This window comes from Ipomoea nil, unplaced genomic scaffold, assembly GCF_001879475.1.
Source record: "Ipomoea nil cultivar Tokyo-kokei standard unplaced genomic scaffold, Asagao_1.1 scaffold2957, whole genome shotgun sequence".
In the NCBI taxonomy this organism is placed as follows: domain Eukaryota; kingdom Viridiplantae; phylum Streptophyta; class Magnoliopsida; order Solanales; family Convolvulaceae; genus Ipomoea; species Ipomoea nil.
The window spans coordinates 3,584,439-3,656,527 of record NW_017619385.1 but is presented as its reverse complement, the minus strand read 5'-3'; the positions used below and the strand labels follow the sequence as shown (position 1 = coordinate 3,656,527).

The 72,089-nt window shown below is 37.1% G+C and overlaps 3 protein-coding genes across 3 annotated transcripts in view; 1 reads left to right on the top strand and 2 right to left on the bottom strand.

Annotated features, from left to right (window-relative positions):
• The window catches only part of LOC109162839, a 5,496-nt gene extending 3,030 nt beyond the window's left edge, over positions 1-2,466 (bottom strand). The window contains exon 1 of the mRNA XM_019311542.1: positions 2,372-2,466. The gene's annotated coding sequence lies outside the window, so the exon portion shown is untranslated. The remainder of the gene's footprint in view (positions 1-2,371) is intronic.
• Positions 2,467-28,370: 25,904 nt separating this feature from the next.
• On the bottom strand, positions 28,371-38,356 carry LOC109162738. The gene is made up of 10 exons (XM_019311422.1): positions 37,907-38,356; positions 36,581-37,768; positions 29,997-30,092; positions 29,696-29,941; positions 29,417-29,605; positions 29,187-29,238; positions 29,007-29,117; positions 28,895-28,962; positions 28,628-28,723; positions 28,371-28,523 (listed from the first exon to the last, which is right to left on the bottom strand). Exons 1-10 carry the CDS (start codon positions 38,354-38,356, stop codon positions 28,371-28,373), a joined length of 2,649 nt encoding a protein of 882 aa, XP_019166967.1.
• Positions 38,357-52,925: 14,569 nt separating this feature from the next.
• On the top strand, positions 52,926-53,390 carry LOC109162737 (uncharacterized mitochondrial protein AtMg00810-like). The gene has a single exon (XM_019311421.1). It carries the CDS (start codon positions 52,926-52,928, stop codon positions 53,388-53,390), a length of 465 nt encoding a protein of 154 aa, XP_019166966.1.
• The last annotated feature ends 18,699 nt before the right edge of the window (positions 53,391-72,089 follow it).

Sequence of the window (72,089 nt, the reverse complement as noted above, 5' to 3'; positions counted from 1 at the left end):
ATAGGATTCTCAATGACTAGTTGATCAACTAGTTTTTTTTTTTTTTTTTTTTTTTTTTTTTTTTTTTGGGGGAGTAGAGCACTCTGTCTCCGGTAAGATGACTTCTTCTCCAACATGAAGGTGAAGTGAGGGAGGAGGAGGTCACATTAACAATTATTTTTTGACTTGTTCAAAAAGTTAATTGTATTAAAAAAAATGATGACTCACTTGAATTTTTGTATGTTGTTCAATGATTATATATATATATATATATATATATATATATATACTAGAATTATACATGCACAATTCTTACAAGCAAGTTAAAAATATTCATCAATGATCTCAATTAGCAAAACTAATGGTGACTACTAAAAAAGACGAGATGTTGACAAAATGAAAATCACCGCTACACAAATATACATGACCTAAATAGAATATTATAATGTTAATTACCTAATTCAAAAATAATAATGAATTACCGTATCCACCAAGAAAAGCATGATCATATCGGTCATTATAGCCACCAAGATTTCAATTAACACAACGCACACACATACATATATTCATTAGGACAGACGTTATGCCATGGAACCGTGAGAATGGTGAACACGGTTCTAACGGTGTTAGTACACCGTTACTTTTTTTTTTATTTTTTTATTTTTTTATTTTTTTTAATAATTAATTGCGTGACTTTTCTTCTTTTATTTTCACATTTTGCGGTTTCACTTTAATTTGAGGTGAACAAAAATTTCGGACATTCATAAATTATGAATTAATGCCTGCACATTCACTTTGGAACCCTGCCTACACATTCCCGTCCGAAATCACGGACATTCATAAATTATGAATCCATGGCTGCACATTCACTTTGGAACCATACCTACACATTCACTTTGGAACCATGAGATTATGAATTTTCTGTTATAAGACTATGAATTTTCTATTATGAGATTATGAATTTTATGTTATGCGATTATGAATTTTCTGTTATGAGATTATGAATTTTCATTACATTCATAATTTCGGACATTCATAAATTATGAATTCATGCCTGCACATTCACTTTGGAACCATGCCTACATATTCCCGTCCGAAATCACGGACATTCATAAATTATGAATCCATGCCTGCACATTCACTTTGGAACCATGCCTACACATTCACTTTGGAACCATGAGATTATGAATTTTCTGTTATAAGATTATGAATTTTCTGTTATAAGATTATGAATTTTCTGTTATAAGATTATGAATTTTCTGTTATGAGATTATGAATTTTCAGTTGTGAGATTATGAATTTTCTGTTATGCGATTATGAATTTTCTGTTATGAGATTATGAATTTTCATAAAATTCATAATCTCATAACAGAAAATTCATAATTTGATCAAACGCGCGCCGTTAACTCCACATCCGCGAAATTTTTTTTTGGCCTAAAAACGACGTCGTTTTGCCTTGTGTTCACCATTCTCAGTGAACACGATTCCATGGCATAATTTGCGTCATTAGGAAGATTAGACTTAATTCCAAGTCAAATATAGACCACGAGATATCTTATTAACTCCTAACTATAAGAGACACCTTTAATATAATTTTGTACTCAGATTAATCCCGTTTACAACAGGCTTGAAAGTGTAGGGCTACTCATGCTAACCAAGCTAGTTAAAAGTTATTTATTGATACATAGCTAAAACCAAACTTTGTTTAGAAGACAAATATATATTACTCCAAGATTTATAGGCAATTTATATCATGGACCAAGTTCCACATAACATTATGGATCCTAAATTGAAACGATGAGGTACAAAATTCATATTCGTAAAGTACAAAATTTCATAACACAAAATACAAAAATCACAACACAAGACACACACACATGTTATATATTTACTTATTTTTCAAATCTAATTTAGGTACATAATTTGTGTTCATAAACACAGAATTTTACAAACACAAGACACATAAATTCATAATATATGACACAATTACTAATTTGTTTCAAATACAAAATTCATACACTCATAAGATACAGAATTTTATAACATTTAAGACACAAAAAACTCACAAGACATATACATACACCAGGTCCACCATGAACTCTAGTCAGTGGTATAAGGATTGAGATTATAACCACCAAAAAAAAATTACTCCAAGATTTATTCTTTTTATGCCGGAAATTTACTAATTATAATCCAGCAGTGTAGGTATATGAAAGAAAGACCTTTCAAAAAAAAAAAAAATCAAAAAAAGAAAGAAAGAAAGAATTCCCCAAAAAAGCTGAGAAGTGAATATCATAATGAAAAGGGAAATGGAAATTAGCAGCACAACAAAAAAACCAGACAACATAAGATATAAGAAAACAACGATAATCCGAGGAACAACGGAGCTTACCGGTTAGAAAATCAGAGCATCATATCATATCATATCTGATCTGATCTGCAAATTTCTGTGATTCAATTCTCTGCTCTCTTCCAGTTTGTTTTGAGAATTGAAGAATTAACGTACTAAACTGAAGGCAGATAAAACCGCAGAAAGGAACAGTTCAAATGCAATAAAATTAGAAGGGGCCGCCTGGGTGGGATGAGGTACTATATATTATATTTATTATGAGTCAACTCGTACAAAATAAATTCCTGCATGGACACGTACCAAACATAGCTTAAAATAGATAACAAAAATTACAATTAAGAAGTTACCTAATACTATAGATTTTAATATGTAACAGTACCACGCCCCCCTCAGTTTGGAAAATCTATTCAGTTGACAGCGTACGTTTTCAATTATACTGTCCTAATTCTAGCAGACTCTTATTATAAATATACCTACTAAATTATATAAGGTTCTAATGGAAATATAAAATATGTTACTGTAATTATTTTCATCGTTAACTTATACATTTTGATTTCTTCTTTGTACAATAATATAAGATATTTTTTAAAGAGTTAATTCTCCACCAAAGTTTTTCTGACTATAGTGATTTTTCATATTTGATCATCGTTTTTTAATTTGGAGAAATGTGACACTTAAATATCAAAATCTTTTCATCATTGGTCCTTCTATCACCTCAACAACGTTATTTAGACGTCAGTTTTAAGGGTCAAATTGTCCTTTCATTTTCTAGGTATCTCCTTCCTCTTCGTTCCCCTCCTCAATTGTGAAAATATCACTATAATTAGATGGCCTTTGCTGGAATTAACTTTTTTCAAAATTATAATCTTTCCTTTTTTTGCTTTTCATTTATAGACACGCTTTGGTACCTGAATATTTCTTTAATTTATTATTTTTCTCAACTTGACCCATTGCAAAATATGGAGTAATAATTTCTAATCTTTTATTTACTAATAATAATAATAATGGGTATTTTTTTATATTATTTTTACTGTAATAATTAAATCATTGTATACAAAAAGGAACTCGTTACTTTTTTTATATTCTTTTTATTGCAACTCTTTTTTTTTTTTTTTGGGTGGTAAAAATTAAAATATAACAATATTTACTTAATTTGATATGTTTCTTGTGACTATTAAAAAAATGAGATATTATTTTTGAATTATCATCCTAAAAGAATATGGATGCCATACTAGAGTATAATTATTCTAAAAATACATTGTATTCTCTTTATTTAAATCAAACAGTATTTGTTGTAGCACAAATTTTAATTTTCTATTCCAAAATTATATTGTTTTAAATAAAATATAAATTTTATTACATGTTGATTTACTATGTCTGGGTGGCTGGGATAAAATTTCTCTCCACGTACTTAAAGAATTTAATTGTAAAAATTTCATTATCTAATCAATTTTTTAGGGAAAAAAATTAATATTATAAAATATCAAAGAGAGTTTGCAAGATGAAACCGTTCACATATAATGACAATTGAGGTCTCAATCATTTACACAAGGAAACCTATGAATTCATACGCTATAACTTCATTACATAACTCTTTAGTTATTCTTCAACAACATCAATAAGCATATTATAATTATGTCATTTTTAACAAAAATAAGTTAATTTTTACTGACTCATCGATAGTCATATATATATATATATATATATATATATATATATATATATATATATATATATATCGTATTAAGAAGACTTAATTTATTTTAATATAAAAATTGTTAGGACACGATTTTTATTTTCGATTATAACTATCTATAGCAATACATATCTTTACTACAAAATACTTTTATCACAAGTTGAAAATACTCATCTTGATTATATTGAAAATAATCATTTCTATTTTATATTAAATAAATTTCATATTTAAAAATTATATTAATTATTTATTTATTTTAATTTTCATATGTGACATTAACTTAATCGCGCAATGCGCGGATTATAACTAGTAAATAAAGAAAGAGCAAACTCCTAATTTCAATCATTATACCGTAGACTATTAACATACATATTTATTTTTAATATAATGAAAATTCATTTTTAGTGTACTATAAGTTTATTTCTTGAATGTTTATTTTTAATGTACTATCTAAAAATGAATTTATAAAACATTAAAATTAAATATTTAATATATTAAAAATAACATGGTGAAGTATAATTTGTCTCCTAATTTAAGGTAAATTTATCGGTTATTCTCGTTTAATATGCAATTTATACAAATTTATTATTGTTGATTTTTGGAATGATTGCCAAACACCACCAATTTAATGAGTGGTCCAATAATTAAATATGGGAATAGTAAATCAAAGGAACAATGTATAAGGCTAGCAACAAGTAATTAAGGGCAATTAAGTAATAATGAAGACAAAAGAAAGGCGGGTGAACCATCGAAGGGGGCAAATTTTACTGTAGAACATAGTTCATGTAGCATCGTGCAGTGGTGTCGTAGACCATGAAATATAATAATTACATTTTAGTTTCATTTGATAATATTATTATGTTTTATAGTTTTTTTTTTTTTTTTTTTTTTCACACATTAGTTTCATTATAGCAATACTAAAGTATCATTTGATAATATATATTATTGCATAAACTCTATTTTTTGTTTCATTTTTCACAAACACTAGTTTAATTATAGATTTATAGTAATGCTCCCACATATTAGTTTCATTATAGCAACACTAAAGTATTATTTTAATTATACTATAGTTTCATTTGACAATATACGCTATTGAATGAGCTTTGTTTTTTTAGTTTCATTTTTCACACATACTAGTTTCATTATAGTAACTGATGTGGCTAAATATACTAAGGTATACAAATACGCCTAAATACGATCTTAAGGCTAAGTATATGGGCTCGGGTAATTGCGATAGTGGGTCGGACGATCCCGAGCTAATAATAGGTTCAGTGGAAATCCAAAAGTCCCCCTATATGCGTTTAATGTGCTATTTATAGAGTTGGGAGGGAGCACATGCCGGTCGCCCGATGTGCTTGCCACGTGTTCTGCTTGCATTGGTCAGGTCAAGGACACTTCTAGTGGGTATACGTGGGTAACGATTCCTGACAAGCTCATTTATAATGAGATCGATATCACGAATTGTAAGATGGATCAAGGGAAGAAAAGAAAATAATGTTCTATTGATTTCTGTTATCACAGTTTTAGCTTCTATATCTATACATCATTTATATGAGAAAAGAAGAAGAATAGCAGTTGAGTAGTAAACTAATTAACTGCCTCTAACTACCTAACAACTTTCTGACTAGCCTTGACTAGTAGTAGGCTTGTCCTCTAATACCCCCCCCCCCCCGGCAAGCTGGAGTGTACATGGAATGAAGCCCCAGCTTGGAAACAAACTATTGAAATGACAGAGGTTGTAATGGCTTGGTTAAGATGTCAGCTGTCTGGTTGTCAGTGGAGATGTGTAGTATCCTGATGATGCATTTTTTAAGCTTCTCCCTTATAAGATGACAATTAATCTCTATATGTTTTGTTCTTTCGTGAAACACTGGATTTTCAGCAATAGCTATTGCTGATTTACTGTCAGAATATAACACAACAGGCCCCTCCATTTTTACTTCCAATGTTTCAAGCAGGTAGATCAACCATTGGATCTCACAGGTAGCAAGAGCCATGACCCTGTATTCTGCTTTTGAAGATGATCTGGATATAGTTCCTTGCTTTTTGGATTTCCAGGAGATTAAAGCCTCTCCTAAGAACATACAGAAGCCTGTTACTGATCTTCTAGTATCAATGCAAGCAGCCCAGTCTGAGTCTGCAAATCCTCTTAACTTGAGACTTGATTCTGCTGGAAAGAATAAGCCTTGGCCTGGGGAGTTCTTCACATATCTCAAAATTCTGTGAGCTGCTTGGAGATGATCAGTAGTAGGCTTGTCTAGGAATTGAGATAGCTGTTGAACTGCAAAGCATATATCTGGTCTTGTTATGGTCAGGTATAATAACTTGCCAATCAACCTTCTATATTGAGAATTATCTTTTAATGGTGCCCCACTGTCTTGGCTCAACTTTGCTGTTTGTATCATAGGAGTTCTCACAGGCTTACTACTCAGAAAACCTGTCTCTTTAAGGAGGTCCAAGGCATATTTTCTTTGATTAACAGCAATTTCTTTGTGAGTCCTAGCAACTTCAAGCCCAAGGAAGAACCTCAGATTGCCTAGATCCTTGATTTGGAAAGTAGAATGGAGATGATTTTTGATCTGCTGAATTTGATCCTTGTCACTACTTGCAAGTATAACATCATCAACATACACCAACAAGGCCACAAAACTGTTACCTGACCCCTTTGTGAATAAAGAATTATCACAAACAGCTTTTTTAAAACCTAGGGTGATCAGCTCACTTGTGAGCTTAGAGTTCCACTGCCTACTAGCTTGTTTTAGGCCATAAAGAGACTTAGTCAGTCTGCATACTTGCCTTGGATACTGAGCAACAAAACCTGGAGGAAGATGCATATATACCTCCTCATGGAGATCACCATGAAGGAATGCATTGTTTACATCTAGTTGATGTAACTGCCAACCTTTTGCAGCTGCCACAACAATTAGAGTTCTTATGGAAGTGATTTTAGCTACTGGACTAAAGGTGTCAACATAGTCCAGTCCACAGGTTTGAGTGTACCCTTTAGCTACCAACCTGGCCTTACACCTTTCCACAGTCCCATCTGACTTATGCTTGACCTTGTACACCCATCTACAGCCTATGGCTTGTTTGGAGGGTGGAAGGGTTGTTAGTTCCCAGGTTTTGTTGGCTTGGAGGGCATCTATTTCAGCCTGCATGGCTAATTTCCAGCAGTCATGTAGAATGGCTTCATTGTAGGACTTTGGTTCTGTTATGTTCAATATATTTAGGGCAAATGCTTTGAATTTGGGTGAGAGTTTGTCATAGGACAAAACAACAGACAAGATGTGAGGAGATGTTCTTTTGTTGGGTAGTTGACAGTCATAATCTAGGAGATATGCTGGTCTAGTCACATGCCTAGTGGATCTCCTTACTTGTTGTTGATGTGACTCAACTTGGTTGTCACTAATAAAAGGTTCATTCTAGGCTAGCAATATGGCAATGGAGTCATGATCTGAGGGTTCATTTTGGGCTGGCAGTATGGCAATGGAGTTATTATTTGAGGAGGTACTGGGCTGTGGGTATTCAGGTGGATTATTAGGTGGAGTGGGATTAGGCCTTGAAATCAGGTGTGCCAATTGTTTATAAGCTAAATGTACATTAGTAGGCAAGATCAGAGATGATGTGGGTACCTGAGTATCTGATTTGTGCTGCAAGGCATAAGGGAAGATCCTTTCATGAAACACCACATCTCTGGAGACAAACACCTCTCTAGTCTGCAAATCATATAGCTTGTATCCTTTTGTTCCATCAGGGTATCTTGGAGAAAATTTGGATTTGTGGCCATTGAGGTTAGCAGCATAAGCTAAGCATCCAAAAGTTTTGAGGTGGTTGAACTGGGGGGGTTTTCCAAACAGAGTCTGGTGTGGTATTTTCCCTTCCAAGGCATTAGAGGGTAGCCTATTGATGATAGAGACTGCTTGCAGGATGCAATCTCCACAAAAACATTTTGATAAACCTGCTTGAAATCTTAAGGCCCTTGCAACACATAGAATATGGCCATGTTTTATCTCTACTACACTGTTTTGTTGTGGAGTGTAGACACATGAGGTTATATGAATAATTCCTTTCTCTTGGTAGAACTTATCCATCTTGAACTCCTGCCCATTATCTGTTCTGATGCACTTGATCTCTTTCCCAAATTGTGTGAGGATTAGAGCACAAAAACTTTGAACCAAATTTCTAACCTCATGCTTGGCTCTCATCAGGAATACCCAGGTCAGTCTAGTGTAGTCATCTACAATGGTTAAAAAGTATTGGTGGCGGTTAAAAAGTATTGGTGGCCATAAATGGTGTGCACACGATATGGCCCCCAAATGTCAGCATGAATCATGTCAAAACAAGCAACAGAAACAGTGGAGCTTACTGGGAATGGCAGCCTTTTATGCTTAGCCAAATGACATACATCACAAGCCAATTCTTTATTTGATTTCAAGTCAGAATCCAACAACTATAACATTTTCAATTTTGACAAAGATGTATGTCCTAATCTAGTATGCCACAAACTACTAGCAACACAGCTATTTACTTCTACATTCTGCATTTTGTCAAAGGAAACAAAGAACTCAGGCTGCATCAAGTGATATAAACCCTTTTCCAATCTAGCCATTCCAATCATCCTCCCAAGGACTTGATCCTGTATGATGCATGTGTTAGAATATAGGAGTAGCTTGCACTTGGAGTATTTGATTAGCTCACTAACAGATACCAGATTATAATGAAAAGCAGGCACACAAAACACATTCTGCAACACAATATCTTCTGACACCACAAGGGTTCCTATGTGTGTGATGGCAGTCCTGTTCCCATTAGGGAGTTCAACATACATACCCTGAGTTTCTCTAACCTTTGTCAATATATGATGACTACAAACAATGTGGTGAGTGGCACCACTATCCAAGATCCAGGGAACTCTGCTACAATTAGATGAAGAAAGAGCAGTACCTTCATATTGAGCATTGGGAATGAAGTTTGCAGAGATTATGTTGGCTTATGGTGTGACTCCTATGTCCAAAGGAGAGTTCTGGATGGCAGTTTCCTTCTGCAACAACTGCTTGAACATCATATATTCACTTTGGGATAGTGAGACAGATTCTTCTGGATGGTTCTGAGTCATTACTTGAATCTGATTTGCAACTCCTACAGTTCTGTTTCTTGGCCTCCATTCAGGAGGGTTCCCGTGTTTCTTGTAACACTTCTTAGCTATATGCCCAGTGAATCCACAGTGGGTGCAAATGGGCTTCTTGTTTCCATTAGGATAGAACTTCTTGGAACCAGAATTGTTCCCTGAAGTTTGACTCAAGAACACACTCCCTGCATTTAGATTGTCTACTACTTTAGGGGGGGAGCTCAACATTCCATTGTTGAACCTTCTTTCTTGCTGTTGAACTATCAGAAATGCTTCACCAACAGAGGGCAAGGGCTTCATCATCATAATTTGCGATTGGACTGAGACGTAATTGTCATTGAGTCCTCTCAAGAAGACAGATAGATTATCACTGTCAAGAAAGGCCTACAGTTTATCTAATAAACCACGATCGCATCTTCTAACACAATTTCAGTTTTGCAAAATATGCGCTTATGTTGAGGTCCCCCTGTCGAATTTGGTGGATTTCAGCATGCAAGTCCGAAACCCGAAATATATCTGCCTCACTAAATCGCGAGTTCAACGTCTTCCATACCCTTTCTGCAGTTCCTGCCCAGAGAACGGTTTGAGCGATCTCGCATGAAAGCGAGCGCATTATCCAGGTGCACACCATATTGTTGCACCTCTTCTAGTAAGGGATTTGACGTCGTTGATTTCTGGCATTGCTATGGTTCCATCTACAAACCCTAGCTTATTTTTTGAGAGCAGGGCCATCTCCATTGCCCTAGCCCAGGGATGGTAATTCCGCCCATCCAGGAGTGCGGAGACGAGAATCAGAGATGGATTCTCATTAGGATGTAAGAAAAAAGGATTCGCTGCATCATTTGGGTAGAACGGAGTCGCCGGAGCCATCATCGGAACTGGTGTCGGTGGTGCAGTGGTCTGAGATGCTTGAGGTTTGTTTGTGTTTGCTCCTCCCGTCCACGCCATGATCTTCAGTGCTCTGATACCATATCACGAATTGTAAGATGGATCAAGGGAAGAAAAGAAAGTACTTTTCTATTGATTTCTGTTATCACAGTTTTAGCTTCTATATCTATACATCATTTGTATGAGAAAAGAAGAAGAATAGCAGTTGAGCAGTAAACTAATTAACTGCCTCTAACTACCTAACAACTTTCTGACTAGCCTTGACCAGTAGTAGGCTTGTCCTCTAATAATCGGTCGGAGCGATAGCGCACTACTGGAAATTATGGAATTTCTGACCACCAGAAAGTGATCTTAAATCAAGTCAAAAGCCTTGTTCCGACCACTTTTTGGTTTCAACTTGATTTATGATCACTTTCAGGTGGTCGGAAATTTCATAATTTTCAGTAGTGGCGGAGGTATCTCTCCTCTTGCTTAGCGGTACTCAGTTGGGGACTCCCGATCTGAGTACTAAGGTCGGATCCGATCTCATTAGGCACCGCGCAATAACTAATACTCTAAAGGAATAACTCCGTATATCGGCTCATGTTGGACCGGACCCGAACGGGGTCGGTTCGGGTCGAGTAATGTTCCGCAAGGTATATAGAGTATGTACCGAGCGGGTATACGGTCCTACGCCTTAAGGTTATTCCCTATTAGTAACACTAAACTATCATTTTAATTCTACTATAGTTTAATTCGATGATCATGGTCCACACATCGCTATATTGACCATGTTCCACTGTATAACAACTGTCCAAAGGAGCCATGAATGTCAATCAGGTAAGTCTGTTTAATTTTGGCTAATCCTATTAGAATTTTAAATTGATTAGTTCATGCTATTATCTTCTCTCTTTTTTTTTTTTTTTTTTTTTTTTAATGGGTTAGTATGATAATTGCCACATTAACGAATACCAAGTGTCCAAGTGAACATGTCATTTTAGATTCAATTGTATGATTTTACGATTTTCAATGATATGATTGTATTTGTTTTTAAAAAATCGGATGACCCAATTGTTGTTTCGTGGGTAATTTAGTAACTTATTTGATTTTTTTTTTAATTTTTTTTTTACAATGAGAGTTTTAGTTTTTGTGTATGTGTCCAAGGATTTGCACTCACATAAGAATGTCTTATAGGTGTATCAATAGTTATTGCATGAACCACGGTTCAAAAACGACATCCTTTTGCTTAATTTTATTTTTTTCGCGTGTCCAGCTGCAACATGCATTTTTATAATTCATAATGTACATTATTTTTACTCATAATATTCACGACGATGTTTTAAACCGTGGTGTGTGGACCGTAGTGTATTGAGTTATGGAACCTGATGGAGCAAGTTTAGAAAGTTCAAACTGATTTGATCACACAACTAGGAAATCGAAAAAACCAAAAAAAAAAAAAAGAGAGAGAGAAAAAATAAATAGTGAGTTGAGTTAATTAAAGGGAAGTCCAAGTGCTTTATTTCCTGCACCTGTGCTACATTAAAATAAAGCTTGCAAAAATGGATAGGCTAACAACCCATCTACATGCAACGGTTTTGTTCTGATTGCCACATTAAACAATATTAGGTGACATGAGAAATCTAAGAGGTACAATAATCTTTGTCCAGTACCGAGTTATTTTAATTACTTTAATTTTTATCAAGAAAATCATTGATCAACTAATGAAATTAAATAGTACCTTTGCAATCAAGAATTGATGTCACGACCTGCAAACAACTACATTAATTAAATATGTTCATAATTAGGTTGTGGGTATATATCTAGGGGCAAGTGATTATATATAAGAGGAAGAAAGAGATTAATTACCCGTCATGATTTTAAAATGTTTTATTAGAAAAAACAAAAGAAAAAGAAAAGAAGTTTATACTTATAACTTCGCTGTATGTATTGAAGTGAGTAAGATTTGGATTAAGATGTTATGTGTTATTATTTGGATCCAAGAAGTCCAACACAACATTAATGACAATAAGCGATAATATAAATAAGTTATGTACTATGTTATTGTAATGTTACATGTACAGAAGTAAGTTGGTTAAAAGTCATTAATGGATATTCATTTTTTGTGAAGAAGATGGAGTAGCAAGGGGAAGAACAAGGCTACGGATTTTCTTGTTATAGAGAGACATTTTTTAAAAGAAATTATATATGTATAATATATGTTGGTGTTTGAATCTTTGATCCAATGCAATCAATATAAATAGGTGGTCCAATTATAAATTGTATGGGTATTAATCAGGCAAACAATCCATCTATAAGCTAAAAACTCATTTATAATCACTATAATCATTACTTACAAACTTTTACTTCACTTTTCTATTTACTATATCATATATCCACCCACGTATATCTGGCAAATTATGCCCTGGACCCGTGTCCATAATGAATTGTGGACACAGGCCCAAAACGACATCGTTTTTAAAAAAAAAAAAACGCGTCATTTAGTTTTAAAAAAAAAAAAATTTGCGCGTTTTGCCGTTAACGGCGTTATTTTTTTTGGATTATGAATGTACAGTTATGCCGTTATGAATGTACAGTTATGCTGTTATGAATGTATAGTTATGCAATTATGAAATTATGAACACAGAGCTCTAACATTATGAACTTACAATTATGAACATATAGTGATAAAATTATGACCATGGAGCTTTAAAATTGTGAATATAAAGCTTCGAAGATTATGAATGTACAGTTATGGAGTTATGAATGTACAGTTATAGAGTTATGAATCTACAGTTATGGAGTTATGAATCTACAGTTATGAGATTATGAATCTACAGTTATGGAATTATGAATGTACAGTTATTGATCGAATTATGAACAAAGAGCTCTGACATTATGAACTTACAATTATGAACATATAGTGATAAAATTATGACCATGGAGCTTTAAAATTGTGAATATAGAGCTTCGAAGATTATGAATGTACAGTTATGGAGTTATGAATGTACAGTTATAGAGTTATGAATCTACAGTTATGGAGTTATGAATCTACAGTTATGAGATTATGAATCTACAGTTATGGAATTATGAATGTACAGTTATTGATCGAATTATGAACAAAGAGCTCTGACATTATGAACTTACAATTATGAACATATAGTGATAAAATTATGAACATAGAGCTCTAAAATTGTGAACATAGAGTTTCGAAAATTATGAATGTACAATTATGGAGTTATGAATGTACAGTTATGGAGTTATGAATGTACAGTTATAGAGTTATGAACGCACAGTTATGGAGTTATGAATGTACAGTTATTAACATATAGTAATAAAATTATGAACATATACTCCTATAACGAAGCGGTCTGAAATTAAAAAAAAAAAAAAAAAAAAAAAAAAAAGGAGATAACAGTGCCTAACGGCACTGTTACCTGTGTCCAGCATGCATGCTGGATACGGGTCCAACGCATAACGATTGCGTATATCTATATACATACATCAACCATGCGTGCACTACCTACCTACTCTATCAATCTATACATACATCAACCATGCGTGCACTACCTACCTACTCTATCAATCTATCATCGCTCAACAATTATACGGTAGATCGCGGTCCACAAAGCTTTGTGGACCATGGTCCAAAACGGCAGACACTATAGTGTATTTAAACTGACACTTTCTCACATATTATTTTTATTATATTATCAAATGAAACTGCAATTGAATTGAAATGAAATTGTAGTTGTGTTGAAATGAAACTGTAGTGTATACAAAATGAAACTGAATAACAATTTCACATATTTGAGTGTATATTGTCCAGCGAAACTGTAGTTATATCAAAATGATATTGTAGTTGTATTAAAATGAAATTGCAGTGCATATTTGATACACGAACCACAATGCACTGTGGACCGCGGTCCACAGTATAATTTGTCATCATCGCTCTATGCCTCTATCTACTTATCTTCTCATCATCACCACCATTATCATACTATATTCATACATATATAATGTAAATATTCATCTATTTAGTCATTTCCAAATTCGAATTGAAGCATATATTGAATTTGTATACACTTAACACGTACTATCCGAACAAGAATGAATGTCAATTGTACTCGTTCCAAACCCATTTGAAACTACCTACATAGTACTCGAAATCATCTTGAAACTCGTTTCACACACATGCACACCCAAACACAAAAGATTAAGTATTGTATACCTATATTGATTTCAATAGTACCCTAATTCATTTCAAACTTGATTATCAACTCTCCAAACCTATCATATATATTAGAATCCGGGAGATAAGTTACCTAATATTATTTTACTCATTGTCATCATTGATATTATTCATATCATTATCTAAATTAAAGGTTTAAAAAATAGTACTCAAAATTATGAATATTTGAAATAAAATTTAGATCAACCCAACCTGCTGACCCACACATTCCCGCACCATTTGATATTATTGTAACTTGTGACTAGCATTATTTGTAAGTTAAAAATTGAAGAAAAACAATTGAATTTCAAATAATTTCATATTTCTAATTTGAAAAAAAAAAATTCGGAAAATAGATGGTAATAAACACATTTTATGTTTTTCTATCAATTGTCTAATGAAAAAAAAAAATGAAAATTGTGTAAAAATGAAACAGAGAAATGCACTAAATAGGTCCTTAATGGGTCCAATTAGTGCTAACTAACTCAATTAGAACATGACAAGTGTATAAGACCGTTAACTAACTAGGTTAACTCAATTAGACGATGATAATTGTCCATTTCCCCATTGAGAGCAAGTAACTTAACTAGGTGATTAGGTCTGGAGGCATACTCTAGTCTCAACTGATTCATATCCCTTGATAATGATCTTAGACTAGTGTATTAATTTTATTATTATTAGGTCAGACTTGATAAATCTTGAATTATAATCTTAAAATATCCATTCTTAAAATTATATGATATTGACAATTCTGTGGAAGATGAGTCTTCTTGTAATGGTTAAAAGTATTTGTATACTCAATTTGTTCTACAAATCATGATATTAAATTATTACTTCGTTGCCGCATGAACAACTCAGTTGGTCACAGGGGTGAAGTTTGGGAACAATGATTCAGGATCGAGTCTCACCAGCGATAGTATGTGAGCAATCTCTCAAAGTGAGAGTACCTCTTTGTGTGCAGTAAGTAAAGATCTAACCTCTGTGTTTAACTGAATTACCATGATTTACATTCTCCAGATGGGTGCGTGGGGCCTTTGGAGTTGCAATTCAACCTATTGGGGACAAAAATTATTACTTCGTTTGTACACTGAATTTCATGTTGATCCCCTCATTCAGGATGGTGGTCTTAGTAGGTAGGCAAGGTCTTTGTACTTGGTTCTGCTAGCTTTGGTTGGGCTTTAGTCATATGGGCCTTTTCATCCACCCCAATGTTAAGCTTCTTAGCTTAAAATTGATGCCCATGTAACAAGTTTAGTATTAATGAAGAAACATGATATGCCCAAAACCAAACTAACCTTCTACAAATTTGCATTATACTATAGCTTGTAAAATTATAGTCTTTACACTTTAATATGATCGACAATCAATCATTAATTAGCCACTAATGATTGATTTTTCACTTATATATACACATTAACATACTTACATGCACACAGTTTGTATTTTAAAGGGAGTTTGTATTTTAATGGGTGTTTGTATTTGAAAATAATTATATATATATATATATATATATATATATATATATATATATATATATAGAGGAGTGATCACATGTGGTCATGTTGTTAGGTGTGGTCATATGGTCAATTATAGGCCATTAGATTAGATAGATCCAATGAATCATATTAATCATGATTTTTTTAATATTTTCGCGCACATTCTCCTACCTAGCAAACTGCAAGGATAAACTCGTCATAAAACACCGAAATATTAATCAAGATTTTGTTGTGTGTTTTATTACACTATTGGTGCATGTTGTCAACACTGTTGGTGTATTCTGGAACCCGGCCGCTATAAATGGTCATTGTAATTACTATAACACGGGAATACACCATTGGTGTGCTTCACTGTGGTGTGTTTTATTACATTATTGGTGTATGTTGTCAACACTGTTGGTGTATTCTGGAACCCGCCCGCTATAAATGGCCATTGTAATTACCATAACACCCCCACTTACCAAAACGCGCGAAAATCCTCAGAATTATCACTGCCGTTAGATTAAACTGATTCAATGACACAGATACGACCACACCTAATGACATGACCACATATGAGCGCTCTTCTCTATATATATATATATATATATATATATATATATATATATATATATATATATCGTGCCTTTGGCATTAACGTTAATATGACAAAAAATAAATGCTACAAAATCTATCAAAGAACATATACACATATACTCACACAACACACCCCTTATTATTTAGGTGCATGAAAGATATATATATATATATATATATATATATATATATATATATATATATATATATATATTTGTAAATAGTAATTATTCCCAATTTAATAAAGAGTCCTTATATTCCTCTAGACCAAACAAGAGTAAATAACATTCTAGTAATCTAGCTAGTATTCACATTTAAGGGGTTATATGATGAAGCCTGAACCAAACACTCCATATTTCTTCAATCTTGTTAGGAAAATATGTATTTAAAAGTTTATGAGGCAAAGTGTAATATAGGATATGATGTAGCTATAGACCCCTCAAATCGTTATAATTTTTGTATAAGAATGGTCTAATTTTGTCTTAACAAAATCACCTGATGAACATATTGCATTCAACTCTTGATTTGGATTTTGTAATGTTGGGCACATGTCTGTGGGATGCCTGACAAATGAACATATTCCACATGCTCCCGTAGATTGCATTTGTCCTACAGCCATTTGACGCACAAGAGTAGTCAAATCTGAAATTTTATTTTCAAGTTGAGAAGTACTTACCTCGTTAACTCTACGAATAGATCCATCCGCACGTGTCCCATATTGTTGAGAATTTTCTGCCATGGTTGATATTAATTGTCTAGCATCCATAGGTGTCTTGTCAGCCAAAGAACCACCACTAGCTGCATCTACCATACTTCTATCTGTAGGTAACAGCCCTTCATAAAAGTATTGTATCAAGTGTTGGTCTGAGATTTGATGGTGTGGACAGCTAGAACACAACTCCTTGAATCTTTCCCAATACTCATACAATGTTTCACCTGTACATTGCCTTATCCCATATATTTCCTTCCTAATATTAGTTGCCCTAGATGCAGGGAAGAATTTTTCTAGAAATAGTTTTTTTACATCATTCCACGTGTTAACTGAATCGGGGGGAAGATTATAGAGCCAATCTTTTGCTTTATCTTTTAATGAAAATGGAAATGCTCTAAGACTTATATGCTCATCAGTCATCCCACGTGGTTTCATACCTGCACAAACTACTTGAAACTCTTTCAAGTGTTTATGTAGGTCTTCACCAGCAAAACCTCGAAAAATAGGGAGTAAATGAATCAAACTAGATTTTAAAGCAAAATCAACCTCAAGATTTGGTATTGTTATACATAGAGGTTGTTGGTTTAGATTCGGTGCAGCTAACTCCCTAAGTGTTCTATTATTTGGTTCAGCCATTTTACTTACAACCTCCTCGTTTACTGGATCGCAGGTTGAATTTACCTCTTCAGAACTCGAGGAACTATTCCTTTGCTTTGTTTCTTTCCTTAGTTGCCTTGCGACTTTCTCAATCTCAGGGATATATTGCAATTCTCCTGAATGAGATGAACGAGTCATGCAACACTAAGGACAACAGAAACAATCACAAAGAAAAACTCAATAAACGATTTTAGTTCCCCGGCAACGGTGCCAAAATTTGGCAGGATTGTCGAAGCCCTACAAATTCAATACCGGCCCACTCCACTAATTTGAAGTAGTGGCAAGACCAGGTTGAATCCCAAGAGAACTAATGAGTTTTGTCTCTTTAATTTAAATAAAATGACTCAAAGTAGGGAAAATTGGGGGATTTGAGAAGAATAAATAAAATAAACAATAATCAATAACGAGTTCAGAGATGTTGAATTCTGATTCAAGGGGAAATGAATTTTAAAGATGTGACTCAGATCATCGGCTCTTAAAAATTAAAGTTAGATTCAAGTACTTAGCCAAAGACTAATTAGGATAGCCATAACTAGCCTTTGATCTCCTTGAATTAACTGATTCAAACCAAGCATTCGAACCAACAACTATTATTGAATGAACTGGGGACGATAGCGTTTCATATTCAGCCAATAACATCATTACACTTTAATGAAAAATAACTAAGCCTAAATTACATATTGAGATAGCTACAATATGCAACTTAGTCTTCCTAGCCTTTATGTACTAATCACAACAATATAATTAATACAAGCTACTCGGTCTAATCATCTATGACAATTACGGATTATAAACTCATAAGGTAGCAATAGGAAAACTATAACAAAGTAAGTTGTCAATTTAATTCATTAGTAATCTTCTTGAAAAATTAACTCTAAAAGCATAGGAAGTACATGAATCCAACAAATTAATTGAAATAGAACCTCCCTAAATTCACAACTCAAACTTCAAATCCCTTGAATCAGATTAAGGAAATTTAACTAAACATAGATTAAACTAGTCTAAAATATAAGAATTTGAAAGGAACAATTTGCCAAAATACATCAGAATAACTCTCCTTTTATAGGGTTTCAAATCAACAATCTTCCCTAAAATTAATGCTCTTACCGCATCTTCCTCCACCAGCTTCATCTTCAAATTCAAAAAGTGGTTAATTTCCTCAACAGTTTCAGGAAGCAGCGACGACGAAGGCGAAGAGCTTCGGATCACCTAAGTGTTAAGTGCACTGGTGAATTTAACACAACAAGAGACTTAGTCATTAACGTCATGATGAAGTCACAAGCAGCAAGAGTTGGTAAACAACAAGGTTTTTGGGCTAACTTATTTTTGCTAACATCATCAAGTAGCAAGTCTTTATCTACATTAGAAGTCTATACTAGTAAGTTTTTATCAACTGCAAGAGTTTGTAGCAGCAAAACTCTCAATTAACAACAAGAGTTTGCAAAGCAGTACAAGGCAATGATGTAAGGTTTACATCAACGCAACAAGACTTCTTAGTAGTAAAAGTTTTCTCAACATGCAACAAGAGTTGAGAACAACAAGAGTTTCACTTGCAATAAAAATTTGAACAGAAAGAGTTTCTAGGAGAAGGCATCTACTACAAAACAAGACTTTTCAAGAAGAAATAACAAGATTTTCTTAATAAGTAGTAGAACTTATTTACAAGAACGATAAGTAGGAGTTTACATTCTCTACATCTACCTTATTGTTTTTGAATGTTGTACATTATCCAATGAGGATACATCCTTTTAAAGAAAGGTTCTTGAAAAACTACAAAATCTAAGTTTTTAGGACAAGTTGCAAGCCACTATTGCACTCAATCTACACATGTCAAATTTGAGCAAATATTTTAATGGCATGTGGATGAATTTCGAATTTGTTTTCTTCCAAACAAACAAGTTCGAAGACACAACTATTAATATCTTGAATAATGAAGAAAAGAGACACATAAGATATATTCAAATTTACATATTCAAACAAACAAAGCTCAAAATCGCAAGCATTCAAGATCTAAGAGACTTCAACACCACAAAGATCAACTTGGTCTTTCAAAGTCTGTTGGTTGAAATTTCAATTTCTTGTTGAATCATTGTATCTCTACCTAGAGTAGAAAAAGAAAGAGTAACAAGAGTGCCTGAGAAAACCTTGATCATTGTTGTTGTTGTTGTAATTTTTTTATTTTTTTATTATTATTATTTTTATCAAAGCATTTGATCAATTTTATTATAACTCTACTAGAGTGGGTTTATAATGAATTCATCCTAGAAATTGGATTAAAATGAAGTAAAATGATTATATCACCTTCAAACCACTATAATTTCTCTTGTTATATTTACTTTTTAGTACTTTACCTTATTACTAATTATCTTTCTCAAAATTACTTGACTTTAATAGAATTCTTAAAAAAAGAAACATTTATTTCCGCTGAACAATCAAACAACCTTTTAGCCTAAACTATCAAGTTAATAAATCAACATTGCTTCTTGTGGTTGTGTTGAAAGATTAGCCTAAACTATCAAGTTAATAAATCAACATTGCTTCTTGTGGTTGTGTTGAAAGATTAACTTCATTAGTTAAGCAAAAATTATGTGGTACATATGCGGCTACTACTTTCTGTGCGATCGTGCGACTTTACACAATTATGTATGCACAAATGCACCACCACGTGTTTAGAAATACACCACACCTTGAGGCATTTCAGAACATGTGGTGGTGCAAAGCCACACGACCACACGGGAAGCAGAAGCTGCACCAGATCTTGCTTATATATATATATATATATATATATATATATATATATACACTACAGTCCGCCAGCAGAGCATGAAATTCGTTCAAGAAGGGCGGTAGGTGAATATCTTCTTTTTGATCCTACAGAGACTCATACTACTACTAAAGCTACAGATAAAGAAACGAAGCCTAATGCTAGCAAAGAGACTGATACTGTGAATATATATATATATATATATATATATATATATATATATATATATGCTTAGAATCTCATGAGAATACACTCCGGGGGAAAACTAAGAACCAATATCAGTCTTACATTTGTAAAAATCGGACGAATCATATCAGATTTTTTTTAAAAAATGCGGTGATATTTTCGTAATTATCATCAACTTCACTTTGCAAACTTGAATACTTGAAGGAATAAAAAGGATCACTAGAAGGCAAGTGAGGAAAAAAAAGGACACTAAAAGGGAAAGTTCGAAGGAAATTAATTGTGCACTCTTAGAAAGGAAAACATTGTTAGGGAAAATAACAACGTCAACGCACGATTTGGAAGCCTTTTAAGAAACACGGACACTATGGATGTATGGTAGAAAGAAAATCTGTGTCGTGTTATAATAACACTACCTTAAAAGCGTTATTTGCCCGGTAACGGTGCAGTTAGTACCCTGGCATGCTTTCGACAGGCTACACAGACCTACTACGGATAGCTTGCACTAGAAATCACGTAGGCGAACCTCACTATTGCTCAGACGAAAGGAGGAAGAAGGAGAATATATTAAATGACTCAAATTCAAGGTGTGTTTTGAAACAATGTTGGGAGCTGCTATTTATAGTAGGCAGCCCCTCCATCCCACCCATATAATGGACACAGTATTTTGTCCACATTTCAGCGCCTTTGGCGCTACTCCTTACAAGAGAGCGCAATGTGCGCTACCATGCAATGAAATGGGTTTTCCATTTCTTAATCCAACGACAAAGTCAAAGGGTGAGGTGGACATGGAGGCTTTCATCTTTAATATTCCAACAATCCCCTACAAATTTAAAGAGGAAAGGAAAAGGGTAAGGTCTGAGCAATACAAATGAGTTGATCTTAATGTCAGTGTTTGAACTGACACGTAGTGACACTGAGTAATTTTCTTCCCGGGAGTGATGTGAATCTTGAACTCACCGGTTAGATAAATTTTGAACTCGAATGCACACACCAACTCAAAAAGCAGGTTCTACAGAAGTCAAACTCTTTGACTTCTTATGAACACCCTTAGTATTAAAGAATGTTACGTTTGTCTCAAATATGGACTTCTACCCTGTCAAAGTCTATCACAAAATAGACTTTTAACTCTGACAAGTCTTACAACATTATAGATTTTTTTCCGTCTTGTGAAGTCCATCTCAATACAGACTTTTAACTCTATCAGGTCTATCTCGGTATAGACCACCATTAAAGGCTTATAGAGTAGTTAAAGACATAAATCAGTTGTAAGTCTTTTCTTTCTATCATAGGCTGTTATTTGCAATGCAAACGACAGTTTGTGAATCACAATGAAGGAAGGTGTTGGACACCCCCACAATTACACGGTTATCACCATGTTTCTTAGCCACTCAGCTTCTTGGGATAATCCCATTATCTTTCATAAGAGGCGGTTAGCCCTTTTCTACTCAAGTTAGGGGTCTCTTTAGGTCTATCTCAACATAGACCATGGTAGCCCTTTTCCACTCAAGTTAGGGATCTCTTTAGGTCTATCTCAACATAGACCATCCCAATTGAGTATAAGAGGCTAAACTTCCAATGTAGGACAACATGGATAGGCAAAAGGAAGCCTTTCCTTTTAAATGCTCCCAACAATCCCCCACCATTAAAGGGACTTAGGCTGATGCTGTCATTGCCTGACAACGATCAAAACAAATTTTCATGCCAGTGTATAAAACTTGAACTGTCATATAGTGACATTAAGTATTTCTCTGAACGGGAGTGAATTTGATCTTGAACTCATCGAATTGAATAGACAAAATTTGAACTTAACGCACTTAATTTGCTTTGGTCGCTTTAAAATATGTGAGGTCATACTCTTGACCCTGAGATATCCCATGTTAGGTCTATTATAGGATAGACCTTCAACTCTGTCAAGTCTACCTCAACGCAGACCACCATGACTGGCTACAGAGTATCTATGGGCACCACGAGCACTTTGTACTCATGTCATTATGCGGTGAATTCATTAGGTTTGTCTCAACAAAACCACCCTTTCTCAAAGAGTTATGAATTTATTAAGAGCTGTGGCTCAACCTCACATGTGGTGAATTCATTAAGTTTGTCTCAACAAAACCACCCTTTCTCAAAGAGTTATGAATTCATTAAGAGCTGTAGCTCAACCTCACATGCGGTGAATTCATTAAGTTTGTCTCAACAAAACCACCCTTTCTCAAAGAGTTATGAATTCATTAAGAGCTGTAGCTCAACCTCACAGGTACGCACACTGTCGGAATGACCAACTAGTATACTATTTTGTAACTCTTTTCATGGTTTCGTTTGACCACAGAAGTGGGATCCACCACGAATTCATTACCACTTGGACTTTAAGTCCTTCCAATGAGTCAACGACTAATCCTCATAATTAGCCCTCAAGTAAGTTGATTCTCTTGACCAAACTTACATGCACTTTGACTAGTACTTCGTTTACTCGTAAATAATCCCTTGAGATTTTCATGTTTAACATGACACATTCTCTTTCATCATTATTCTCAATACCACAGAGAAACTTTTGATGAAAATATATGGAGTTTATTACCCCACAAAGCAACACTTACAAATATTTTTGTCAAATGTATTTGATCTCTTACCCAAACTGATATTTGGTGCCCATCATTAGCTCCTTTGTAGACTGAGTTTTGCTGACTTGCTTTGTGGAGCATTATAGAAGCTTCGCACTCTGCCTGATACATGCTCAACAGTTGATATTTCAACAAACTTGGTTATCTCAATTGATCACAATTACCCTTTAACTGGGAATTATAGGTATTTCAATATGACTCAACCAAGAGTTTAAATAATATATATATAAATGCTCATTGTTAGTAAGCCATAGAAATAATGTTGTTCACATGCTACATGAAGTTGAACAATATAATCACAAATTTCACATCATATTCTTATAAGAAATTAATCTCATACACAAGGAATATGTTCGAGTTCATATTTATTCAGAATATCTCTCAACAATGAGACTTCAGAGTTGCCACTAGCACAATTTTTTCCTTCCCTTAAGGAATTTAAAACTCATATAAAGCATTCATAGGGTGCAAATCAATATTGCAGTACTTCAACAACTTCTATTGCAAGGCTTTGATTGTATTAGCAACATATGAAAGTCAACCTCATTTTAGGTAAAGATCAAGTGGCGCTCTAACTAGCCTGCATGATCAACACCCTACTTCTTAAAAACTCCCAGGTCGAGTGGTGAAACCGAAGTTTACTTAAAAACCATCTTCCTAGACAGAGTGTTCAAGAATGATGACTTTTCCATGTTCTCACTAAATTACAATTGAAGCCTATGATATATGCTCTTACTTTTATACAAATAATTTTAGTAAAAGGTTTGAGCAATATCTATGCACGAATTATTTCAATCAATGTCATTAGTATTCAAAATACTAAAGAAATAAGTACTACTAAGTAATCAAAATCTAGACAGCTCAACTAGAATTCATGTACTACGATAATCATACTTCATGCGAACCCTTAGAACTAGAGCAAACATAGTTACTCAAAATAACTATTTATTTAAAGAGACTCAATACTCATCTTGCTCTGTCAGATTGACTTTTGCTAGTTTTGCCCTTGTGATGGTAGCACTGGTGTGCTCGGTGTCCTTGCTTTCTGCACGTAAAACACCTTCCTTTAAACTTCTTTATTTTTCTACTCCTTTCGTTGTAGACGGTTCTGACACTTTGACTTTCAGTTCCATTGGCACCGTACTTTTCTGACAGTGATTCCCAAATGACTTTTGCCGAATCTTGTTTGACATAGATGTCGAACAAATCGTCATTCATTTGTGACAGCAGGTATCCTCTGGCTGTCGCATTGTCATTTCTAAATTGAATCAGAGTTACACCCGGTTCTTGACCCGGAATGTAATCTATTTCAGGACTGCTTTCTCTCGATTCTTCACCCGGAGTGTAATCAGGTTCATGATTACATTTTGTAGCACCAAATGGAGAGAACACTGTTGGAGAAGGTTCAGGTGCAACTGAATATAGCACGTAAACCAACTTTAATTGTTCGAAAAGAATAAGCATTCTTTTAGCCCACATACTGTAATTTTTCCCATCAAGCGCGGTAATTTTTTATAGATCCGGTATGACAGAAGGTGCCATAATGTTAAAGGTTGACTGTTGCAGAATAACGCTTTTAACTGTTAGGGAAAATAGCAACGTCAATGCACGATCTGGAAGCCTTTTAAGAAGCACGGACACTACGGATGTATGGTAGAAAGAAAATCTGTGCCGTGTTATAATAACACTACCTTAAAAGCGTTATTTGCCCGGTAACGGTGCAGTTAGTACCCTGGCACGCTTTCGACAGGCTACACAGACCTACTACGGATAGCTTGCACTAGTAATCACGTAGGCGAACCTCACTATTGCTCAGACGAAAGGAGGAAGAAGGAGAATATATTAAATGACTCGAATTCAAGGTGTGTTTTGAAACGATGTTGGGAGCTGCTATTTATAGTAGGCAGCCCCTCCATCCCACCCATATAATGGACACAGTATTTTGTCCACATTTCAGCGCCTTTGGCGCTACTCCTTACAAGGGAGCGCAATGTGCGCTACCATGCAATGAAATGGGTTTTCCATTTCTTAATCCAACGACAAAGTCAAAGGGTGAGGTGGACATGGAGGCTTTCATCTTTAATATTCCAACAAACATGCACTTGAAGGCTACAAAATATGCACTTGAAGGCTAAAAACATGCACTAGAAAGGGAAAAAAATAGTTCAATGGAATGCTAAGTAATTTTTTTTAACACAATAGTAAGACACATATGCACTTGTAGGCATGAAATTGAGCATTTGAAGGCATAAAGATGATCATTAGAAAGCAAGGGGGAAAAAAAAGACACTAAAAGGGAAAATTCGAAGAAAATTAATTGTGCACCCTTAGAAAGGAAAAACTGCACTTGTAGGAAAGATTTTTCACTCAAAGGAACAAAGATGTGCACTAAAAAAAAAAAAGAAACTATGTACTGAAACAAATTAAAAAAGATGCACTCGAAGAAGAGAAATATGCACTTAAAAAAGGAAACATGTGCACTCGAAGAAGAAAAAATATGTATTCGGATACAAAGACCATCTGACTTACTTACTCAAAATTATAATAATGCCACCACGTGTTTTTTAATTAATTTTCAATCTAGGCTGTTGATTTGGACTAGATCTAAGGTTGGGATTTAACCATATTTTTTTTACCTAAAGTATTCCTTCGCATTTGAATATATATATATATATATATATATATATATATATATATATATATATATATATATATATATATATATGCCTTCCCGTGCAGCCGTGCGAATTGTACCATCAAGTATGCATAAATGCACCACAACATATTCAGAAATGTATTAGGGTAAAAATGCGCAATTTTGGGACGTGCGGTCATGCACCATTAGGTATTCATAAATGCACCAGGATGAAATGCACAAATGCACCACAAAAATGCACTACACCCTTGTGCATTTTTCAACACGTTGTGGTGCATTCTTGCATAAAATTATTTTTTGATTTTTTAAACATTAAAAAATGAAAATGTGTTTTTTTAATGAATTATTTGTCAAAATTATTTTCTATATTCTTAATTCAATTTTTACCTATCTGTTAAACAAGTTGGGCAAACAACATAAAATAATTATTACTCCGTAATAAAAATGGGAAACTTCTATCCTAAACGAAATCTGTGACCTCATAGCCATAAACGGCAAATTATGCTGTGCATCCGTATGCACAGTATGCACCATGCATGGTGCATACGGATGCAAAAACGACGTCGTTTTAATAAAACGCGCGTCTTCCCTTAAAAAAAAAATCAGGTTCGATTCCCAGCAACAACATATGAACTAAAATTTCATAATCGATGAACTATAATTTCATAATCGATGAACTATAATTCCATAATCTAATCTATGAACTAAAAATTTCAGAATGAATGAACTAAAATTCCATAATTTATAAACTAAAATTTCAGAATCGATGAACTACAATTCCATAATCGATGAACTATAATTCCATAATCAATGAACTATAATTCCATAATCTATGAACTAAAATTCCAGAATGAATGAACAATATAATGTTGTTGCTCGGAATCGAACCTGAATTTTTTTTAAAAGGGAGACGCGCGTTTTTTAATAAAATAACGTTGTTTTGACATCCGTATGCACCAGCATAACTATTGGCCATAAACCGTACACCTATTTTGTTCTTCAGTGTATAGCATTATCAGTTCCGTATGACAATGACCTAGTTGTGATCCAGGCTGGCCAACAATTATCCACACAGTTTAGATTATCATAGGCAAGTGGAATTCCTCCACTTACAATATAGATTTATTATTTCATGTTAAATATCTGCAAGAATTTTATGTACCGGTATAGTTGTACTAGAATTTTATATGGGCGATGCTTAAATATTCGTGTCTAATATTAAAATATTAATAAATATAAATAATTAAAAGTTATATTTTAAGTTATATACTCTTTCCGTTCTTAATTGATTCTCTTATTTGTTTTTTGCACAGTTTTTAATACTCTGTACTACATAATAAATGTTACTAACTTTTCAATTTTGTCTTTCCAATGTAGATGTTATTCGTACAAAGTACAATTGTACTTACCTCTAAAAATTTGAAAAGTCAAAAGGGTAAATTAGGAAATGTAGAGTAATAGTTATGTTTAATTTTGAAAATATGACACTATTTTGGGACAAACTAAAAACGAAAGTAAGACAGGTAAAATGAGACGGAGGGAGTATATGTATATATATATATATATATAGTTAAGTTTAGGTTCGGTCGCGTCTTCCCGTGCAGTCAGTGCGACCGCACCAATAGTTAAGCAAACCTACACCATCAACGTTAGGAAATGAACTACAAAAACACACATAAATTAAGTACACATCACCAAAACACACCATTAGGTATGAATAAAAGCACCACATAGTGTTCAGAAATACAACATTAGGGGTAGGGAGTTATATGGTGTATTTTTTTTTTTAATGTATTTTTACATTTTATTGTTGTGTGTTTCTCTTACACTATTGGTGCCTATTGTTAACACTATTGGTGTATTCTACAAATGGCCGCAAGGGAGATGCGACCGCATTTGAACAAACTTTTATATATATATATATATATATATATATTATACACACATGATTTATCATTCATAGAAATTTAATTAAAATTAATCAATAATTAAATTTATTATATAATAATTTTAATAAAATTATAAATAAATATATAATAGGAAAACGATATAATAGATATAAATGTATGGTAATAATGATGGACTCATCAATGTTAGAATTAAATAGTAACAGAGTTATAAAGGTGTAAGGGTAATTTTGTCTAACAAGAGTGTAGTAGGGACAATTTTGTCCAATAAAATTGAATTGTATAACATTTAAAGAAAATTGTATACCTTTATTAACATACAAAAAATGAACATAAATCAAGGATATAACTTGGATTGAGACTTATATATTATGCTTTATATATTTCTTTTCGATATCAAATTAATTTTTTAGTTTTTTTTTTTTTTTTTTTTTCTATTAGGATGATGAGAACAATATGTTTGTATATATACAAAACAGAAACACAATATAAAATATATACAGGGGATAATGAACTAATAGAAATATACTACAACTAGGACTGTAGAGTCCTAACAATCTCCCTCAAGCGTAGGGGTCATGGCGGACAACCTGAAGCTTATCACGAAGAACACAAACCGGAAAGCGAGCAGAGGCTTAGTGAAAATATCAGCAACCAGCTCTTTGATAGATATTGATTTAACCAGAAGCTCTCCCGAAGCAACCTTATCCCTCACAAAGTATTAGTCGATCTCAATGTGCTTAGTCCGAGCATGAAACACCATATTATCACTCATGTAAGTAAGCAGCGAAGACACGCCAAGCTCACGCAACAAAGACATATAATCCAAGTGACTTCAGTAGAGACACAACCCAAGAACACTGCAAATCCACTCGTCGACTTGCGATCAACAGGACAACCAACCTAGTCAGAATTTGAAAAGACATGTAAAGCGAAAGAAACATTTTTTGCGTAGACGTAATCCATAGTCCCTTTAACATACTGCAAAACACGCTTCGGCTGAGCCTAATGAGCCTCTGTGTGTGAGTGCATATGCTGACATCATAGGTTGATCACATACAGATAGGTCCATACACGTGTCGTCAAATACTGAAGAGCACCCGCTAAGCTTTTGTACTTAGTCAAATAAGCAAACAGATCATCTGAAAGAACAGTAGAACACACAACAGCAAGCCTAGAGGCTTACAGTCCACCATACCAGTGCACTTTAGAATGTCACACATATACCACTTCTGAGAGAGAACACAACCACTGTCACGGGCAACAATCTCAATACCAAGAAAAAAACTCGGAGACCCTAAATCACAGATCTTAAACACAGCAGATAACTTCGAAAGAAGAACATCAACCAATTGTCAATCACTACCCATAACCAGTATGTTAGCAACATAGACCAACAGATACACATGAGAGGCAGCCTGAGTATAAATAAATAAGGAAACAGATACACATGAGAGGCAGCTTGAGTATAAATAAATAAGGAAACATCAGTTTTAGAAGCATGAAAACCAACAGAAATCAAGAAATCATGTAACCTTGTAAACCAAATCCGCAAAGCCTGTTTCAGAGCATACAGAGATGTTGCAGCAAACACACATGCTCAGGACAGTTTGCGTCAGCATAGCCAAGTAGTTGACGCATGTACACAGTTTCGGGCAAGTTTCCATTCAAAAAGGCGTTATGAACATCCAACTGGCGAATCACCCAATTAGAGGAAACCGCAAGAGCTAACAAAAGTCGAACCGTGGTTGGCTTAACCACCGGACTGAAGGTGTCAAAGAAATCCTGACTTGCGATTTGATTAAAGCCTTTGGCAACCAATCAGTTCTTGTTACACTCAATTGACCCATTAGCCTTCTGTTTAGTGCGAAATACCCACTTGCAACCAACAACATTCATGTTTGGGTGATAAGGCACCAACCGCCAGGTATTATTGTACTGTAAAGCATTAAACTCCAAGTCCATAGCCTCACGACACTCAGGATAACGAACAACCTGCAGATAACACGTTAGATTAGGAGACCGTACATCAACAGCAAGAGCCACAGGGACAACATCAGCCACTGCAGCACTCGTCATATGCTTTAACACCATGGGATGAGTACGGATAGCTGCTTGTCGCTAAGAAGCAGACCGAAGAGACGGGAGACGACTAGGAACATGCACAGCAGCATACACGGTAGAGGATTGCAGAGAGGCCCCAGGCACGGGCGATACCACCCACAGAATTGAAGAAGACTGGCATAACACAAAGTTCTGCAAAGAGTGCTGCCTAGCAAAGGGAAAAATAGTTCCGTCAAATCAAACATGCTTGTACACAAACACCTTATTAGTCATAAGGTCCATGCAACGATACATCCTAAAAGATGTAAGATAACCTAAGAATACACAGTGAGTAGACAAAAACTCTATCTTATGACGATTCTAGGGATGTAGAAATGGATAACACAAACACCCAAAAATCTATAGAAACGAATAAAACAGAGAAGAAAGATAAGCAAAAAATGAGGACTAGAATTTGCCAATGCACGCATGGGCATTTTTTTTAATAAGGTACACGGCAGTCTGAAAGGCATAGTTCGCAAAACGAGGAGGTACTGAGGCCTGAACCATAAGCGCATGCCCAGTCTCAATAATATGACGGTGACGACGCTCAACTCGACCATTCTGCTCATGCGTATGGACACAAGGCTGACGATGGTTAATACCTAGTTGAGTCAAAACTGCGTGCAATTTATTATATTCACCCCCAAGTCAAAACCGCGTGCAACTTACACAAAAAAGAACGCTCAACTAATGCCCGAAACCGATCAAATACACCATACAAAAAAGATTTTAAACGTGACGGATAAAACCAAGTATACTAGAAGAGGAGCAGGACCCCAAATATCAGTATATATCAAGTCTAAAACATGCAAACTAGAAGACATGACTCTAGGTAAGGGAAAAGGAGACAATTTCCCCATTTGACAAGCACCACATAAAGATAATAAATTGTCACGACTAGACGAACTAACTGGACATTCTTTTAATATTTGACCTAAAACACGACGATATGGATGACCCAGGCGATTGTGCCAAACAGACGAAGGCGCACGAGTAGAAAGCAAAGTAGTAGGTGACGAACGGGGAACAGGAAATGAGTATACCCCCCCCCCCCCCTTGAGGTAGATCCTTTAAATAGCACCTCCTTGGTTTCTAGATCGTTCAGAACAAAGAAAGAAGGATGAAATTCAAAAAACACGTGATTATCAGACGCAAAACATAGAACAGAAAGTAAGGAGGCAAATAAACCAGGAACATGCAACACATTAGACAAACGAAAAGACCTAGAGGGGTATTAAAAAAAAAAAAAGGCATGACCAATAAGGGAGTATTAAAAAAAAAACATTTTAATATCAACTTAACACCAAAGCTAATGGAGGACCATTTTGACTTAGAATTCAAAAGTTGGAGAATCATTTTGAGAAAATTAAAAGTTAAAGGACTAATTTGAGAAAAGTTCATAATAAAAGAACTATTTTGGAAACTAACTCTAAAAAATACTAGTTTGTGAAACCCATTTTATATGAATACGGGAGTAGGGAGCCTATATTTAATAGATTTTTTAAATCTTGTATTATGCACATATATCTAATTTTTAAAAATATATACGTATTAATGCTAAGTAGCTTGTAGCTCAATTGCATTTGTGTGACTCTTCCAATTGGAAGGTTACATATTTGAACTCGAATGATAATATTACATTATAATAGAGTCATAGTACTCACAAACAAAAAAAAATAAAAATAAAAACAATCAACTACTAATTGACACTTCTGCCTATATTATTTTATTTGTTAAACTCCAAATTGCCACTGTCATACAAAGATGAAGTTTCTAGTTTCTTCATCTACTTCTGGACGAAGACGAAGATGTGTCCAGATGTCCAAAAGAATCCATATCCACTGTCATACAAAGATGAAGGCGACGTTTTTTTAAAAAGGAAAAATAAAATAAAAATCATTAGTTACTTTGGAGTCGTGACAGATTGATGCCATGACATCACATGATAAAAACAAATAAAAATCATTAGACTCCTTTATTTAAAAAAATTATTTTCTATTTTTTTATTTTTGAGATAAGAATTAAATAAATCCTTGAACTATTTAAAAAGATGTAATTAAACTATCAAACTACAAAAAATTCAATTAAACCCTTAAACTCAATAAAAAAAATATACAATTGAACAATTTTAATTTCTTATTACGTGTTAACAAATAACAACTCAAAGAACATGTTTTTTTTTTTTTTTCAAAATTTCTTTGTGGTTGTGCATTTTTTTTATTTTTTATTTTTAGCCAAACAGACTAACAAATAATATATTCATTTTCAGAAAAATGAACCAAAAAAAAATGTAATTTTTTAACTTTTAGCCAAACAGAAAAGATAGGTTTATGACATTCAACCAAACACCAAAAAATTAAAATATTTTCTAAAAATGAATCATTTTCTAGTAAGCATTTTTTGAAAAACATTTTTCAGGTTTCCAAACGAACCCTGGATTTCTTCCTAGTATTAAATAGGAGTTCCAGAAATGAGTATTTTCCATTTTAGTTCATGATAAAAAATATTGTTAAATTTGTCAATTGTATTTAATTAAAAAAATTCATAGGAAGGTAAGTGACTCAAAAAATTAGAGGAAGAGAGAATATGTGATGCGAACCAGGTTGGCCCGATCTTCTCTTCACACTCTAATTTGAATAATATTTTAAAATTGTTTATTAGGCTTGGTGAAATCAAATCTGGAGTTTTAACTTGGGCTAGTTTATTAGGCTTGGTAAAATCAAATCTGGAGTTTTAACTTGGGCTAGGAAAAGAACTAATTTTTGGATTTTAATAAGTCCTCGGCCACACTGGGTTATAAGGTGATACGTAAGATTTAGGACGACGCCACAAGTAAGGTTTCACACTTGATAAACCAGGATCACCATGACTTGATCATCATGGTCGAACTCTCCCAATCGAGTTCAAGAAAACACTCAGTTTCCTATCTCAAAAATTCACAACTCTATATTTCATTATGCATGCAATGGCCTTAAATATCCATTAACAAGTAGATTACAACCACGTGAATTAGATAATTATTAAGAATAGAATAAACTAATCCAAACCAACAAACTAAGATAAACATAAATTACAATATAATTCTAAGAAACTAAATCTAAAATAATTTAAAGATAATCATCCTAATTAATTAATACAACTAATTATAAAATATTCTTAACGGTTCACGTGGCAACAACAATGTGTCATAGTTGGCGCACTGCACAGTTCAAATAACCAAAGGCTACGTACAATTCATGTGCTCGTTTGACATCTTGAAATTTGGGTGTGCCGACTTCATGTGAGTACTAGGAATGCAAACAGTCGATAATTTCTTGGTACGTAAGAGAACTGGAGAAGGGTGACATGAATGACGATGATAATGCAAGCAAGAGGCGCAAGACACACTAAGATTAAGGTAATGCGACAACATCTTATGTTATTCACTTATTCTGTAACATTATACTTATAATCTCCCTTTTCTTTTTCTTTTTTTTTTCCTTCCTTTTGCAATTTTATTCTGCTAGATTGAAATATTTGAATCCCTTAATGGGTTACATTTTGTTTGGTGAAATCTAAAATAATTTCAAGATAATCATCCTAATTAATTAATAAATTAAAACTAATTATAAAATATTCATAACAGTTCACGTGGCCACAACAATGTGCCCTAGTTGGTGCACTGCACAGTTCAAATAACCAAAGGCTGCGTGCAATTCATGTGCTCGTTTGGCATCTTAAAATTTGGGTGTGACGACTTCATGTGAGTAATATCGGAATGCAAACAGTCGAGAATTTCTTGGTACGTAAGGGAACTGGTGAAGGGTGACATGAATGACGATGATAATGCAAGCAAGAGGCGCAAGACACACTAAGATTAAGGTAATTCGACAACATCTTATACTATTCACATATTCTGTAACATTATATTTATAATCTTTCTTTTCTTTTTCTTTTCTTTTTTTTTTTCTTCTTTTCGCAATTTTATTCTGCCAGATTTAAATATTTGTGTCCCTTAATGTGTTACATTTTAGTTGGTGAAATCTAATCATCCTAATTAATTAATAAAACTAATTATAAAATATTCTTAACAGTTCACGTTGGCACAAGAATGTGCCCTAGTTGGCGCACTGCACAGTTCAAATGACCAAAGGCTGCGTGCAATTCATGTGCTCGTTTGGCATCTTGAAATTTGGAAGTGATGGCTTCATGTGAGTAATATAGGATTGCAAACAGTCGATAATTTCTTGTTACGTAAGGAACTGGAGAAGGGTGACATGAATGACGATGATAATGCAAGCAAGAGGCGCAAGACACACTAAGATTAAGGTAATGCGAAAACATCTTATGTTATTCACTTATTCTGTAACATTATATTTATAATCTCTCTTTTTTCTTTTCTTTTTTTATTTCTTCTTTTTGCAATTTTATTCTGCCAGATTGAAATATTTTCATTCCTTAATTGTTTACATTTTGGTTAGTGAAATTTAAAATAATTTCAAGATAATCATCCTAATTAATTAATAAAACTAATTATAAAATATTCTTAACAGATCACGTGGCCACAACAATGTGCCCTAGTTGGCGCACTGCACATTTCAAATGACCAAAGGCTGCGTGCAATTCATGTGCTCGTTTGGCATCTTGAAATTTGGAAGTGATGACTTCATGTGAGTAATATAGGAATGCAAACAGTTGAGAATTTCTTGGTACGTAAGGAACTGGAGAAGGGTGACATGAATGACGATGATAATGCAAGCAAGAGGCGCAAGACACACTAAGATTAAGGTAATGCGACAACAGCTTATGTTATTAACTTATTCTGTAACATTATATTTATAATCTCTCTCTCTTTTTTTTCTTTTTTTTTTTATTATTTTTGTAATTTTATTATGCCAGACTGAAATATTTGCATTCCTTAATTAGTTACATTTTGGTTGGTGAAATTTAAAATAATTTGAAGATAATCATCCTAATTAATTAATAAACTAATTATAAATATTTGTAACAGTTCACGTGGCTACGACAATGTGCCCTAGGTGGCGCACTGCACAGTTCAAATGACCAAGGGCTGCGTACAATTCATGTGCTCGTTTGACATCTTGAAATTTGGGTGTGACGACTTCATGTGAGTACTAGGAATGCATAAAGTCGATAATTTCTTGGTACGTAAGGGAACTGGAGAAGGGTAACATGAATGACGATGATAATGCAAGCAAGAGGCGCAAGGCACACTAAGATTAAGGTAATGTGACAACATCTTATGTTATTCACCCTTTTCTTATATTTATAATCTCCCTTTTCTAATTCTTTTTCTTTTTTCCTTCCTTTTGCAATTTTATTTTGCCAAATTGAAATACTTGCATTCCTTAATTGGTTACATTTTGGTTGGTGAAATTTAAAATGATTTCAAGATAATCATCCTAATTAATTAATAAAACTAATTATAAAATATTCTTAACAGTCATGTGGCTACAACAATGTGCCCTAGTTGGCGCACTACACAGTTCAAATGACCAAAGGTTGCGTTCTATTCATGTGCACGTTTGGCATCTTGAAATTTGGGTGTGACAACTTCATGTGAGTAATATAGGAATGCAAACAGTCGAGAATTTCTTGGTACGTAAAGGAACTAGAGAAGGGTGACATGAATAACGATGATAATGCAAGCAAGAGGCGGAAGCCACACTAAGATTAAGGTAATGCGACAACATCTTATATTATTCACTTATTCTGTAACATTATATTTATAATCTTTCATTTCTTTTTTCTTCTTCTTTTTTTTTTCTTCTTTTTGCAATTATATTCTGCAAGACTGAAATATTTGCATCCCTTAATTGGTTACATTTTGGTTGGGGAAATCTAAAATAATTTTAAGATAATCAACCTAATTAATTAATAAAACTAATTATAAAATATTCTTAACAGTTCACGTGGGCACAAGAATGTGCCCTAGGTGGCGCACTGCACAGTTCAAATGACCAAAGGCTGTGTACAATTCATGTGCTTGTTTGGCATCTTGAAATTTGGGTGTGACGACTTCATGTGAGTACTAGGAATGCAAATAGTCGATAATTTCTTGGTACGTAAGGGAACTGGAGAAGGGTGACTTGAATGACGATGATAATGCAAGCAAGAGGCGCAGGACACACTAGGATTAATTAAGGTAATGCGACAACATCTTATGTTATACACTTATTCTGTAACATTATATTTATGATCTCTCTTTTCTTTTTCTTTTATTTTTCTTCGTTTTGCAATTTTATTCTGCCAGATTGAAATATTTGTATCCCTTATTGGGATACATTTTGGTTGGTGAAATTTAAAATAATTTCAAGATAATCGTCCTAATTAATTAATAAAACTAATAATAAAATATTCTTAAAAGTTCACGTGGACATAACAATGTGCCCTAGTTGGCGCACTGCACAGTTCAAATGACCAAAGGTTGCATGAAATTCATGTGCTCGCTTGGCCTCTTGAAATTTTGAAGTGATGACATCATGTGAGTACTATAGGAATGCAAACAGTCGAGAATTTCTTGATACGTAAGGGAACTGGAGAAGGGTGACATGAATGAAGATTAAAATTCAAGCAGGAGGTGCAAGACACACTAAGATTAATTAAGGTAATGCGACAACATCTTATGTTATTCACTTGGTGCGTGGAGCATACCCCCTCGTGGACTTCTTTCATCACCAACTTGGCTTCATCTGGATATAGACACCTCAGTAACGTGCCGTTGTAGGAGCGTTTGTATAGCTTATCGCCCGAGACAACGTAGCTGGGTGCCCGTAACTTTGTTACCTTTGCGTCTGCCTCGTCTTGTGGTAAGGTGCCATCTGCCTTGTATCGCTTGATATGATCAATCCAACATGGCTCCCTAGTCTGCACGGGGAAGACCCACGAAACTTCGATACTTGAAGTCTCGAGGTCTTCTAGTCGAGCGATCTTCCTAATGTGGCTGGGGACTCCGGTACTTAGTTTTGAGAGCATGTCGGCGTCGGCGTTCTGCTCCCTTGGTACCTGATGTATTTCATACCCCTCAAACTCGCGCAAGGTTCTCAGCACCGTGCCTTTGTATTTCTGCATGTTTCCTTCGTTGGCTTCGTACTCCCCAGACACCTGGCTGACTACAAGTTTGGAATCGCATCGAATTCGGACTTTTTCAGCTCGTAGTCCCGCCGCCAACCGCAGCCCATTGAGGAGGGCCACGTACTCCGCCTCATTGTTAGATAACTTGAAGTGGAATCGGATGGCATAGTAGGCGTGGAATCCCTCCAGAGTGACGAGCACTACGTCGCCGCCGCAACCTTTGCTGTTGGAAGAACCGTCTGTGGACAAGGTCCACCACCCTCCATCTTTAGTTTCTACTTGGTCCGTCACTTCCCGAGCTGTGCACTCCACTATAAAGTCTGCAAGAGCTTTGCCTTTGATGTCGGGCCTTGGTTTGAAATCTATGTCAAACTGACTAAGGTGCATGATCCATCGTGCCATCCTGGCGGAGCTGTTAGTATTCCGGAAGAAGCTCCCCAACGGCTGGTGTGAGAGTACGTGGAGGGGGTGAGCTTGGAAGTAGTGGGCCAACCTTTTTGATGAAGTGACTATGGCAAATACTGTTTTCTCCAACACACTGTACCGGAGCTCCGCGTCGTGTAGGGCTTTACTCATGTAGTAGATGGGACGTTGAGTCCCTCCTTCTTCTTTGACCAGCACGGAGCTGATCGCACCCTGTGACATGCCCAAGTACAAGATTAGAGCTTCACCTGCTTCTGGCTTTGCAAGCAGGGGCGGGGACAACAAGTATTTTTTCAATTCCTCGAAGGCCTTTTGACAGTGTGGCGTCCATTCGAACCCTTTGTTCTTTTTCAAGATTTGGAAGAAGGGAAGGGAACGTTCAGCCGATTTAGATAGAAAACGGCCTAAGGCCGCCAGACGCCCGTTGAGTATCTAGACTTCCTTTATGGACCGCGGAGGCTTCATGTCAAGGATAGTCCTTACCTTTTCTGGGTTCGGCTCAATGCCGTTCCTAGTGACCATGATGCCCAAAAATTTGCCCCCATCGACGGTGAATGTGCATTTTTTTTGGTTCAAGCGCAAATTAAATTTCTTCATAATGGAAAATACCTCGCCGAGATCCTCGACATGGGAGGTGGCCTTGCGACTTTTGACGATCATGTCGTCCACGTATGCTTCCATGTTTCGTCCCAATACCGTCTTGAACAGCTTTGCCACCATGCGAGTGTATGTGGCCCTGGCATTCTTCAATCCGAATGGCATGACCAAGTAGCAGAATATCCCCTCGGGAGTGGTGAAGGCGGTCTTTTCGGCGTCCTCCTCATGCATGGATATCTGATGGTACCCATGGAAGGCGTCCATGAAGCTCATGAGTTCACATCCTGCCGTCTCGTCCACCAATTGATCTATATTGGGTAGTGGAAAACGGTCCATAGGGCATGCCCTATTGAGGTCCGTGTAGTCCACGCACATCCTCCACGTTGATCCTTTGGGAGCCAAAACTACGTTTCTCAGCCACTGTGGGTAGTAAATCTCCTTGATGTGCCCCACGTGGAGTAACACGGTCACCTCCTTTTTCACGAACTCTCTTCATTCTGCCGACATATACCTTTTTCGCTGATGCACTGGTTTTCCGCTGGGGTCGACTGCGAGCTTGTGGGTTATAATGCTTCGATCTATGCCCGGCATGTCCTCTGGCCCCCATGCGAACACTGCGTGGGAACGGCGGATTACATCCACTATCTAGGCCCTTAGCTCTAGGCTTAAGCCTATGCCGATCTTCACCACTTGGTCTGGTCTGGAGGGATCCAGAACTATATCTTCCGTTTCTGACGCGGGCTCGGCGCGGGGCCAGGTCTCTTCTTCTTTGAAAATTTTCTCCGCGATCGTGTGGACCTGTAGGTCCTTACTGCCAATCTTCTTGCATGCCTTCACATAGCAACTGCAGGCTGCCCGTCGGTCCCCTCTGACGACGCCTATTCCATTCGGAGTAGGGAACTTCATACACAAGTGTTCCACCAATACTATGGCCTTGAGGTCTTCCAGTGCTGGCCTCCCCAGTATGATGTTGTGCGCACAAGTGAGTCTTACCACGATGAACTCCATGTCCAGCTTGCGAATGTTAGGGCTCGTGTCTATCTCCACGGGCAGGGTCACCGACCCTTCTGTTTCCACTGAATCCCCAGTAAACCCAGAGAGTGGAGTTCGTACCTCTTTGAGCTGGCCTCTAGGTAGCCCTAACTTAGTGAAGGCGTCGTAGCACATCACATTGACCGAGCTCCCCGTGTCGACTAAGATACAATGTACGATCATATCATTGATGTCCATCTTAATCACTAGTGCGTCGCGATGGGGTAAGGGACTCTCGGGGAGGTCCTCGTCAGAGAAAGTGATGGCCTCCCGCCTCTGCTTCTTTCCTTTGGGAAGACTTACCACTTCTCCCACGTACAGCTGTCTGCTCCACTTCTTCCTTTCTGTGGGTGTGTCGCCCCCCGCAGGTCCACCATAGATAAAGTGTATGGTGTGCTTCTTTTGTCGTCTGGGCGCCACCTCGGTTTCCTTCTCGCTATCATCCTGCTCAGATATCTGGTCATGTTCTCTTTTCTAGGCGTTCGAGGTGGACGGCTCGGCGCCATCCTCCTTCCTCCAGACATTTTTTGGTGGATTTTGTGATGGATCGTGTTGCGGCTGTTGCTGCTGCTTGGATCGCTTGACAAAATGCCGGAAGTAGCCCTGCTGGATGAGTTCTTCTATTTGCCTCTTCAGCACGTTACATTCATCCGTGTTGTGCCCGGGTTGCCTATGGAACCTGCAGTACTTTGTTTGGTCTCCTTTCGGGGGAACCTTCATGCACTCTGGTGGGAACTCGACTATTCCCATCTCCTCAGTCTGTTTTAGGATGACACTGACGGGATGGGTAAGAGGAGTTAGGTTACGCAAGGGAACCAGGCGAGGCTGTTCGTGGTCCCGGCCTTTCCCTGCGGCCGGGTGGTTCGAACGTGGTGCCTGGCTGGGCGGACCAGCTTTCCCAGGTTTCCCATTTTTCCTACCGTCCTCCTCATCTTTCTTCTTCCTGTTGACGTCCTCCGCTTCGGCATAGCGGCTAGCCGTCCTCATCAGATCTTCGTAAGAACGGGGGTGGTGGGCATTCAGCTGCTTGTGAAAATACCCCGATCTCAATGCATGGAAGAATATCGGGATCGTCGCCTTGGAGTCGAAGTCATAGACATTATTGACTTCCTTTTTCCATTTGATCACGAAGTCTTTGAGGCTCTCGCCTCTATCTTGCTTTACTACACAGATATGAGAGAAGGGTTTCTTACGCTGTATGCTACCAGAGTAGTATGTCAGGAAGCTTTTGGACAACTCCCCAAAGCTTTGGATCGACCTGTCCGGGATGGTGTTGAACCAGTCTTGGGTCGTTCCATCTAGGGTGGACAAGAATGCTCGGCACATGATGGCGTCCCTTGCCCCGATCATTACCATAGCAGCCTTGTATCTCGTCATGTGGACACGTGGGTCAGTGGCTCCCGTGTACGCCTTGATGGCGGGTAACCTGAAGTCCCTCAGCAGAGGTACGTCCATGATGCTTGAGGAGAATGGTGCTGCCATCCGTACCTCGGGTTCCGGCGACTGCTCCCGTGCCTTCACCCTTCTTGCTAACTCCTTGATCCTTCTCTGTAGCCTCTCGACTAGGGTCGATTCGTTAGGGTGCCGGCGCGGGGCCAGTTGCCGCTCCTCCATGTGTCGTCGTGAGGCTAGTTCATCGACGTGCCGTCCATCTGAGTGTCGACGCGGACCTGGTTCCTCGACGTTTCGTCCACCCAAGTGTCGGTATGGAACCCGCTCATCAACGCGTCACTCACCCGCTGAGTGCCGACGCGGAGCCGGCTCATCGACGTGTCGCTCCGCCGAGTGCCGACGCGGGGCCGGTTCATCGAAGCGTCGCTCATCCGAGTGTCGACGCAGGGCCGACTCGTCACCGTGCCGGCCCACGAGACTCGCCCATCCTTTCTGTGGGCGACCTTTTCGCTTCTCTTTCCTCGTGTCGGCGAGGGCCTCTAGCGGAGGACCCCTCGGCACGTGACTCTGGCCTTTGCCGAGCGGGCGCCCCGTGTCCCAACCGTTCTAGGGCAGAGCGGGAGGGTCCAGGCTGCCGTCTGGCCTGACCGCTTCTTTGGGTGCCTTCTCCTGGACCCCCTGTCCTGGTGCGACGCCCTGCGTCCCTCGTTGCCCGGGTTGCGTCCTGGGCATTCGCCCTCTGTGGGGATTCTACCTCTATTTCCTGAGGTCGTGGCGGGACTACTTGGCCTTGGAGTCCCACTGCCACCTGATTTAGTGCCGCCGTCACTGCTTGCTGAGTGGTCGCCTGGAGGTTCACGACTTGGTTCACCCCTCCATTGTTGAGTTGGTCTCGAATGTCCCTAGGCCTCCCGTTGTTGAGTTGTTCTCGGAGATCCCCTCCGCGATTGTTGGTGAGTTGGTCCCGGAGGTCACCTGAGGCATTGCCATTGTTCACGTTGAGGGAACCATGGGAGTTGCGAGACACCATTCTTTCAAGTTTGCTGTTGAAAGAGGAATGAGTTGTGTATGTAGTCGCCTGCTTGAGTATTGGACTCAGGCTTTCAATGAAAGCACCAATGACGGTAAATATGTTACCGGTAATAATAATATTAGAATAACGGATTGTAACAATAGTTGTATTGCCTTAGTTTCAGTATAGAAAATACAGTGTGTCCTTTGCTAGCTGAGGAGAGCCCCATTTATACTAGGGTCCGAACGGTAACAGCATGGGACATAAATGGGGAGCCTAAGCTTTTAATTTTGTCTCATCAATGGGGGCTTCAACGCTGGCTTCAATGGCAGTAAAGGAGGCATCTGTAAGAATTCTGTTCATTGAGGTTCTGCCCGTTGGTTTTCATGTGGTGCCGGGTCGGATGCCCACTTGTGATCCGGGTCGGGTTCCAGCCCTATTATCCTGTCAATAGGAATGCAAACAGCTGAGAATTTCTTAGTATGTAAGGGAATTGGAGAAGGGTGACATGAATGACGATGATAATGCAAGCAAGAGGCGCAAGACACACTAAGATTAAGGTAATGCGACAACATCTTATGTTATTCACTTATTCTGTAACATTATATTTATAATCTCTATTTTCTTTTTCTATTTTTTTTCTTCTTTTTGCAATTTTATTCCGCCAGATTGAAATATTTGCATACCTTAATGGGTTACATTTTGGTTCGTGAAATCTAAAATAATTTCAAGATAATCATCCTAATTAATTAATAAAACTAATTATAAAATATTCATAACAGTTCACATGGCCACAACAATGTGCCCGAGTTGGCGCACTGCACAGTTCAAATGACCAAAGGCTGCGTGCATTTCATGTGCTCGTTTGGGATCTTTAAATTTGGGTGTGACGACTTCCTGTGGGTAATATAGGAATGCAAAAAGTCGAGAAGTTTTTGATACGTAAGGGAACTGGAGAAGGGTGACATGAATGCCGATGATAATGCAAGCAGGAGGCGCAAGACACACTAAGATTAATTAAGGTAATACGACAACATGTTATATTATTCACTTATTCTGTAACATTATATTTATAATCTCACTTTTCTTTTACTTTTTTTTTTCTTCTTTTTGCAATTTTATTCTGCCAGATTGAAATATTTGTATCCCTTAATGGGTTACATTTTCGTTTATGAAATCTAAAATAATTTCAAGATAATCATCCTAATTAATTAATAAAACTAATTATAAAATATTTTTAAAAGTTCACGTAGCCACAACAATGTCCCCTAGTTAGCGCACTGCACAGTTCAAACGACCAAAGGCTGCGTGCAATTCATGTGCTTGTTTGACATCTTGAAATTTGGGTGTGACGACTTCATGTGAGTAATATGGGAATGCAAACAGTCGAGAATTTCTTAGTACGTAGGGGAACTGGAGAAGGGAAACATGAATGACGATGATAATGCAAGCAAGAGGCGTAAGACAAACTAACATTAAGGTAATGCGACAACATCTTATGTTATTCACTTGTTCTAGCGCAGAGCACAGTTCAAATGACCAAAGGCTGCATGGAATTCATGTGCTCGTTTGACATCTTGAAATTTGGGTGTGACGACTTCATGTGAGTAATATAGGAATGCAAACAGTCGAGAATTTCTTAGTACGTAAGGGAACTGGAGAAGGGTGACATGAATGACGAAGATAATGCAAGCAAGAGGCACAAGACACACTAAGATTAAGGTAATGCGACAACATCTTATGTTATTCGCTTATTCTGGCGCACTGCAGAGTTCAAATGACCAAAGGCTGCGTGCAATTCATGTGCTCGTTTGGCATCTCGAAATTTGGGTGTGACGACTTCATGTGTGTAATATTGGAACGCAAAGATTTGAGAATTTCTTAGTACGTAAAGGAACTGGAGAAGGGTGAGATGAATGATGATGAGAATGCAAGCAAGAGGCTCAAGAAACACTAAGATTAAGGTAATGCGACAACATCTTATGTTATTCACTTATTCTGGCGCACCGCACAGTTCAAATGACCAAAGGCTGCGTGCAATTCATGTGCTCTTTTGGTATCTTGAAATTTGGGTGTGACGACTTCATGCGAGTATAATAGGACTGCAAACAGCTGAGAATTTCTTAGTACGTAAGGGAACTGGAGAAGGGTGACATGAATGACAATGATAATGCAATCAAGATGCGCAAGACACACTAAGATTAAGGTAATGCAACAACATCTTATGTTATTCACTTATTTTGGTGCACTGCACAGTTCAAATAACCAAAGGCTGCGTGCAATTCATGTGCTCGTTTGGCATCATGAAATTTCTGTGTGACGACTTCATGTGAGTAATATATGATTATATGAATGCAGACAGTCGAGAATTTCTTAGTACGTAAGGGAACTGGAGAAGGGTGACATGAATGACGATGATAATGCAAGCAAGAGGCACAAGGCACACTATGATAAAGGTAATGCAACAACATCTTATGTTATTCACTTATTCTGGCGCACTCCACAGTTCAAATGACCAAAGGCTACATGCAATTCCTGTGCTTGTTTGGCATCTTAAAATTTTGGTGTGACGACTTCATTTGGGTAATATAGGAATGCAAACAGTCGAGAATTTCTTAGTACGTATGGGACTTGGAGAATGGAGACATGAATGACGATGATATTGCAAGTAAGAGGCGCAAGACACACTAAGATTAAGGTAATGCGACAACATCTTATGTTATTCAGTTATTCAGTAACATTATATTTATAATCTCTCTTTTCTTTTTCTTTTTTTTTTCTTCTTTTTGCAATTTTATTCCGCTAGATTGAAATATTTGCATCCCTTGATGGGTTACATTTTGGTTGGTGAAATCTAAAATAATTTCAAGATAATCATCCTAATTAATTAATAAAACTAATTATAAAATATTCTTAACAGTTCACGTGGCCACAACAATGTGCCCTAGTTGGCGCACTGCATAGTTCAAACGACCAAAGGCTGCGGGCAATTCAAGTGCTCGTTTGGCATCTTGAAATTTGGGTGTGACGACTTCATGTTAGTAATATAGGAATGCAAACAGTCGAGAATTTCTTAGTACGTAAGGGAACTGGAGAAGGGAGACATGAATGACGATGATAATGCAAGCAAGAGGCGCAAGACACACTAATATTAAGGTAATGCGACAACATCTTTTGTTATTCACTTATTCTGTAACATTAAATTTATAATCTCTCTTTTCTTTTTCTTTTTTTTTTCTGCTTTTTGCAATTTTGTTCCGCTAGATTGAAATATTTGCATCCCTTGATGGGTTACATTTTGGTTTGTGAAATCTAAAATAATTTCAAGATAATCATCCTAATTAATTAATAAAACTAATTATAAAATATTCTTAACAGTTCAAGTGGCCACAACAATGTGCCGTAGTTGGTGCACTTCACATTTCAAATGACCAAAGGCTGCGTGCAATTCATGTGCTCGTTCGGCATCTTGAAATTTGGGTGTGAGGACTTCCTGTGAGTTTTATAGGAATTCAAACAGTCGAAAATTTCTTTGTACGTAAGGGAACTGGAGAAGGGTGACATGAATGACGATGATAATGCAAGCAGGAGGCGCAAAACACACTAAGATTAATTAAGGTAATGCGACAACATATTATGTTATTCACTTATTCTGTAACATTATATTTATTATCTGTCTTTTCTTTTTCTTTTTTTTCTTCTTTTTGCAATTTTATTCTGTCAGATTGAAATATTTTCATCCCTTAATGGGTTATATTTTGGTTGGTGAAATCTAAAATAATTTCAAGATAATCATCCTAATTAATTAATAAAACTAATTATAAAATTTTATTAACAGTTGTGGCCATAACTGTTAGTGTGACTATTATTTGTTATTATTATTTTATATTGTATAGTTACATTTTGTGTGGTATTAGAATAGCTGACTTAGTTTATTCTATTAGTTAGGATTAGTTAGAGTTCCATTCAAGATATACTCTGTAATCCTATTGTTGTGTTAATCTATCTGAGGAGACTTCTCTAATCTGGTATCAGTCAGGTTATCCGATCTCTCCATCCTCCACCGCAAAATTAACCCCCTCTCACCGTACTATCTCCGGCATGTCGGCCTCCTCAGAACGCACTATCTCCGTCGCCGGTAATCCTTTGCTGGCCGGCGCCAATACACTCGCTGGAGCGCATCACTATGTCACGATGAAGCTGACACTGAAGAATTTCTTATTCTGGCGAATGCAGCTCGTCCCCTTCCTCCGCGGCCAGGAGCTTCTTGGCTTCGTGGACGGTAGTCTCCCTTGTCCACCGGAGACGATTCCCAGCGCATCGTCGACCGGAGATTCCTCAACAACCACATCTGAGGCAGTGTCGGTTCCCAATCCGGCATATCACGCCTTGGTCAAACAGGATCAAATGATCCTTTCTCTATTGATCTCTTCCATGTCGGACGAGGTCCTTCACCTTGCGCTCGGTCGGAACACCTCCGCCGAGATTTGGGCCTCCGTCACCAGCGCTCTTGGTTCCTCCAGTCAGGCGCGGTGTCTCAACCTATTGTGGCAGTTCCAGATGCTGCGTCAAGGGAACTCCACCAGGGCAGATTACTTGGGACGAGCGGGCGTGCTCGTCGAATCGTTGATCCAAGCCGGCCGGCCTCTCTCGCTGATGGAGCAGAACCTGTACATCATTAGTGGACTCCGGCCGTAACTCAAATCCCTGGCAACATCTCTCACGGCTTCAGGAAATCTGGTGACTCTATCTCATCTCTCCGATTTTCTGCAGGCACACGAGTTCATTCTCGTGGATGATTACCCGACGGTCGATGGAGGCATCACGCATACGGCCTTATATGCAAGCCCCTGCCGTGGGGCGAACAGTGGTGGTGGCAGGCAGACGCAGTACCCGTAGCAGCGGGGTGGCCGTAGCGGCCGTGGTGGCCAACACCGTGGCGGACGTGGTGTGATAAGTGCATAATTGTTCATATTTATACCCCATATTTAACCTTGTTTTGTTTATGAAGTGTCACAATGTTGTTCAAAATGATCTTTATTTTGCTCATTTGATCCATTATGCACAATTCATTATCTTTGAGTAGAAATGAAGGATTTTAGATCATGTTGGATGCATTTGGAGTCAAGGGGAGCCAAGGTGAAGCTAAGGAGATGGATGCAACACTTCCAAAGGAGCCAAAGAGTGATGTTTTCAATGGTGTTGATCATATGGACAAATTAAACCAAGGCAAAAGTGGAACAAGTGTCAACAAGCTGAAATTCTCGCATGGATTGGCTACTGTTCTGTTTTCGGGACATATCTCGGTCTAGAAATATCCAATTTATGTTATTCTTGTCCCATTGGATAGAAGATTCAAAGATCTACAACTCATATTCAGACATCAAAGCCTAAAAAGGAAGCCACGGTGGTCGAAATTATCCTTGAAGTTGAAATTCCAAACTTACAATTCAAAACTGACCACTATTTTGTTTTTGGACCATATCTCAGCCTAGGAATGTCCAAATGAAGTGATTATTGCACCATTGGAAACCTAACTTAAAGGGATACAACTTTGTTGAAGACCATAAGTGCCAATAAAATGGTTTTAGATGAGAAAAATAGCCTAGAAGTCAAGACAAGTGCACAGAATTCTGTTTTCAGCAGCCTCGTACGCCCTGCCGTACGCCCATACGCATGCCAGTACGCATCTCTTCTCCCTGATCCATTTTTCACTGGAAATGCACCAAAAATCGTACCCCCTAGCGTATGCCCATCCCTGAGGGCGTCCCAATCTGCTCTGCTCTATTTAGGCGCGTTTTTGTGTCATTTCAACTCGGTTTTGGACCTTGTTCCAACCCTAGACATTTCCTTTCACTTCCTTTCATATTTTAGTGTTAGATTAGGCTTAGATTTAGGTTCCACAACATATTTCAAGCTTGTAATCTTGGATTTGAAGCTTGGATTCCAACATTTGAAGATTCTTCTTCCATTTTCAATACATAAGTTCTTCTTCCTTTTGTCTCTTTATTTTGCAAGATTTATGTTTCATGCTTATGTTTTTGTGTTCTTTATGCTATTTAATTATGAGTAGTTAGTTTTTGGACTTGAGTTAGGGTTGTATTATCTATCTTGATGCTTGATTTGTGATTATTGCAAAAAAGGGGAAGAACTCCAACCTATGGTTCATGTGTTTGTGAAGGTTTTGTATTTATATCTTGTTAATGTTTGATGTACACATTCATTAGCTTGTTTTTGGAGGATTCCTTGCCTCAACGAGAGTTGGGTGATGAATCCAAGCCACCCCTTGCATAGACCCGATTTCTTCCTACGAAAATAGGGGAAATTGGGGGTTTTAGATGCCTTGTGTGCTTGATGAACTTGGAATTGATTCACCATGAATGTGGGGCAATTCCTTGTTCTAATCCTTGTTTATTAATCACGAGATTGGTTCGTAGACTAGGATACCTACGTGCATTCCCGCTTGATTCCTTGGTTACTTGTTCTCCCTAATCCTTTAGGTTGTTAAAGCATCTAGATGATAATGCTCCCTAGCTTGAGTCCTATTTCTTTATTTTGTGTTTATCTTTGTGTATATGTGTTAGTCTTATCATTTCCTTAAACTTGTAGTTTGCTTAGCTTCTTGTTGATTTCCTTATGCTAGTGCCTAGTTTATTGTGATTGCATATTGCGTGCCATATCCCCCAATCCCCTGAGGACAATATTTCACACCCGAGCTCACATCTTATTTTTGCTACAATCATGGTGGCCGAGGAGCGCCGAGGTGTCAGATATGTAGGTCTCACGGGCACTCGGCTGTGTATTGCTACAAGAGATACACAACGCAACCTCTGGCTCAAGCACATGTCGCGGTTTCCGGCGAGATTTCGGCGGCCCCGGCACTAATTCCGGCCGATGGGTGGTATCCGGATACCGGAGCCACCGCGCACGCCATCCCTAATGCTAACATGATGGGTCAATCGGATGAGTACGGCGGTCCGGACGTTCTCCGTGTGGGTAATGGCGCAGGTTTGGCTATTTTGCGAATCGATCGTGCATCAATCCCGTCTTTATCTAAGTATTTGTGTTTAAATGATATTCTACATGTCCCGAGTCTTTCCGTCTATTTACTATCTGTTCATAAGTTCACCGTTGATAACAATGTTTTTTTTTTTAATTTCATGATAACTGTTTTATTGTGAAGGACTCCACAACCAAAGCGGTTCTGCTTAGAGGTCCCACTTCAGGCGGGTTGTACAAACTCCCGGTGTTACAGTCTAATTTTGCGTTCGTCAGTTCCCGAGCCACTCCCGCTATTTGGCACCGCCAGCTTGGTCACCCGCACAAACAAGTTCTAAATAAAATCCTACGAAACTGTCCCGTCACGCCCAATAAAGTTGAATCTCTCGAGTCCTGCACATCGTGCCATCTTGGAAAGTCGTCCCGATTCAAATTAGATAGCGTACCACATTCTAGTCAAAATGTATTAAACTTGATATTTACTGATATTTGGGGGCCTTCCCCTGTATTGTAGCTTAGTGGTTTTCGCTACTTTTGTTTATTTGTTGATGATTACTCCAGATTTTGTTGGTTTTATCCATTACGGGTAAAATCAGACATATATAAAGTTTTTGAGTCGTTTCGTGTATTGGTAGAGCGCCAGTTTGCGCGTTCTATCAAGTTAATTCAGTCTGATTTAGGGGGTGAGTACCGCAAGTTACACACTATATTTCAATCTCTAGGCATAAATCATCGGCAATCTTGTGCCTATACACACAAACAAAATGGCCGAGTAGAGCGGCGCAATAGACATATTGTCGAAACAGGCCTGGCTAAACTCGCCGAAGGCAAAGTACCCCATCAATACTGGGACTACGCTTTTGAAACAGCCACCGCTCTAATCAATTACTTACCCTCATCCGCCACAAACTATGAAAGTCCATACACTCGCCTATTCAAAGTCACTCCACCTTACACTTTCCTTCGCGTCTTCGGGTATCGGTGTTACCCATATCTACGACCGTATAATTGGCACAAGATTGAATACCGCTCCACCCCGTGCGTCTTCCTAGGTTACCCAGCCTCCTTTAGGGGATACCGATGCACTGATCTGACTAGTGGAAAAACCTACATCTGTCGTCATGTCCACTTTGACGAATCTGTGTTTCCCTTTTCCACAGGTTTCTCGTAACAGGTACCTCCATCACCGGCTTTGCCTTGGGCAACTGCACCAATCATACCACCGGGTCCTACTACAGCACCAACTCTGGTTCCATCACCGGCTCTGTAACACCCCGTGTTACGGCCTCTAACCCAAACTAATTATTTAATTACTTACCCTTAAAAGAGAATTAAATTCCCTTAATTAATTAGGAAGGGTCCACCATAGACCATGGACCCTTATCCCTAAACCAAACCCTTAGTCCTATAAAAAATAGAATTAGTAAACACATACCTTTCAGATCCTAATTAGGACTCTTAGATATATATAAGGACATAGGAGGCACCTAGAATTCACACCACAATAACTTTCACCACACAAGAATTCCCAAGAATTACCCTAGGAGAAATCAAGAAAAGGAGATCTTAGAGAAAGAACCTTTATAGCCAAGGATTCTAAATTAAGGCTAAGAGGTAACCCATGTCTCAACAAAACCTATTTTCCTTGCTATAATCTTCTTCTTTGGCTCCTTATTCTATGCTTGTGTCTTGATAAATCTTTTATGATGATTACGATATGATCTTGATGTTGATGAGATGATCTTATGTGTTGATCTTGATAATCTTGATGATTATAAGAGGATCTTGATAATTGTGTGTTGTTCTTGATAAATCTTGATGTTCTTGATTTTAAAGCTAAAGATATGATTTTGTGATTTAATTATGATTAGAGCCCTAGGTTAAATCGTGTCATATTATGATATTCTTGGTATATTTGGGTGGGATTTCGCATGATCGGGTGTTAATTATGTTTAGAAGTCATGTTAGGATGTATTTAAATGTGATTCTTGGTTTTGATCCATTATTTGACTACATGGTGTCATCATTTGTGTTTAAAAGTGTCTAAACATGGTTTTGGATTCCACGAAAGATCCCGGGACCAAAGTATTGCAAAAGAGTCAGTGGGGATAGGGGAACCCGCCACCTACCCGCTGCCCCTAAAGGGCGTCGCCGGCAGCAGGCAGCCGACTGCCCGCTGGGCACCCACTGGCCAGCAGTTTGCCGGCGGCGGGCAGCCGGCGGCGGGCAGCCGGCAGGTGGTCCTCTACCTGCCGGCCACCCGCTGGTTTCTCCCAATGTGGGATGGTGGTCTTCCCCGTTTGATGTTTCCCTGACCCCCGAGGTGTCCCAACGGACCCCGTTTGTCGTGCCTGAGTCTAGTTTGATGTTTCGCGTACCATTCGTAGGATAAAAGAGTCTTGTGTATTGCATGCTAGTTGAATTGGTATCCCGTTGGCCTAGGTGAAAGATGTATGAACCCCTTAGGAATATTCCTAGTATGTGGATAACCACGCATAAGTTTATTTATACGTTTTCTCCCCCTTCCCAATGTGCTAATGTGGGTTGCATGTGCTTGGCTATGTGTTATGTGTGCATGATACCCCAATTTGGTTGCGATCAAATTGGCTATACGGGCAGTTGGATGGGTTGAGGCCGGTTGCGATCGGTCAGGTATACAAATATTATATAGGGCTGCGGTCCACCGTTTGGTTGCGATCAAACGTTATACATGAGCTGCGGTTCATAATCTGGTTGCTATCAGAAATACACTTTTTGGGCTGCGGTCCACTGTTTGATTGCGATCAAACGTTATGATGAGTTGCGGTTCATCAGTTGGTTGCGATCAACCCCTTCGTATTGCGATACGAGGCAGGGTGCTGCGGGGCCGTGTTAGCGCTATATGCACTGACCCTCATGTATGGGCATGCGATTGGTCCTGTGGCGCCACCAAAGTGTGCTTATGTGTTGAGATAATGATTGAATAATGATATGAATGATGTGAAATAATCGTGTGACCTTAGGATATATGCTAGTATCTTTATATGCGTGATTATATCTGTTGAATGTGTTTGTCCCTACTTGTTGAGTCTATTCTCGGTTTTAAAACTAGAGTCTCCTAAGTATATATCTTCCGGCTTCAAAATGGTTTCCCTATATATATATATATATATATATATATATATATATATATATATATATATATATATATATATATATATATATACACCTATATTGTATTTTAACGCGTTGGAGTGGGTTACCAGCATTATTCGCTGCACAGATATATTTGGCTTTCAGGCACAGATGATTTGCTTCGGAGCGCGCTAGAGGACCCGAGGCTTAGATAGTTAGTTTCCTATTGGCCTGTGTGCCATAATGATGTAATAACGTTGTTTGAGGATAATTAGATAGTTAGCCTGTGCATCTGAGTTCTCCAGCTCAGATGTGGCATAGCACCCAAACACTTATGATTAGTATGCTCTGTTTTGGGATTTAATGATAATATTACCTTTATTTCATAAAGCTTGAAAGTTTAAAATTTTAGGGGTGTTACAGGCTCCCTCCGGCACTGAACCGATACCTCTTGCCCGTGAGCCAACACAGTTGGCTATAACGCACACGGCCCTGGCAAAGTCGCGTAAGCCTCGTGCTCAGCCTCAGAGTCGGGACCATGTCATGCACCTACGTCACCTGACAAAGGGCAGAGATGAACCGTTTCATGCGTTAAACGCAATTGCGGACCCAACATGTTACTCCCAAGCTGTGGGACACGCACACTGGCGTGAGGCTATGGTCCAGGAATTTAATGCACTACTGCATAACAATACCTGGCGGTTGGTCCCTCTTTAACCTCACATGAACATCATTGGGTGCAAATGGGTGTTCCGCACCAAACACACTGCCGATGGCTCTATCGAGAGTTACAAGGCCCGACTGGTTGCCAAGGGGTTCAATCAGGTAGCAGGTGAAGATTTCTTTGATACCTTTAGCCCCGTGGTCAAACCAACCACGGTTCGGATGTTATTTTCTTTAGTTGTTTCCAACAGGTGGACTCTTCGGCAGTTAGACGTTCACAATGCCTTCCTGAATGGTCATTTGGCGGAAACTGTATACATGAAGCAACCCCCGGGGTACGAAGATCCCACCACACCTGGGCATGTTTGTCACCTCCAGCGATCTCTTTATGGCTTGAAACAGGCTCCTCGGGCTTGGTTCAAGCGACTTCACGACGTCTTGTTGTCTGCAGGTTTTAAATCATCCAAAACGGACATCTCTCTTTTTTATTACACTACAGGGGACTCTCGAGTATTCATGTTGGTCTACGTTGATGATATAATAATGATGGGCAATGACGCCAAGCTAGTAGCCACACTCCTGCAGCGGCTTTCTACTACGTTCAAGATACGGGACCTTGGGTCTCCCAGTTTCTTCTTGGGTATCGAAACAGTTACATCAAGCGAAGGCTTTATTCTCTCCTAGCGTCGCTATATGACGGATCTCCTAGGACGTTCGGGTATGGTAGATTGCAAGCCCCTTACCACGCCTGCGGCTGTTACTAAAGCAGTAACACCATCTGACGAACTGTTCAAGAATCCAACCCAATATCGGCGGATTGTAGGAGCCTTGCAGTACTTGACTATTACTAGGTCGGACCTCGCCTATGCAGTCAATCGCCTGTGTCAGTTCATGCACTCGCCAACAGTAGAACATTGGGCCCTTGTGAAACGTGTGCTCCGCTACATCAAGGGGACTCTGGACTATGGACTTCGCCTCTCTCCATCTTCATCGACCAGCATTCATGCCTTTTCCGACTCAGACTGGGCTGGCTGTCCAGTTGATAGAAAGAATACTAGTGGGTTTGCTGTCTACCTGGGGACTAATCTCATCTCTTGGTCTCCAAGAAACAACGTAACATCACTCGTTCCTCCACCGAGGCAGAATATAAGGCTTTAGCTGATGTATCCGGTGAAGTTACCTGGGTGGTGTCTTTGCTTTGGGAGCTCGGGTTACACTCTAGACAACCTACAACGCTGTGGTGTGACAATCTTGGGGCGACTTACCTGTGTGTTAATCCTATTTTTCATGCCAGCACCAAACACGTAGAGATCGACTATCACTTCGTCCGTGACAAGGTGGCTTCAGGGGACTTCGTGGTCAACTACGTGTCTACTACGGATCAGTTAGCAGATATCTTCACCAAACCACTAATAGCGCCGAGGTTTGCTGCTTTACGAAACAAGTTCAATGTTGTCCCTCTCCAACCTTGTGCTTGAGGGGGTGTGTAACTGTGACTATTATTTGTTATTACTATTTTATATTGTATAGTTACATTTTGTGTGGTATTAGAATAGCTGACTTAGTTTATTCTATTAGTTAGGATTAGTTAGAGTTTCATTCAAGATATACTCTGTAATCCTATTGTTGTGTTAATCTATCTGAGGAGACTTCTCTAATCATAACTATGTGCCCTAGTTGGAGCACGTTCTGCACAGTTCAAATGACCAAAAGCTGCGTGCAATTCATGTGCTTGTTTGGTATATTGAAATTTGGGTGTGACGACTTCATGTGAGTAATATAGGAACACAAACAGTCTAGAATTTCTTGCCATCTTGGTACGTAAGGGAACTGAAGAAGGGTGACATGAATGACGATGATAATGCAAGCAGGAGGCGCAAGACACACTAAGATTAATTAAGGTAATGCAACAACATCTTATGTTATTCACTTATTCTGTAATATTATATTTATAATCTCTCTTTTCATTTTATTTTTTTATCTTCTTTTTGTAATTTTATTCTGCCAGATTGAAATATTTGCATCCTATAATGGGTTACATTTTGGTAGGTGAAATCTAAAATAATTTCAAGATAATCATCCTAGTTAATTAATAAAACTAATTATGAAATATTCTTAACAGTTCACGTGGCCATAACAATGTGCCCTAGTTGGCGCACTACAGAATTCAAATGACCAAAGGTTGTGTGCAATTCATGTGCTCGTTTGGTATCTTGAAACTTGGGTGTGACGACTTCATGTGAGTAATATAGGGATGCAAACAGTCGAGAATTTATTAGAACGTAAGGGAACTGGAGAAGGGTGATATGAATGATGATGATAATGCAAGCAAGGGGCGCAAGACACACTAAGATTAAGGTAATGTGACAACATCTTATGTTATTCACTTATACCAGCGCACAACACAGTTCAAATGACCAAAGGCTGAGTGCAATTCATGTGCTCGTTTGGCATCTTGAAATTTGGGTGTGACGACTTCATGTGAGTAATATAGGAATGCAAACAGTCGAAAATTTCTAAGTACGTAAGGGAACTGGAGAAGGGTGACATGAATGACGATGATAATGCAAGCAAGAGGCGCAAGACACTAAGATTAAGGTAATGCGACAACATCTTATGTTATTCACTTATTCTGGCGCACTGCACAGTTCAAATAACCAAAGGCTGCGTGCAATTCATGTGCTCGTTTGGCATCTTGAAATTTGGGTGTGACGACTTCATATGAGTAATATAGGAATACAAACAGTCGAGAATTTCATAGTACGTAAGGGAACTGGAGAAAGGTGACATGAATGACGATGATAACGCAAGTAAGAGGCGCAAGACACACTAAGATTAAGGTAATGCGACAACATCTTAAGTTATTCACTTATTCCGGCGCACTACACAATTCAAATGATCAAAGGCTGCGTGCAATTCATGTGCTCTTTTGGCATCTTAAAATTTGGGTGTGACGACATCATCTGAGTAATATAAGAATGCAAACAGTCAAGAATTTCTTAGTACGTAAGGGAACTGGAGAAGGGTGACATGAATGACGATGATAATGCAAGCAAGAGGCGCAAGACACACTAAGATTAAGGTAATGCGACAACATCTTATGTTATTCACTTATTCCGGCGCACTACACAGTTCAAATGATCAAAGGCTGCGTGCAATTCATGTGCTCTTTTGGCATCTTAAAATTTGGGTGTGACGACATCATCTGAGTAATATAAGAATGCAAACAGTCAAGAATTTCTTAGTACGTAAGGGAACTGGAGAAGGGTGACATGAATGACGATGATAATGCAAGCAAGAGGCGCAAGACACACTAAGATTAAGGTAATGCGACAACATCTTATGTTATTCACTTATTCTGTAACATTATATTTATAATCTCTCTTTTCTTTTTGTTTTTCTTTTCTTCTTTTTGCAATTTTATTCTGCCAGATTGAAATATTTGCATCCCCTAATGGGTTACATTTTGGTTGGTGAAATCTAAAATTATTTCAAGATAATTATCCTAATTAATTAATAAAACTAATTATAAAATCTTCTTAACAGTTCACGTGGCCACAACAATGTGCCCTAGTTGGCGCACTGCACAGTTCAAATGACCAAAGGCTGCGTGCAATTAATGTGCTCGTTTTTCATCTTGAAATTTGGGTGTGACGACTTCATGTGAGACGGGCGGCTGCGCGGTGGTGGTGATGTTCGTTCATAGGCACGGGAAGCGGTGGTGGCGCTGTTTTTTCGTAGGCAGAGTCGCAGGGACAGAGGCGAGACCGGAGATTGCGGAGAGACAGTAAACAGTAGTGGATTAGGAATTTTTTTTCTTTAGTCTTAAGCAATTATATTATATTATATATAGAGAGAGACAGTAAACAGCAATCAATTAGGATTAGGATTAAGAATTTAGGTTTTACCTCTTTTCTTTAGTCTTAAGCAGTTATAACTGTTACATTATATTTTATAATTTATATATATATATATATATATATATATATATATATATATATATATATATAATATATAGATATTTTTTTAAAGGGCTTGGCCCGCGGGTAGGCCCGCAACCCGCGCGGGTTTACCCGCGCGGGCTATGGCCCTCCACGGGCTAAGCCCGTTAGGCCCGCGTTTTCACGGGCCTATTTTTTGGTGGCCCTAACCCGCCCCACTGTGGGGCGGGTGCGGGCCAACCCACGGATTTTGACCCACTTTGACAGCCCTAAGTAGGAGTAGTAGAAGTAGCAGTAGCAGCAGTAGGAGCAGTAGCAGTAGTAGCAGTAGCAGTAGTAGCAGTAGCAGCAGCAGTAGCAGTAGTAGCAGCAGTAGCAGCAGTAGTAGCAGCAGTAGTAGTAGGAGTAGCAGTAGTAGTAGTAGGAGTAGTAGCAGTAGTAGTAGTAGTAGCAGTAGTAATAGTAACAATAGTAGTAGTAGTAGCAGTAGTAGTAGCAGTAGTAGTAGCAGTAGTAGTAGTAGCAGTAGTATTAGTAGCAGTAGTAGTAGTAGTAGTCCTACCATTTCTCCATGGAACCTTTTAAATTTAATAGAAAACTTTTATTTAATTTTTATTTCTAAACTAACTAGGTAAAAATAAAATATTGGGCCTTCTAATATTTGGGGCTCTTGCTGTAGCCCAGCTTGCACAGCCCAAAATCCAGCTCTGGGCCAAAGGAGCTCGGCACGATTGACCCGGTCTTACCCGGGCGCGGTCAACGCGGAGATCCAACCGACCCGCCATTTTAGGGGGAGGGGGGGGGGGGGTTGGTTTGTATAAAAAACCCTCCACTTTGTCTCATTAAGACGCCTTCAATATTCTTGTCCTAAAAGTATCTTTGTAATAGCTACCATTTCTCCATGGAACCTTTTAAATTTAATAGAAAACTTTTATTTAATTTTTATTTCTAAACTAACTAGGTAAAAATTAAATATTGGGCCTTCTAATATTTGGGGCTCTTGCTGTAGCCCAGCTTGCACAGCCCAAAATCCAGCTCTGGGCCAGAAGAGCTCGGCACGGTTGACCCGGTCTTACCCGGGCGCGGTCAACGCGGATATCCAACCGACCCGCCATTTTAGGGGGAGGGGGGGGGGTTGGCTTGTATAAAAAAAACCCTCCAATTTGTCTCATTAAGACACCTTCAATATTCTTGTCCTAAAAGTATCTTTGTAATAGCTTGCTAAGCGTTATGTAGTATAATATACAATCCCAGCGACCTTACGACATCATTTTATTAATCTATTTCCTATTTACGTTTTTAATCGGGTTTAGTAATTCGGGCTACCCCGGATTAATTAAACCCATCAGCTTATTGCACTTTTGGAATATTATTATATTGGTATTTTGGGATGGTTAGTTGACATCTCATTCATTGCAGCGGCTATTTTTACCATTATTCAAATAATTAATAATTACTCCCTATTATTAATATAATAATAATGGTAATGGTAATTACATCTAATTTCTTATATTAACATTTGTTATTACTACTTTTTCATTTGAAATCTATTAATATAATGGTAATTACATCTAATTTCTTATATTAACATTTGTTATTACTACTTTTTCATTTGGAATCTTTTAATTGGTATAATATTACGTGATTATTATGACTATTCATTGTAATTTTGTATAATTTGATAATATTTTTAAATAAGGAATATGAGTATTGTATCACAGTTTTGAAAAAATATTTATTTATATGGCAATTAGATATTGCATTTTTTTCAACCTTGTCATAATGATTTTGATTATAAGAATCATATTTTGAAATTCCTAATTTGCTTATTTTAAACTTTTATGGTAATAATGATGATATTAAGTGACATTTAATTATTACTATTATTAAATGTTATATGGTTACGATTAAGAAATTTGATTATATTTAACTGTTATGTAATAATTATTAGAATTGTTATAGTAATTACGATTATAAATTTTTTGAACTGATGGATCAATGAACTATACCATTACTATCGTCATTAGTTTTGGATTTTGATAATATGATTTGAAATCATAATTTTGAAACAATTTTCAAATTTGATCCAAAATATATGTATTAATAATGATAATATTTTGTAACATTTAATAAGTATTGCTATTAAATGTTAGGGGTTACGATTGAGAAAAGTATACATAATAATTAATTAGTAGTATTATTATAGTAATAACGATTATCGATTTTGAACTAAGGAATCAATGTGTTGTAATATTATTATCATTATTGCTTTGTATTGTGATGCCCATTTTAGTTGAGTATGAATATTTAATTTTATTTTTATGCTTTTAATTTGATATTGTTTTTATGCATATAATAAAATTAAGTGCATGATTTAAATTATGCAATTTGAATTGGTATTGTGAAAATTTAATTTGCAAGTGATGACATATATCCTAGGGTTGATGACATATATCGTAGGGTTTTTATCATGTTAGGATTTACAATTTTAAGTTATTTCTCATCAAGTTTACTATATACATTGAAGCATTTTGTATTGGCCTACAATTGAAACTTTTCAATAATTGAAATGTGCATATATATATATATATATATATATATATATATATATATATATATATATATATATATATATATGTATATATAGTTATTAAATTATTATTCAAATTTTATAAACTTCTAAGTTTTGGGTTTATGTTATTATTTGAATCATAATTTTCATGGCTCATTTTAAATTGTTATTATGTTATAAAATTTATTTGGATATGAGCTATTGAATTTTATGCATAATTGTTCACTGGCATAACATTATATTTTCTTGGATATGAGCTTATTGAACGAACCCGGCGAACTAGAGCAAAGCCTAGAACACAGTTAGGCAAATAATGGAGTAGAAACAGAGTTTTGAAGAGAGAAAAAACACTTCCTATGTTGTGTGTTCTTGTCACTATGTGCTTAGGAAATCTGATGCCTTCTACCCTTCTTATATAGGGATGTAGGACCTTAATAGCATTAAACAATGCCATTTAAACTTGGCTTCGTAACATCTGAAACAGCAAGCCATTACCCAGGATTTAAATTCAAAATTGAAAATTAGAGTTAATTGAAAATTAAATCCGTAACTGAAGAATTTAATCCCGCAATTGACTGTTAGCCTTCAACCCCAAGCCGAAACCATACTACTTCAGTTTCGGCCTCTCAGGCCGAAACAAGTCTCGGTCGGCCTGGCCGAGACTAGCCACATTTCGGGCTAAGGGAGGCCAAGTCAGCCAATTTCCGGACGACATTCATGCCCACAGGTGTCGGCGCACACGAGCTTGAATCAAGCCTTTTCGAACTCGTTTCTAGTTGAAATTTGATTTGCACCCCACCTTCCCCCCCCCCCCCCCCGCTAGAGAGCCTCTATTATTATTTTGCTTCTTTGAGTTAATACTTGCCCCAAGTGGGAGAACGTAACAATTTCTATTTCATTAGGGCACTATTAAGTGGTCGTATGGTGTAAGTTAATAAGTCATTTATGACCATATATTATGGTTCTGGTTTGAAATGGACATAATTGTTTCTGTTACGGGGCTTATAATGATGGCACATAGGCTATTTAAGCACAGACCTATCACTACTCTGATTGAAGTTTTACACTACACCATCTAGTTACACAGGAGATTAAGTGGTAGACAACAATGTTCAATTCATTGGAGTTCTTGCGGTAATATTGCAATGAAGGTATCAATGTACCTATGGCTAGAGGCAGGGGCTAATCCAGAGGGGGGCAATGGGGGCAGTTTCCTCCCCTCACTCCTCCCTACCCCTTTAAATATATGTATGTGTTTAGGGAAGGGTTCATGTGTGGGTATAGCTTCCCGTGCGGTTGTGCGGTTAGATTTGAGTCGTTGATCAAATCTAGATCAACGGCTCAAATCAATGAAAATTTAAAAAAAAAAAACGTGTGTCAGGAAGAAAGTCACGGACCTTTAAGTGTTAGATCTTAAGCACAAACTCACGCACATTAAGTACAAAATCCACGCACATCAATCACAATCTCACGCACATTAAGCACAAAATCCACGCATTTAAGTATTAACTCACAGACCTTAAGTTTCAACAACTACTGACATTAAACACAAACCCACGCACATTAAATACAATACCCACGCACATTAAGCACAATCTCACGCACATTAAGCACAAAACTCACACACTTTAAGTATTAACTCACAGACTTTAAGTTTCAACAATTACTGACATTAATCACTAATCTCACACACATTAAGCACAAACCCTACGCAAATTAAGCACAAACTCCATTCACATTAAGAACAAATCTCACGCACCTTAAACACAAAAGCCCACACTTTAAGTTTTACCAACTACTCACATTAAGCACAACCCCACGCACATTAAGCACAAAACTCATGCACCTTATGCACAAGACTCACGCATCTTATATACAAAACTCATGCACATTAGTCACAGAACCGCTCACATTAATTTTGACCTAGATTCAAAAATTACAAAATTACCACCGCGTTTTTAAAAAAAAAAAAAAAATTGGTAATCCTGGACGTTGATTTAAGCGAGATGAATGGCCCAGATTAAACCGCACAACCGCACCAGAACCTAATTATATATATATATATATATATATATATATATATATATATATATATATATAGTTGTAACTTATATATAACAACTAAATGTATATATAAGTTATTTATTGTTTAAGTAGCTTAGTTGGTTGTCCTTCTAAACTTGATATTGAAATGTTATTTGATCAAACCCCACTTTTCATTGGTTATTTTATCTTTTCCAACTCTTCACAAGACAAATGTTTGTGTTTTTTTTTAAGTCATAACATATATTATTTTTTAAGTTTACTTTTTATAAATAATTTAATTAATGTAATTTACAAGTTTATATTATACTTTATCGTAATTGATCTAACTACAAGAAAAAGTATATATGAATATAATATCAATAGAGATTATATGTGATTTATAGTGTATGCCTTTTCTGTTTGATTAGGTTTAATATTATGTCATAAATATTTTTATAGTATTTTTTTTTTTTGAAAGGAAAAGGTAGATTAAAATATTAAACGACTAAATGTTGAATACAAGTAGGATAAATAGAAAACCATCAACTATGATCAGACTGAGAACGAGCAAGAGCCCTTGCCAAAGCATGAGCGAGCTTATTCGCTGATCTACGAACAAAACGAAACGACACAAAATCAAAGTGTCGTTTGAGATTATGACAAACTGAAAGGACACAGCCAGCATAAGATAAATCTGTAGAAAGCGACTTCAACAACGATCACACCATTTGAAAATCAGAAAATATCATAACCTTACGCCAGCCTTGTTCCATAACCCACGATAGTGTTGGAATTTTTAGCTAAAAATGGCATTTTTGAGTGATTATTTTGTGGTACAAATATATGTGGGTCCACTTCCGATTTGGGTCGGGTCAAAGTGGATTCAGTTCATTGTATTGAGATGAAGAATTTGATATAATGTACGCTCAAAATGAGTAATATGTGAATGAGAAATTGATTCTCAAAGTGAACCTATTTGAGAGAAATCAAAAACTTAAGTTTAAATGCTAATTAGAAATCAGCATTTTAATAACTTTCGTTGCACTGCACGAAAGTTGTAGAGCTTAAGTGTAATTAAGCTTTGGTTGCTTAATTAAGTGAATTGGGATTTTAGCACCTTTCGTGTTATGCTTTCATGTTGGACGAAAGTGCATGCAAATTGAAAGCTTAATTATAAGCTTTAGTTTCATGCTGAAAGTTGGAGTTGTGAGCTCTTTCGTGCTCTCCTTTCGTGAGCTACTTTCGTGCTGAGCACGAGTCAATGCTATATGCATTGATTCGTGCTGCACCGTTTCGATGCTTGCGGACCACTCAGGTGCGGTTTCCGGTCCCAATTCGTTAAACTTTCGGGTTTGTACAGACTTCTCAGTCACTCAGATATTTTGAAAAGGGTCGTTGTGGTCGGTACGAATTAATCGCGTATTAAGTTCGTGACCGTTGGAATTATTACGATAATAATTACGACCGTTTCAAACGTTATTATCCAATTATTAAATCTTGGATTTATGTTGGTTAATGGCCATGAATATGCTATTTATTCCCTATCTTCCTACAAATACCTTGGGTGGTTGGCAGAATTTTTTCACTTCGTTTTTGAAAATCTCAAAATCTTTAGTTTTCTCTCAAACTCTCATCCTTTGATTTCAAAAGAGGAAAATTTCTGCCAACATCTTCTGTAAAACATCGGAATGCCCAACTTGTGTTCTAGTTCGCCGGGCTTTGGGTTGGAGTGCTCGAACGCCAAAGTCGTAGTCCGTTTTATCCTGGGAGACTGACGCCACAACGATCCTAGCACCCTCAGAGGTGGCGAATCGGTTTTAAGGAGAGTGTGTGTACACACGACTCGGGCTTCCTATGATTCTTCTTTCTTCTCGTTGGGTTAAAACCTCAGGTTAGAAATCCGTCTCTTGTTTTATTTTTTGTTCTTGGTTTCGGACCAAGTGGTGGGATTAATCTCGGAAAAATTGAATCCTTATACTAGTTTCGTACTAGTTGTGGTAGGATTAATTTATGAGAAATTAAGTCCCGTGTACTAGTTTCGTACTAGTTGTGGTGGGATTATTTTGATAAAATAAATCCCTATTTGGTTTATATATATATATATATATATATATATATATATATATATATATATATATATATGTTGTATATACATGTAATTTTGGTTTCGTACCAAAATTAGTTAGAATTAATTTTCTATAAATTAAATTCCATCTTTCGGGACAAATATTATATATATATATATATATATATATATATATATATATATATATATTGTGTTTTGATTTATTCACCAATATCCAACAATCTTAAAACCGAATAATTTTTTGGTGAATAAAGTCGCTGGATTCCACGAGTGATGGAACCGTGAATGTTGCTCGTGTTGCACATTCATATGGTTGGATCGGCAATATAGTTGCACTTTCCGAAACCCCGGTGAACTTTGGTTCGGAGACCGGTGGTGGCATCAAAGGGTATATCCCTACGATGAAGGTACATGAGACGGTACCTTGTGGACTGGTCGAAAGACCATTGAAATTCAAAGAGTTGAATTTCGAAGGGTTGCAACTTAAAATGTTGTACAACCTAGTGATTCTCGGCATGTCATGGTTCTTGACTGAGATGGTTCCTAGTGGAAAGGAACATGAGTCTAACGCTCAAACCGTTAGCATAGTAAGGATTTGGAAATATTTGATTTTTCCTATGCCTAAACTATGTTTTTAATGGCTTGTGTGACTCGTTGTGGGAATCTTTGGACTTGAAGTATAAGAGTGATGACGCTAAGGCAAAAGTGTTTGTCGTTAGCCGATTACTTAAATACAAGATGGTGGATTCTGAGATCGTCCAAAGTCAAGTTGACGAAGGAATGATCGTGAGTGAAGCCTTTCAAGTGGAATCTGGTATCCATTTGTTGCCTTTGGGCAGAAAGGACTTCAAGAAGCAATTCCACGGAAAATGCTTGAATGGCTTAACGACCATAGTGGTATGTAACAAACGTGTTGCATGTTGAAATCTCGTAAAGGACTTCGGTTCTAGATTTCAAGTATAGTCAATTTGTCAAAATTGGGATGGGTATATAATTGTGAGCGTCAAAGCTCAAGTGTATTGAATATTTTAAATAATATTCTTGATACGATTATATAAGCTTGATTCAACTAGTTGAAAAATTTGGTTGATATAATCTTGTTAATTGTGTGAAAATTAACTTGATTCAAGATACCAAATTGTACTAGTGTAAAATTAATTTGTGACAAATGACGGAAGTGTTGTGACAACAAAATAAATCTCGAACCACCTAACTTGCGAGTAATGGTGTAACGATTTATTAAGTTGTCATTCTTGTGGAATAAGACAAGGTTTTGTCTAAATTTGAAATGAAGGCAAGGGTTAATTACTAATTGGGCTATAAGCTCGGTGTAATAACTGTAATTAATAAGAACATTATTAATTGGTCTTGCCTGGTTGGGTCTTCGTGTTTATGGCACGGTAGACAAGGTCATGGTAATTTTGGATCTATACGTAGATTAATTAGCATGGACCACATTCCAAATTTAATGATAAGCACAAATATGATATTTGTGATGTGGCAAACCCACCGAGAAGTGAAGCACACATCTCGGGTCTGAGAAGTGCTAGAAGCACCTCTAGGCCATATGATCGAGAAGTAAACGTACATTTCGGTCATAGGCGAGTTATCGAGAAGTGGAGGTACGTAACCTTTTGGGTACCTTCGGGTGACATCTTGGATGTAATTCTCGGAGTATCAACGATAGCACTCGATAGTGCTAAGTGAATTTTGCTTAAAAGCAAAAACGATGTCGTTGATAAACTTATTCTTTATAAGAATAAAGTGGAAAACCAACTTAATCGTGGAATTAAGGCGGTTAGAAACGATCGATGTAGTGAATACGAAACACCTATTGGTGATTCTGCGCAAGCGTTGGTATCGTACTCGAGCGTACGGCACAGTATTCACCTCAATCGAACGTTGTTGCCGAACATAAATATCAAGACATTGATAAGTTCGGGTCTAACTCAAAGTGTGTGGGGTGAGACAAGATTTTGGACAAGTAAGTACCTTTAAAATAAGGTTACCCGCACGAAACTTGATAAGGCTTCTTATGGGTTATGGGTACGTAGGAAGCTTTCCTACCAATACCTGAAATGTGGGGGTGTCTTGCCAAATGCGGTTTTTGGTTCTTAGTACACGAGTCCTATGTTCTGGACGTACATAAGAACACGATAAATTGAATCAAGAAATTCATCACTCTTTGAGAATGTATTTCTGCGAAGGTTCAATGAAGGAACCTAGCACGTTGAAATGAACGTTCGACGTAGTTGTGGTTGGAGGGTATGAAAGAGAACCCGAGCTCGAAGCTAGACGTAGCAAGAGAGCTAGGATTGAAAAATCCTTTGGTCCATATTTTCTGACGTACATGTTAGAATATGATGCGCATATTCTAACTTGTTTACTAGAAAATGAACCAGATTTTCTGACATGGTTGTTAGAAAATGAGCCTCGAACATATGTAGAAGTGGTGACTTCTACAGATGGACCAACACGAGAGAGGCTACCTAGGTGAAGTAGATTCTATCTTAAAGAATCATACTTGAAACTGGTTGTTCTTCCTCCGGGTTGTAAAACCTCTGGATCTTAATGGATCACGTGTCGGAAGATAAAAACTGGTTGGTTATATTGAAGTAAATGGCCGGGCGTGTAATTGTAGATTACATGCAACGCGAGAGCCACGGTTACTTCAATATATATTCTCTTGTGATGAGAATGAAATCCATCCGGGTGATACTTGCCATAGCCGTTTAGCGAGACTTGGAAGTTCATCAAATGGATGTGAAAAATCACTTTCTTAATAGACATGGAACGACCTGAGGGTTTTGTGGTTCCGCGCTATAGAAAGAAAGTGTGTGATTGGTGAAATCATTATATGGTTTGAAACAATTGCCTAAGCATTGGCACGTGAAGTTTGATCATGCAATGATAACCAACGAGTTTAGTATAAACGAAGTGAAAAGTGTGTCTACGTAATGGATACGATAGACGGTGATATCACTATTTGTTTATACACGATAAACTCATCGTGGGTAGTAACGATCAGTTGATCAAATCTACCAGGAACATGTTAAATTTGAGATTTGACATGAATGATATGAGTTTGGAAAATTTAATCTTCGGGATTAAAATCGTGAGAAGATCGTATGGTCTCGTGTTAAGCCAATCTCATTGTGTTGATTGAATCCTTGCAAAGGATGATAATCAAGTGGCTTGGACACCATTAGATACTAACGTACAACTAGCCAATAATCACGGAGTTTGTATTTCTCACGGAGAATACATCCAGATTATTGGTAGTTTAATTGTATCAAATGGGTGGTACTACGCCGGATATTGCCTTGCGATTAACAAACTCGGTAGACATACGAGTAACCCTAGTGATACGCACTAGAAGGCAATAGTGGAAGTTATGAGATACTTAAGGTATGCTCGTGACTTTGGACTGCACTACGTGGGATATCTAGCTGTATTTGGAAAGTATAGCATGTTAAAAAGATATCAAAGGACGCTAAGTCCATTGAAGGCTATGTGTTTACGTAGGCCAGTGCAGTTGGTTATACAAAAATTCTCGAAACGATTTGTGATAGCTAAGATCCATGACGGGATCAAAGCTGAGAGCCTTACACTCGTGTCGCAAGCGAGTAGGACGAATGGCTATGCCATTTTTCGGGAATGTTCCTAGAGATAAACTCGTACCTCCAATTTGTGTGCGAATTTGTGTGCGTTGTGATAGTCAACTCAAAATTGGTTAAGTACAGAGTTAGATGTGGAATGGTAAGTCTAGACTTATAAGTCGTAGACATAATACCATTAAACAATTTCTCACAACATGGGTTATCTCTATTGACTACGTGATGTCAAAAGATAACGTAGCGGCCGCTAACTCACTAACCCGAGGGTAAGCAAATGGTTGTTGAGAAATTGGCACGAGGAATGGGGTTGAAGCCCATGGAATAAAAGTTCTATAGTGGACACCCAACCTAGCTGGCACCTAGGTTCAATGGGACAACTAAATTATGGAACGAAGCGTGTCACTGTGGGGGTCCCGGACTCCCTACCATTCCTCATTAGAACAGTGACTCCCGCACGAGGCTAGCATGTTGACACTTTAATGATTCGAATGTCGGTTGACATGTGTGAGTATGCAGGATACTCGATAAAGAATCACCTATGTTAGAGAGAAGTGGGGTCGCTTCAAAGGAGAATTGATGGGCTCAATTCTTTAGAAACTTTCGCAGAACCAGGAAAGTGACCCATGACCAAAACGGGCACACCCATGAGAACAGAACAAAGGTTGGAAGGTTCCTGTGTGAGATATGTCATCGTCTACACAAACGGCAGTTGGTTCAAAGACATCAAGTTCTACCATACAGCCAGTAGAGTAAACATATCTTCACAAGGCAAGGTTCAAAGGGTAACACCTACCTATGCTATGCAGGGATCGACCGTTGAGCACGTTCGTGTCGATTTTTCTTCGTCCCGAAAATCAATTTTCATTCATGTGGGGGACTGTTGGAATTTTTAGCTAAACATGGCATTTTGAGTGATTATTTTGTGGTACAAATATATGTGGGACCACTTCCGATTTGGGTCGGGTCAAAGTGGATTCGGTTCTTTGTAGTGAGACGAAAAATTTGATATAATGTACGCTCAAAATGGGTAATAGGTGAATGAGAAATTGATTCTCAAAGTGAACCTATTTGAGAGAAGTCAAAAACTTAAGTTTAAATGCTAATTAGAAATCAGCATTTTAATAACTTTCGTTGCACTGCACGAAAGTTGTAGAGCTTAAGTGTAATTAAGCTTTGGTTGCTTAATTAGTGAATTGGGATTTTAGCACCTTTCGTGCTATGCTTTCATGCTGGACGAAAGTGCATCCAAATTGAAAGCTTAATTATAACCTTTAGTTTCATGCTGAAAGTTGGAGTTGTGAACTCTTTCGTGAGCTACTTTCGTGCTGAGCACGGGTCAATGCTATATGCATTGATTCGTGCTGCACCGTTTCGGTGCTTGCGGACCACTCGGGTGTGGTTTTCGGTCCCAATTCGTTAAACTTTCGGATTTGTACGGACTTCTCGGTCACTCAGATATTTTGAAATGGGTCGTTGTGGTCGGTACGAATTAATCGCATATTAAGTTCGTGACCGTTGGAATTATTACGATAATAATTACGACCGTTTCAAACGTTATTATCCAATTATTAAATCTTGGATTTATGTTGGTTAATGGCCATGAATATGCTATTTATTCCCTATCTTCCTACAAATACCTTGGGTGGTTGGCAGAATTTTTTCACTTCGTTTTTGAAAATCTCAAAATCTTTAGTTTTCTCTCAAATTCTCATCCTTTGATTTCAAAAGAGGAAAATTGCTGCCAACATCTTCTGTAAAACATCGGAATGCCCAACTTGTGTTCTAGTTCGCCAGGCTTTGGGTTGGAGTGCTCGAACGCCAAAGTCATAGTTCGTTTTATCCTGTGAGACTGACGCCACAACGATCCTAGCACCCTCGGAGGTGGCGAATCGGTTTTAAGGAGAGTGTGTGTACACACGACTCGGACTTCATATGCTTCTTCTTTCTTCTCGTTGGGTTAAAACCTCAGGTTAGAAACCCGTCTCTTGTTTTATTTTTTGTTCTTGGTTTCGGACCAAGTGGTGTGATTAATCTCGGAAAGATTGAATCCTTATACTAGTTTCGTACTAGTTGTGGTGGGATTAATTTCGGAGAAATTAAGTCCCGTGTACTAGTTTCGTACTAGTTGTGGTGGGATTATTTTGATAAAATAAATCCCTATTTGGTTAATATATATACGTTGTATATATATGTAATTTTGGTTTCGTACCAAAATTGGTTGGAATTAATTTCCTATAAATTAAATTCCATCTTTCGGGACAAATATTATATATATATATATATATATATATATATATATATATATATAGTGTTTCGATTTATTCACCAATATCCAACAGATAGAGCTTCTTTTATAGCATTTCAAAGTGCTTTAAAATCTTGCCCCACCCAAATATATATTTTTTTGGCTCCGTTATCCCGTAGTCCGTCATAAACATTGTATTATATTTTATAATATATTTTGAATTTGAAAAGTGTTTGATATTTTGTCATTGACATTTTTGAAGTAATTTGAACTTCGCCCCCACTCAAAAAAAAAAAAAAAAAAATCCTAGATCCTCCCCTGACGGGAGGTACGCTCATGCTCGATCTATGCTTCCGTTATGAAGTTAGTTTATCACACGTATAATACATGTGTATCTTGTTGGGGACATTTAAAGAGTAGGCTTTGTCCCACATTGCTTATCTACCTTTCTGTCTCCCACTATTTAAATTACCACTTATTTTAAAAGGCTTGAAGTATTATAAAGAGGGAACAAGGGGAGATCCCGCGCGGTATGGTGGGGTCAAAGTTTTGGTCCGCACTTTTTTTTTTAACTCCTAATTTTAAGGAAACGTGAGGTGTGTGTGGATGATTAGTGGAGATCCTTCTCTTGCTCTCCCTCTTTGTAGGACTCATTTGGCTTGTAATGGAGGAGTGGTTTGCATACAACTAGTATATAAACCCACTGCTTTTTTTTTTTTAACTCCTAATTTTAAGGAAACGTGAGGTGTGTGTGGATGATTAGTGGAGATCCTTCTCTTGCTCTCCCTCTTTGTAGGACTCATTTGGCTTGTAATGGAGGAGTGGTTTGCATACAACTAGTATATAAACCCACTGCTTCATAACATCAAGTGCACTGAAAGAAGAGATTACCTGAGAATTCTTAAAATACATGTTCTTGTGATTCTATGTTTTCCTGTCGAAAGCAGTGATACCCTGGTCGCAAATGCTTTTAAGGAAGTGTATATCATACACGACACAGATATAATCCTAGCAAAATTCTATACAACCTGTTCGAATTTCTTTCTGGTTTGTTCGCACAGCAGCATCGTCGCACGTCCGTTCTTTGAAGCAGCGATTCTTTGTGAAACCAAAGCTGCCTAACTTTTTATTATTGTTGCTTTGTGAAACCAAAGCTGCCTAACATTTTATTATTGTTGCTTTGTGAAACCAAAGCTGCCTAACATTATTGTTATTGTTGATTTTCGAACCTGCTGCGATTATTATTATTATTGCTGCTGTTCCAACTGAAGCTGCTGCGCATCTTGTTACCATTCTTCAACATATCTAACATAAAGGACTTGTGTCAGGAGCCCACCACATTTGATGTAACTCGCACACTGCGACTGTCAAATCTTGATCATTTGTACTTACTCACAATTTATCAAGCACCAATTGAGATACTCTCGTACGAGCAAATTTTGCAATTTCCTTTCCTCCTAGTTGGTGGGAGCAAAGGAGAATGATCATGTGTATCATGGGGATTGAGGCGTTATGCACGAGAGATGGGGTAAGACATCGCCAGGCAGGATGGCTTACTTAAGCTAAATGTAGGTGTTAGTATTGATGCAAGCATAAAGAAAGTGGGGTTAAACAGGCTCTATTTCTTTGTCACATTCTAAGAAGTGGCATGTCAGTCCTCCTACTTATATTATTGATGTTTGTCTCATGATCTTTCTTCCTAATGAAATTTTGACCGACTTTAATTAAAAACCTTACTTTTAACAATTTGCTACTTTTAATTCTATAATAATGACCTAATTTTATACTTCAGATTTGAAACCAAATGTTATTATATTAGTGGATGGTCAAATAAATTATTTAAGCTTTTTACTTATTTTAAATTAAATTAGCTCTTTTTGGTAAACAAATTGATTTTAAAATAATACTCCATATGTCTCATTTTACATGTTATGTTTATGTACTATTTATTTGTCAAGCCAATTTTTTTTTCTTTGCTTATTTTCTTTATTTTTTTTAGATTTTATTTTATTTTGTATTGAATAATATTTTTAATATAATTTCTAAATGTGTAAATTTTACCATTCAAAATGAGTGGTCACAAGATCGAACTCCGGTGGTGGGGGCATTAATTCTTCGTGCTCAAAAAGATTGAGAAAAATATAATACATATACTATCTTATAAAGAATTATGAGTATTAAAAAAATATTAATATTAAACTTAATATTATGAAAAATTAAATTGTTTATAATTATAGTCAAACCTCGTTAACTAAATCAAACACATCAAATGAAATAGATGGTAGATTAGTTTGAAATGCTACTAATTTTCATAATAAATGTTACAAAAATAAGCGAGGCTTGACTTTAATAATCATAGGGAATAGTTTATTATGAGACATTAATAATTTTCATATTAACTTTAATACTACTTTTAATTTAATTAGTTTCTAAATAAACTACTCCTTTATAGCATTTCAAAAATAAATATGACCTAATTTTTAACCTTTTTTATTGCTTTCATCGTTATTATTTAAACAAAAAAAAAACAAAAAAAAAAAAACAAAAAAAAAAACAACAACAACAACAACAAAATCAAACAACAAAAAAAAAAAAAAATCAAAAAAAAAAAAATCAAAACAATGATATTTATCCCTCTATATTAAAACTCTATTCCCTTCCCTTATACAAAACTTGAGAATAATCGAATCCCTTATAAGTATCACGGTTCTCCTTATAAGTATTATACTTTCTCTTATAAATAACTCTTCAACTTCTAAATATTATATAGGTAAAAACATGTTAACCGTCATGTTGGAATTTAGTGAGAGTTAATCGTCTAATCTATTTGAATGCACTAAAATAATAAGTTTATGTGTTTAATTGTAATTTTTTAAAATTTTAAAATATAATTGCATTTTGACAAAATAATAATAATAATAATAATAATAATAATAATAATAATAATAATAATAATAATAATAATAATAATAATAATAATAATAATAATAATAATAATGGAAAATTGTAAAAAATGCCCCTCTATAATATGTCAATTATCAGTGTCACCCCTGAATTATGAGTGGTGTAAATGTTGCCCCTCAATTATCAAAACGGTGCACATATAGCCCCTCCCGTAACGGGCATGTGGTTCCCCGTTAGTGTACGACACCATTAAGTCGGAGTAAATATGTAATTTAATTAGTTATTTTTTCCCTCCCTCGATTCGAAGTACCAGCGGTGGGGAATCACATTTCCATTACGGGAGGGGCTATATGTGCACAATTTTGATAATTAAGGGACAACATTTACACCACGCATAATTCAGGGATGACATTGATAATTGACATATTATAGAGGGACATTTTTTACAATTTTCCCTAATAATAATA

What these genes read in the sequence shown, in the direction of transcription:
- LOC109162738 (XM_019311422.1), bottom strand. Translation starts at nt 38,356, where the DNA reads ATGGACCGTTTTCCACTACCCAATATAGATCAATTGGTGGACGAGACG. An exon ending in TTGAGCCGAACCCAGAAAAG is followed by an intron (nt 37,769 to 37,906) that starts GTAAGGACTATC and finishes ATCTTGAAAAAG; the next exon opens with AACAAAGGGTTCGAATGGAC. An exon ending in TTCAGTATTTGACGACACGT is followed by an intron (nt 28,724 to 28,894) that starts GTATGGACCTAT and finishes AATTCTGACTAG; the next exon opens with GTTGGTTGTCCTGTTGATCG.
- LOC109162737 (XM_019311421.1), top strand. Translation starts at nt 52,926, where the DNA reads ATGACGGATCTCCTAGGACGTTCGGGTATGGTAGATTGCAAGCCCCTT.